Source organism: Passer domesticus, chromosome 5 (assembly GCF_036417665.1).
Source record: "Passer domesticus isolate bPasDom1 chromosome 5, bPasDom1.hap1, whole genome shotgun sequence".
Taxonomy (NCBI): Eukaryota; Metazoa; Chordata; class Aves; order Passeriformes; family Passeridae; genus Passer; species Passer domesticus.
In genome coordinates this window covers 26,416,037-26,488,125 of record NC_087478.1, presented here as the reverse complement: position 1 = coordinate 26,488,125, position 72,089 = coordinate 26,416,037, and the positions used below count along the sequence as shown (strand labels likewise).

The window sequence follows — 72,089 nt, the reverse complement described above, 5'->3', positions numbered from 1 at the left end:
AGTCTGCAAATGCAGATAAGCAAATGAACTTATAGATCATTTTTGAAGAGGATTCATAGGCCATTCTTAAACAAACATGTGAGATGATTAAGAGGCTACCAGGCATTCTGGACAGAATGTACCTCACAGATATAGTCACTGGTATCCTGCCAAAACCGCATGCAGTAAAAGAAGCCCCGTTAGGAAAGAGAAATAAAATAAAACCTGAACTTGTCCAGATGGTTAAAAAAGATCATATTGAATAAATTCAGAGACTAGTAGACTGGTTTAACTGTATGGCTACTGCTTTAAAACTAAATTGACTTGAAGATTGAAACAAAATCATCAAATATGTTTCCAGTAAAAGATCACTTCAATCTTAAAAATGCAGATTATGTCTAGCATTTTACACATACCAAGTATACCAGAAATCTCTCTTTTTTTTTTGGAAGGAACCCAAAATACCTTATCTGCAAGGACATAAGTATGACTGATTTACATTTTATGTTTTATTTTATAATTTAATGTAACATAATCTCTTCTCACTTGCTTTTTTGTTTTTTTCTATTTATGAGTTGGTCATCTGAAGGGGGGTTAGTATTCTAACAATTAATATATACTGACAATAGTGAGAAAACAGTGGATTATTCTATTTGTATCATCTGGAGACATTTTCCTTCATTGAGGGTACGAATTATTTTTTTGGCCCATGACAGAGGTCTGCTAAGTCCAGAGATCCGTGCTTGGTGCTTGGTAAGGTAAAGCAGCAATGTCAGATTCCTGACTGGCAGCAGGCCCTATGAGGATGCACTGAAATTCCTCTGTTAGGACAATATATCAGAATGATCAAAGAGTTGCTTCCCATCATGTTGCATTTCAGCTTGCATCAAGCAGACACTTCTGGTTCCATGTGGAGATGTTGTAAGATGATATAAATCATAGAAGTATAGAATAATGGTTTGGATTGGGAGATTGGGAGAAATTTAAAAACCTTTTAGTTCCAATCTGTGTCTTGGGAACACCTCCCACTAGACCAGTTTGCTCAGAGACCCATCTGACCTGGCCTTGAATGATTCTAGGGATGAGACATCCACAACTTCTCTAAGCAATCTGTTCCAGTGCCTCACCACCCTCATAGTGAAGAATTTTTTAAAGTAACTCTGAAAGACATTGAGAGACCTACAAAACACCTCTGAATTAGAGAAGGACTGGCTATCAAATCTGGATGTATCTGTTCTAAGCTCTCAAAAATCTCAGAAAATCTCACAAGTAGAAGAGGGTTAAGACAGTTTCTTTTTATTTTTGGGGTACTCCAGATATGTGACAAGAAGGGCAACAGCTACAAGATTTGCTATCAGGACCTCTCCATATTTAAGAAAATAGAAATGTTTACCCTCAGTAACTGTTTTACGTATTTAGAGTAAAGAAGTTTTTCTAGGTATCCATCTGCATCTTTCCTCTGTCTCTACAATAGGTAGAGACAAAATCTGTGATTTAGCTGTGGTTTGCATGCAAATAACAAATAGCATAGTTTTCTCAGCATCCAGAATAGCTCTGTGTGCGTTAGGCAGATGGGAAAAATCAGCCTAGCTTCTTTAATCTGCATGAAAATTATCTGGACAAGAGGTGACAGAAATTCTCCACAACATCAAAAATCAGACTGACCTTATTAAAATCTTTCATTGCAATTGAGAAAAGCCCATACTTTATATTTATTAATTCAGTCTACACAATAACCACATATTTTATATTGGCTATTATATAAATACAAATTTACAGGAACATGAGAACTGTGTAATCTTTGCAATTTTTTGTGCAGTTACGTTTTGTCATTCAGAGGGAAACTTTTTACGGAAATAATCAGAATTATGTGAAAGTCCTTACACTTTTTTTCTCATGTATTCAATATTTTCAAGCATTTTTCTTCTGCAAGGAATAAATTATCCATTAGAAATTTGTCATATAAATTCTTTCACTTGTGATATCACAAGTGCTGTCTTTTAAAATTAAACTTGTTTCTGATGAGGCTGTTAATGTCTTTGATAAAGAATTGTCCAATAATTTTGCTGCTACCATCTAAGTGATAACAGGTGCCACTGTAAAACTTCAGTATTAAAAAGTCATATTGTCAAATGGGTTTAAAAATACCTATTCTCTAATATAGTGATAATTCACATACAATTAACTAAAACAATTCAAACATGAAATTGCTGTCAATGTATAGTTAGGATAAAAGAATCTATTGAATCTTTAGATATAGGGTTTGTATTTCTGCATTTGAAGTGGCAGAAGAATACCTGGAAGCATTAGTAGTTACAGTCATGAGTGGAAAGCTATTTTCGTATCCTTAGCAATGTGGCCATAAGACAGAGAGATTTTTAGGTAAATGTTCAAGCCTGAACCTTTTTGAATGACTTTGTGTTGAGTTGTGTCTTCATCTAAGAAGGAATTTTAAAATTTTGGATATTGTTTAATCATTACCTAATCGATTAAAAATTTCATGGGTGGATGAAAGACAGCCACATGTTCTGACCAAGAACTTGGTTTAAATAAGAATGCAAGAATCATAAGAATGTTGAAGCTAAATTACTTAGTTTTGTTTGTTTGTTGCTGGATACAATAAAGCAGACATTCAATGTTTTATTTAAAATCAAGAATGTAATTTTATGGACAAAAATTTTGTCTTATAGTTGGATGGTCCTGTTTTAATTTCTTCTTTTTTTTATGATGAGACAAATTCAGAGAAAGTGAGTGATCATGACCAGTGGAGCAGAGCCAGGTAGCAGCAGGAAACAGATTATTAGACCTCTATGACATAGGGAAAATGGGTTGTTAGCATCTGTGTCAGAGAGGTCAGGGGCAATTGAAGACACTATCATCAGTGCTCTTTTAGAAGAAGACCATTAACACTCACAAATTTTACACAGATTTATCTCCAGCTATGATCTACAGTATCTACTATACAAAATATGCTAATGAAAAAAATATATATGGGATCACACAACTTCTGTGTGCTACAAAAGATTTGACACACAGAGTCAACAGTAGCCTATTTTTCAAAAATAACCACTGGCCTACCAGACCTGATCCTCAGGGAATCTGCAAAGACCATCACAAGAACCTGCTGAACACTAAAAGTTGTAATTCCAGTGTGTGCGTATGAGCTCAAGACACATACCAGGGTTATAGCATACTCGTTCTCTCATTCCATCCCAAACTCAGCTTGATGCTTCTCATCAGTGCAGACAGAATTTAAAGTTATCATCTCACCAGTGGTTTGGCTCAGTCTGTGGGAAGGGAATTGAACAGAGAGGCAAATCTGGGACAGAGTTTATACACAGTCAAAGAAGCATCTGCAAAGAAAATTAGGTGTATCTTAGGAAGTATCAGCAAGTGTAATTAAGATGGCAAGAGAAATGATTGACATCTGGCATGTGAGATCACATCTGGGGTATTGCCCCTGGTCTGGCACTCCACAGAGCAATAAAAACCTTCTGCAGCGAGGCCTGCAGAAGTGGAGGGAGCCCAGAGGTACAAAGAGAAGGAGTAAGAAGGTTTGTCAGCTGAAAGTATAGAAGAATAAAAGGTACTATTTCTGCTTCTTCAGCTATCTAATTGGATTCTTTGATTAGAAAGTTAGAGACAAAGGACCCAAGCGGGGCTTGGGAAATTCTGACTAGAAATGAGGAAGAACTTTTTGTACCATCAGGGTAGTCAGACATTGGAGGAGGAGGATGCCAAATGGTTCTGAGTCTTCATAATCAGAGACAATCATAACAAGACTGGGCAAGGCTCTGAGAAACCTAATGTAGGCTTTCCCTAAGCAGGAGGTCAGACTAAGTGATCTCCAGAGGGCCTTTCCAACATGAATTATTCTGTGTTTCTATGATCCTTAGGAACTCAGCATGGTGTTGCTAGTAACAAGCAAGGGATACATTGGCAATAGTAAAAAACTATTATCGTTTTGCATAACTCTTGTAAAGGCAAAATAGAGCAGCTGGACTTTATACAGATAACTTTAGTTTTTGTCACTCTTATTAAAATCTAAGCCAAACCAAAAATGTCTTCACTGAAATTTTTATGTTTTGCTATGTTAAAAATCATGATAAGGCAGCTTTTCTGTAAGTTTTTTTTTTTACTTGCAACTATATATGTGGCACAAAACTCAAAGTTCTTGCTTTTTGGACCTCTATGATATTATTTTCCTTCTATTATTATTATTACCACTATTATTATAATTATTTTATTGTTATTAATATAATTATTAATGAGAATTTTAAAAAGGAAAATGTTATCTACTCTGTTTTGCAAAAATACATGTGTATATGGAAATAAATTATTTGTAAAACATTTTCTAATCTTGAGATGGAATGTGCTGAATAGACTTTGACTATTTCAGATATTGTTGAGTTAATAATTTTAAACCTGACAGTGTGCCAGAAAAGCTGATCAACTTTAAAAAGAGTGTATGTCTAACATATAACTTTAGTATTATTTTTATAACTTTAAATCTAAACATACAGGGCACAATAAGGATTAAGATATTCTAATGACCAATCCATCCAAGATACTGCTATCAAGATAAAAATATTAGTTAGGTATGAAAATCTAAAATTAAATGAAAGAGAAACTTACAGCTCAGCACAATAAGACATTCCACAGAAGTGAAAGGGACAAAGTATTGCCAAAGACATAGTGGTAGGAAGAGGAAGTTACTTTCTCAAATGACAAGCAGATAACCCTTTTAATTCAATAATTTCTGGTTATGAACAATCTTTACACACAATTACTTTTTTCACTTTTTCTTTATACCTGATCAGGATTTCAACATCTTGTGTCTAGTGGTGATATCACTGCTTGTTGTGTTTGGTAATTTTGTATTAGTGTTTGCATGTTTTGGCTGCTTAGTTTTGTGTGAAATGCACCCTACATAGTAAACAGTCTGGGAGGGCTGCCAATAATAAATTGCAATAATCCAACCTTGATTTTGTAAAGGCATGAGTCAAAAGCTCAGCATCTTGCTGATACAGCAATTGTCTTAACCTTGTTATGTTCCTGAGATGGTAATATGAAGCCTTATCAATATTGTTGGTGTGGCCCTCTGAGGAAAGCTGAAGGTCAAAAATGACAAGAATTTATCATGAAAAGCATTTCTTTCAGGATTCCATGGTCCAGTAGCAGAACAGTGATTTAGCATTAAATTTTCACTGGAATGAGACAGATACAACCACTTGCCTGTGGAGGCACAGCAGGATACAAGCAGAAGCCAAAAAAATTATATAAACCCCAGAAAACTTAAATAAAAGTGGGTATTTACATTTTCACTGATGATTATCTGTTTTTATGTTTGCCCTGTAGGTTTTTTTACAGACAAAATACAGATTTCTAGTCTGTTCCACATTCTCTGGAATCAAAAGTTTCCAGCAAGCCCATATCTGGTCTTTTACAGTTAGTGTATCATAATGGTATCATATTTTCTTCTTAAGGAACAGTGTGAGATGAAAGCAAATCAGAAGAACCTAGACATTTTTCAGTAACAGGCGCACACAGAGTTGTAGTTTCTTAATTGAAGTTTAGTGTTTGTTAGTTAGTTTGCTAGTTAGAAGGACTGCTCTCCCTAAAAGTGGCCCATGCTGGGGCAGATTGTAAAGAACTGCATCCCCTGGAAATGACTCACACTTTATTGAGAACTGTCATGGGAGGGACCCACTTCCACTTAAGAGGAAGGAGCAGCAGAGACAGTGTGTTATCACCTGACTGCAGGTCCTATCCCAGTCCCTGTGGGTGAGTGGAGAGGGGTGGACAGAGAAAATTGGTAGTAAAGTCAAGCCTGGGAATATGGGAGTGGTGGGGAGGATGCTTTTAAGTTTTTACTTTTGTATTTCTCCTTGCCCTACTTTGATTTGATTGATAAAAAATGAAATAATATTCCCTTGAGCCTGTTTTCCCTTTGACAGTAACTGCTGAGTGATCTTCCCTCTCATCCCAACCCAGAAGCCTTTTGTTCTATTTTCTCTCACCATCATAAGTCATAAAGCAGTTTTGTTGGGCACCTGTTATCCAGCCAGGGGCAACCTATCACAGCTGTGCATTTACTGTTTGTCTTTTTACATCACCATAGCATTGGGTAAGAATTTGAAGGTTAGGGAGGCTATAATTTTATTCAGGTTCCTCTTAATCTGTGTGCAGGAAGGCATAAATAGGAGCCAACCAGTTCTTAGCTCAATTTCTGTAGTTGCTTCATTGAATCTTCTGAATGTATTTTACTCTCTGAAAGATGTCTGCCTTGAATGATATGGAATTGTCCAGAGAGAATATTTATTCTTAGAGGATCATTATTCCCTCCTGCGACCCCAATTCTCTTGGGTTTCAGGACATAATAGAGCCAAAGTCTAGAAGCTCCCAGCAATGTCTGTTCTGTGATAGATTAGTGAGTTACTGGGTGACATGTCTGTTAGGAGGTGAATGGCTACATCTCTTTAGGGAATGAGCACCTGTTTAACCTGCTTTTTACTGTGTTTAAAAACATCACGAGAGGCCGAGCAGACACTCCATTCCTTAAGAATTCCTTAATTCCTTAGTGTGGTTTCATCGGACTTGAAGAGTTATGTTCCAAGCAAACTGGGTGCATCCTGCTTCTACAACAGACAAAGTGTGGGGAAAATAGTGAAGAGAAAATGATGCTGGCAAGGAACCAGGGTGCAACAGTGACCTTGGCACAGATATAGATAGCTCTTTTGACTTACACCATAAAGACCTTCAGCTGTGATCAGACAACAGATATCTTGATTGTAAACAGAAACCATTAGAGAATGATACAACTTCTTTCAAGGAAAAGGTTCAAAAATCATTTAGAATAACATGAGAGCACATTATTTTAATAAAAAGGCCATGTAATTACATCACATTTTCCCACATCAAAGAAACATAGCCTGAGATGTGGGCTAAGGTTTTCAAGATGAAATTTAAAGTAGTGTCAGTGTTCTTCTCATATGGAGGAACAAACTGATCCTCTATGGTATTGAGATCAGAATTGTACAGAATGATATTTAGTAAAATCTTTGCAATCATTGGCCAAAATAATTATTGTTTTCAAAGTATGCTAAGCTTGAAAACTACTGGCTAATTTCCTGATGTCTTTGCAGGATAAGAAAGACACAGGAAGAATTTGGTTGGCTCGGAACAATTTGTTCCATCTCTGGTGCTACTCATTTCTGGGCCATGTTATGAGGAAGTCACCAGATCACTGTACAGGGAAGGATGTGACTGCATTTTGCAAAAAACCCTCCTTTAGTAAAGGGGACGTTTCTTATTATAGACATCCTTCACCTTTGCTCCACTGAACTAATTTAGTCCACAATGGCAGACCTCCTTGATAACAAGAGAGAGCTTTTCACTGGCAAAAGCATTCAAGTCAAAAACTGAGTTATAAAAGAAAAGAACTTGAGTTCAGGCATAAAAAAAAAGATTTCAACTGCTGTTGGAAGCTGCACTTCAGTCCGTACATCAGAAGGATCAAAAATGTGTCTGTTTGGTGGGGGGTATTTTTGTTTGTTTTTTGGGGTTTGTTTGTTTGTTTGAATAAATAAATAAATAAATGAATGAATAAAAACCATTTTATGTCTGGAAATACTGGACACACATAGGGGGAAAATTGCATGGTCTTTCATCATTCAGAGGGTAATTTGTTGGCCTCAGGTCAATGGTTGGATAAAGCTGTGAGTTTTGCATTACAGGTAGTTATTTTAAATCAAGCCTACAGATACAGGTATCATCTCAGAACATCATCATTTTATTCTTTTTTTAATAACTGTAAACAATGATTCAAAAATACATGCCTGTTTCCATTAGTACTTTTTAGGCCCAATATAACATACATATTTATTACATCTTGCATTGGGTTATTTCATGTTGTATCTTTTGGCTGGTATAGAAGTAAATAGCAAATTTGCAGACCAACATTTCTTTTCATTCACTCTGAAAGCTGTGAGAAGAGGGAATATAGAATAATGACGCAGAACAACCTGTGTTCTAAATATAGACCTTTTTTCAATTTATGTGTTTGCAATTTATAACTAATTTTGGATAAAAGGGGATAAAGTCAATGATCTGTTAGATTCTGTGCTGCCAGTAAACTGCCTGCCAATTCCCACTCCCTGAATGTGTTATAGCAGCATAATGTCCCCAGATGCTGGCTGGAAAGCCAAACTACAATTACTTACCAAGCAGAGAAACTACTGTGATACAGGGCAGGATTCTCTTTTATTTTTATGGCAAATTATAAAAAACCATAATAGAAGTAGGGACCTGTTAATAGTTAAGCTAACCAAGGATTACATGTAATTCTTCTGTCTTTCTGTCTGGAAGATGTCCTCCATATTTATTTTGACTTTTATAACACTGCTTATAAAACAGAATCCCTTCTAAAAGAGTATTCCAATAATAAGTTCTATAATTCCAGTAAAGCCAGGCTTTCCTAAAGGTATTAGCAACTTTAAAGACTGTTAGCAAGAAGTCTGCTCTGCACACACATGGGTTATATACTGTCTTCGCTTTTATAGGCAACATGTATTGGGTGTTGAGCTAATTAGGTCCCCAGGGTCCCCGGATACTGACTGAATAATATCTCAGTATCTAGGGTCTCCTTCTCATCTGGAAACAGAACTGAAAATCATTGCTGGATTTTCTTTAAATTTCCTGATGGGTTTAATAAGTCTGTGCTACTGCACTACACTTATAGTTAAGCTGATATATTTTCAGATGTTTGTACAGTATTTTCTTTTCTATGAAAATATTCTGTAGTGACTCTCAATTTGAAAAAGATATTCACAGCAGGGTCATGATATTGCAGATACCCATTATCAGATGTGATAATGAAGGGAATATGTATTCTTGGAAAGATCTGGCAGTGTTATGGATTTTGGCAGGTCAAGGCAAAGCAATATTACGTGGAAGTGGAATTTATTTGCTAGCACATAATCCACCTGAATAGCTCATTTCAGAGCCTGCAGAGTGCTTAGACACATTTGCTAAACACACCTTCATGCTTAAGGCTTTTGTTCCTCTTACCTTTGATTGAGGGTATTGGCCTCAAGAAATAATTTATGGATTTTCTTCTCTAATCTAATGAAATGAAGGGAGGATTTCCATTGTTCTTTTATTTTTAAAATGAAATATGCATCTTTACTTTCCAGATTATTTTGTGTTTTGGTACTCATGAGATATCAACATCTCAGAAGACTTCTTATGGGACATACTCTTGTCTTGTTGAAAGCTTTCTTTATATCTTCACTTTCTACCCGCCCCTCACCAGGAGACTCCCATGGTTCTTGCCCTGCCAAGCTGCTCCCTTCACTCTTGCTGCACAGTGCAGGGAGGAAGTGAGGTATGAGAGGTGTACATACCTTTCACCTGATTTGTTCATAACTTTCTTTTCAATAAGAAGGAAGCCCCTTGTTACAGTGCTGGTTTTTGATTGGGTAGAGGTAATCACACTGTTACGTGTGTGATGGAGCCCTGCTTTCCTAGGGACAGCTGAACACCTGCTTGCCCAGGGAAAGTGTTGAATGAATCTCTTGTTTTTCTTCTGCCTGTGTCCATGACTTCTGCTTTACCTACTAAACTATGAATTCTCTCACTTTTACTCTTCTGGTTCTCTCACACATCCCAGTTTCCTGGCTTAGCAAATGTGTATTCAATGCTGAAAATGGATTAGAATGCAGCTTTAAAGGCACAAAGTGATGTGACATCACAGGGAATGGATTTTGGCAGCGAAGCACTTGGTACATCTTGGCCAATTTCTGACACTTTCTTCAGCTCGTCTCTGGTTCAAATTCACAGATGCTTCCAAAGGAGGTTTTCCAAAGAGGAATGCTCTGTTATGCATTAAGGGCTTCCTAAGAAACATTCCTGTGCAGAGGGAACAGTTGATCTACATGGCAGAACATTTAGTTGTGCAATTACTGACACGTATACTGTATTTTCAAACACTTGGACCAGTCTATCCTGTTGTTTTATCCTAAGGGCTGATGAAGGAAAAGAGCCATCAAGCCTCCACCTTGGGTGGAAGGTATTTGGTGAAATTTTGTCTTCCTCAATGGATGTAGCAAGCTAGCAAAGCACTGGCATGGTGTGGGTATTACAAATTTGGAGGGTAGAATTTGACCTGTAACATGGAGGCCTGTAATTCTGTGTCATAAAACCTCCCATAAATCCAGATGGGAAACTGGTTTTTGTGGAGAATATGGTGCGTGTCTGGACATATACTTGTTTTTTTCTTTCTTCTTAAGAAAGGAACATTCTGCAATCCAAAAAAGCTGTTAAGAGTAAACTCTGATCCTTGCAGTTTTCCTTTCTAGGGGACTCCAGGGAAATAATTGCAATTGTTTATTTTTACTTATTATTACTAAAAGTAGCTTTTACCTTAAAATGTCCTGCCTGGTAAAGATTGTGATGGCTCTTTGTGTTCCTTCAAGAATCTCAGACACAATCCAATTCTACTTAAATCTACTGAAATACTGTAAATAAAGATTTTTTAAAAAGGTATTTTTTGTGATTCTTTTGATTTTCTTTCTTGTTTCAATTTTCAAAGAGTCCAGTGACAGCATAAAGAGCAGGATTAAAATTCAAAAGAATTCCTTTTTTAAAATACTTTTTATTTGTGTAGGTTTTTTTAAACTTTTTGTCTCAGAGTAAAATTCATTCCACCTACAAATCTAGAAGAATTGAGAAGTCTACTGGCTTAAGTTAAGTATATGCAGAAATATACTGAGGATTTAGGAAGTTATTGTAGGACTGCATTATGTTCAGCATTCTTGAATTGGTTATTGTGAAGGAGATAAAAGCCCTTTTACCTGTTCACAACATAATCACTGACATAAAGAAAGAGGATCAGTCTCCTGTCTCTGCAAATGAATTAAAATTAAAATATTATGAAAGTTAAATCTTTCAGATCACAGGAAAGAAATACTGGCATTTATACAGTGCCTGCATTATCTGTTGTATTGTCTCTGTCTGGTAGCAAATATGGTAAGTAAATCTAATGTTAGCTGGAATCCCTAAGTGTTTTGGATATTTTCTGTATCACTTCATCTAGCAGAAAAATAAGTCAGTACACAGTTGAAAATTGAACCATATACTTTCACACGAAAAAATACTCCAAGTACTTCTGCAACAAAGAACTTTCCTTTTTGAGCATTCTGAGCAGCTAAAGTAGGAATGATAGTTTATAGTCTAGGATTTGACACCAGAATATTTCATATTTAATTTCCTGAAACATGTGTTCCTGCTCTTGACAGCATAGAATGACAACAAAATAAAGTACAAAGGCCTTGGATATGATATACTGCTCCCATAGTCCTGGAGTGGTCTCTGCAGGCTCCAGGTAAGTGCCAAAAGCTGCCATGATATCAGCTATAGCACAATTAATTTATTCCATATTGCTCCCTTTAATGATCTTTCAGCAGTACCAAACTGATTTCATTTCTACAGCTACTGTTCTTCCCTATCTCATCTTCATTCTTTCTCCCAGCTTGAATTAAATAAGAGAGGTGAGAGATTTATTTTTGATAGTTCATTGTTATAAAGGGGATAGCTCTGCAGCATTGTACAATATAAAAATCTTCATTCCACAGATATATTTGAGCACATTCTTCTCCAAAGAAAGCCATATAGTTGAATTAACTCTTAGTGTACTCAACACATAAAGTATCACTTTGATTGTGCTACAGCTCAGTAAGCACTGCTGGATGGCAACAGGGAGGGAAAGGTTGCCAGCACATTCAAAAAAGGTAGCAGACTAGAAGCTTGCTTCTTGTAGTCATCCTGATACACTGTAATAAAACTCAGCAAGCAATCACAGTTTTGATTTATATTTGAGTGACCACACAGTTCTACAAAGACATTTTAATATGCAATCACTTGACCGCACACTGAAATCACATTGTGGATGCCTGTGTATTGTGTCCTATGGAGATTTTGACTCAGAGGTGCCAGCAGCTCACTTCTAGACCATTAAAGCTGCTGGATCTTTTCTGATGCCATCTTCAAAGAGAGATAAAGTGCTTTTGCAAGGCTGTAGGGAGTAATTGCTTTTTGACATATTGGATGGATTGAGACATCTAGGGAGTCACATTTTTCTGGGGATAATTCTATAATTTACTTGTGTGTATATATCCAAACTAATTAATATTCTAAATCTATACAACCATTAAGAAAATTGTGTGCAATTCTGTTTATTGTAAAAAACTAGTTATTAGTCCAAATCATTAATATCTCTGGACTAACTTGCCCCCATCAGAGCAGAGATACAAAAAAGGATGGGAGAATTCAGGGAAGCAAGAGGCAGGACCAGGCATAGCAAAAAGTTGTGATTTGCCTCGGCTTCATGGATTGGTGTGAGGAGTGGCATTACACTGATAGCAAAAGTGGGAAGTAGCTTATTGCTTTTCATATTGAGCAAAGGAGGTGGAAGCACACGCTGCACTCTCCCTGCAGAAACAGTGAGTCCCAACTCCCCAGTTTGCTTCACAGGAAGCATTGTACCTGTGCTCTGCCCTGTGTGCTCCTAGTGGGATAGAGTGATCATATCCCATTTCCTTCCTTGAAACATATTTCAAAAATCCAATATCAGCCTTTATTTGGTTTAAATTTGAGTAAAAACTTCCTGAGCACTTGTTTCTATTATTAAAATTTTTGTATTGTCATAGTGCCCTAAGATCATTCAGGGTGCTATGTGGGTAAAGAATATAAGGTTACAAAAATAGATCTTGTTTCAAATAGCTTTCAGTTGAAATGCAATAGAAAATTCAGCTGATGTGGCTAGATCAGTGAGGAATGAAATAAACTGCTGATTGAGAAAAATGATGAAACATCTTCATGCATGGCTTTCCACATGTGAAGAGAAACATGTAAAATCACAGCAGTGTCTGTTCCAAAATGTAATCAAACTGTCATATGGAGGAGGGCTGACAATCCTGTCAGCCCAGAGTTTGTAGAGTGAGAATACAGCTAGAAGGACTTTGACAGGTAAGACTCTCAACTTATGTTTGACATGAAGAAGGGACAAGTAATAGCAGGACTCAAAGGGAGAGATAAATTTTTTAATCATCTTTGCAGTGATATTGTTCCACATGCTATTGGGAGAATATGGGCTGTATGACAAGGTGGGTTTCTGTGTAGAATACAGATATACTGGAGGTAAAAGAATGTGTAAAGTTTGAAGTCTGAGAACTTGAATTGTCACTGAAGCTTGAGACAAAGACTGACCTGAAAGACAAGTGGAAGAGCAACATTGTGGAACAGATCTGAAAAATTTAGGTTGCAAAACTGAAGGAGGAAAAAAATAATTCCTCTGATCTCAGAACTTCTGTCATAAATATTTTCTAATATAGGAGTAGGAATGGAGGAAATAATGTCAAAGGTGAGCCACATTTAAAAATAACAAAAGAAATATTGCAATGGGAAAGATAACTGGAAGAGTCAAGGGGGAGATTTAAAGCACAAAGGGAATCAACAGGGCCATGTGTAAAACAGAGTAGAGGAGGGAAGAAGAGAGAAGCAAAAAGGAGGGGAAAGCAGGAAATCAGGAAACATAATGAGGCAAAGGCATGAAGTAGAGGGTGACATCACAGGAGGAGAGTTAAAGTCATCAGGAAAAAAAAAATGGTGCTTGGAGAAGACCAAGGCAACAACAATCTGTAGTGAATAAAAGAGCTCCAGGCTGAATGATGTGATTAGAAAGAGAAAAGGAGTTATGGGCTGAGATGATTTATGGACTGATTTCAGTAAGGATGGTAATCAAAGAAAGTTTTATTTTCTACCCCAAGGATGATTTTAAATAGTTTTAAATTCAAACCAACTTTAAGCACAAAATGCATAAGTAGCTGAATCATGAGTTCAGTTTCTCAAAAAGACTTTGGTCATACTATCCTTTCCTTTTACTGCTTATGATCTCTTCTTTTTTTAAAAAAAAATTAGTTTCAGCAAAATGAATGAAGATGGTACTTATTCAGGCCAGGCAATTCAGTGATCCCACCCAGGCTTGGATCATATTTGAAATTCAAATATTAGCATTCCCAGAGTAATAATTTCTGTAGGTGACTGTACACAGTTAGGTGAAGTCCAACAAAGTCTGGGACTAAAGAGAACAGAATAGCTTATCTGCCCAGAGAATGTAGCAGACACAGAAGGAAGGAAGGTAGGTAGATGAGACACATGACTAAGACTGGAACCCTTTCAAAGTTTTTGTTGTACTTGCAATTCTATCCATGTAATTGTGATATTCAGTTTTTCACCAGTGTGACTATTTTACATGCAATCCCAGGTTGGTGTGCATGACTAATTATAAGAAGTTGTGAAATACGATTTTGAGTTACTGGTTAATATTTTTTGATAATTTTAATTATTTAAACAGAGGAAGAAAAGGATCATTGTCATTGAACTGCACAAGCTAAGAAAGTAGTGCAATGTTATTAAACTTTATAGCCTATAATATAAGTAAATTGCTTGTGCAAAGCAGGAAGATTTTTCCTTTCTATTATTCTGAATATTAAGTACTGGCTGCTGCCCAAGAAAACGTAATAAGCAAGATGGGACAGTGAATTTATTGGATATGTCAAATTCAGGTTTCCTTTGAAGGAGGGAGATCTAACCTGTGTCTCTAAACTCCCATAAATACAAGGAGCCATATATTTAAGCACTGAGCAGTTATTCTTCTCTCCTTGAGTATACAGCATGGCATCCTTTTGACATTTTGTCTAAATGCATAAATCAAAATGGTTGTCACAACGTATCTGGTACTCCCTGCAGCACAAGGGAGATGTGGTTTTTTCTAATGTAGTAAAGCTGTTAAAGAATCCCTTTTTAGTTTAAGTTTATTTTGCCATATGGTATAACAAATAAAGTTTTCAAAATGCCTTGAGCTTTTAACCAAGGGAACATAAAACAAGATGCTCAGTAAACAAACAGATCAGGTGTATATCTGTGCCTGTGTACGTACATGAGGAGCAGCTGAGGGAGCTAGGATTCCTCAGCCTGGAGAAGAGAAGGCTCAGGAGAGACCTTATCTCTCTTTGCAACTGCGTGAAAGGATGTTGCAGCCATGTAGGGATCTGTCTGTGCTCCCAGGAAACCAGCATCAGCATAATAACAAATGGCCTCAAGCTGCATCACAGGAAGTTCAGGTTGGAGATCAGGAAGAATTTCTTCACTGATTGTGTGGTTACCCATTGGAACAGGCTCTCTAGGAAGGTGGTGGAATTGCCATCCCTGGAAGCGTTCCAAAAGTGATTAGATGTGGCACTTAGTGCTATGGTTTAATTACAAGGTGGTGTTTTTGTCCAAACAAAAGGCTGCCTTGTTAATTGACTCAAATGTCATTTGGGACTTCATTATCTTGGAGTTCTATCTATCTATCTACCTACCTATCATCTATCTATCATCTCTGGAAATAGAACAGCTAAATATCATGGTAGGTATTGTTTTTCTTGAAGGCAATATACATGAATAAGATCTTTGTCTTATTCCAGGGAAAAATTAAGCAGCTGTTTCAATGCTTTCTTACACCTCTTTTAGTTCATTCTTTAAATTGATATTGTGATTTTCCTGATGCCAATTCATTTTTATTGTCTCTTACAGTTATCCATGTTTTCTTTCTTGATATGACTATCAGTTCTTATTCACTTATATGATCTCTGATATTCATTGCTTCATATCCTTTAGACTACAGCTATGAAGAAAAGTATCAATTTTTTTTTTCTTTATCTCCTCTAAATATTTTAAACTCAGTGTTGGAGATAAGAAAAAAATAGTCCTAATCTGTGTTTAGAGTACTGAGAAGAAATATCATACTTCATGTCTTTCTAATTACATTATACCTAAAACAAAGACTGAAATATTCTTCAGTTCTTTAAAAATAGAGCAAATTCATAAGCAGAAATAGGATAATTACTTCCCCCTTATTTATTTGACCCTCATATTTTAACTATGATAGCCTTTCTTACTTTCTTTCATAGCCTCTCTGCTCCATGGATAGCTATTTTGAATAGAAGCAGTCTCAGAGTCCCAAGGAATCCTGGAATTACCTCTCTTCCTACCTGCATCTCCAATGTAATGGCAAATCTCATCATTTTTAACAAACAGTAATAACTTGTGCCAAATTTAATTTCATAATTCATTTTACCCCTACAATGGTTTAAAGAGTGAGTTAGGGCTGCTCATGGACAAGTGATCTGGGTTTTGACAACTCTGAACTCCTATGCTAGAAGTTAATCAATCTCATTACCTTCTCAGAAGGGGCCTCTGCAGAAATGAGAGACTCTGCTATTCTGTCTTTGGTTGTCTGAAGCACAAAAATATAGGACTGATTTATGTCCAGGCATGGGTGGCTTATCTTTTTTCACTGAAAAATTAAATTTTTGGTAAAATTTAATCCAGCCCCTTGAACAAGACTGTGGCAAAATGGTCCTCTTTTGCAATACTGCAATGCTTAATGCCAAAATAACCAACCTAGTTTACTGCTGTAGAAAAATACATATATCTCCTTTTATTCTGGGTTCATGGTAAATCATAAAGCTGTTTGTGAAACCAAACCTATGTGTATGCATGTATTGGTTCCTGCACAGAATTCAGTTTTAATTCTCAATTACAGCTTTCACTACTTGTTCAAGTAATAATTATGAAGTTTATCTATATGATTATATCTCATGCTAGAAGGCTCTTATGTAGAAGGTAGATGATTACTGAGAGAGAAAAGGGAAGAATATGCAAATAAAGAAAAACAATGCCCTAGGTTTTATCCTGTCAAAATCTGTTATGCAACAAAGATCTTCAGAAGTGTGTGATATTCCTGTTGACAGTACTGAGTGTTTATACATGGGCTGATTACCCTCCAGTGTCCTCTGCAGATGATAGTGACAACAGTGAAGGAAGTGGCTCTTCTCAGCATTTGTTTAAGTCTCAGCCAATGTTAAATTCCTTCCTTTGAGTTCAATGAATCAAAACTCACTGCTGATAATTATTGTATTTGCAATCCCAGAGACTTCGCAGCCCTTGAGAGAGGATAGTAGCATTCAGCTAGAAAGGAATGAGATCCAGAGAGCTGCCTTGTTAATTGACCCAAATATCATGCAGTTAATGAAGTGTTTTTAAGGATTCTGTAAGCTCATGAGATGTCTGAGTGATATTGGACGCTTTTAAGAAGCGGAGAATCTTTATCAATGCCAATGAAGGCAAATAGTCTAGGCAAAAATGTACATCCCCGTCATGGAAATCAACATAGCCTCGATTCTCATTTTCTCAGTGTCTTCATAACATTTTATATAACCTCCTTTTTGTAAACATTTTTAATGCAGTGGAGAAAGTGTGAGGCAGTAAAACCTTCCCACAGTACAAGCAAATCAACTGGTTGTGGACCATCTCACGGTTCCTTATAGCCCAGCACCACATATAAAGATACAAAGTGTCAATAACTGAAGAAGATTCTTCTGTATTGCTCTTTAAAAGATGATCTGCAATAGTTCAATGTCTGGGAGTGATCATTTCTTTCAAAGAAAGGGAGTAGATGAGATTGCAGATTTGCAAAGAGAAATACTAATAGATTTGCTTTTAATGAACAGTAAAATGTACCTTACCAAGAGGAAGTTTAAACATGAGCTAAAACTTGAAAAAGTTGGTGTTGTGTGCTTTTGTCTACAGACTGTTTTTAAAAATGTCCAGTGGTACAAAATCAACTGCACAACTCCTGGTGATTACCATTGACTAATATTATTTCTTTCCTTTTTTGGCAGGCACACTGTACAAGCCCATTTGCTGATATTAAGAATATAACCATCAGTTAAAGAGCAATTGGAAATGGTTGTAAAGAGGATTACTTTTTAGCCTCTGGTTAAGGATATATGATCCAGCACCAAGAAGTAGTTTCAGTTATTGAAATGTACAGTCTCCCCTCTTAAATGGAAATCTTCCCTTTCTTAACTAGACACAACGGTAAAATACTACATAAAACAAAACTTAGACAAGCAGTATTGATATAAACAAGAAAAAGCATCAGACTAGTAGAATATTCCTAAGCCTGTAACATCAGCCTAATTGTGCTCCCATGAATATGAATTGCAAAAATCTTACTGCCTTTTTTTGGAGATAAAGTTTATCCATCACTAAACAGCTTTAAAAATCCCATCTTTGGTGCCTTGAAATCTCATTATATTAGTGAAGGGCAGAAGAAATTGCTCATAGTATAAAGCTAAAATTGAGCTGTAAGAAAAGATGCAATTGCAAAAATGGTCAAAACACTGCTTAGAAGAAAACATGGAACTACTCTGTGAGAAGAGGATGCAAGTTTCCTGTTTCTGATAAAAGGATTATGCCTAAAAAAATTAATTACAATTCTAAAAAATCCCTAAAAATCTAAAAAAAAAACCCCAAAACCCAAAACCCCCTAAACTAAAATCCACCAAAGTACACCCTGTAAGTAATTAAAAGTTTGGTCTATAGATTGATTTTTGAAACAATGTTAATTTGAACTTTGTATCTCTGTGCTTGTGACAAGCATTCATCTGGAATAATTAAACACTGAAATGCAATTAAAATCAATGTCTTTCTTTGACACAAACCTATTACATACATTTCTTTTTGTTTCTTTTAAAAACACAGTACTTTTTGAGAAGCCTCAAATCAGCATTTGCAAGCAACAAATGATGTTTGAAATGTTTTGATAGCAATAGTTTCCATCCTACAGAAGAAGACATTGGATCATTGTGGAAATTTTTGTCTTTTTAAATATTTAATTTAATTTAATTTAATTTAATTTAATTTAATTTTTTTATTTTGCAGCATATTTTATAGTTACTTATAGTACATTTAAATCAAATTCAAAAACTGCCCAGCTGACTGCTCAGTGAAAATTGTTATTCAATGTAAATAAGGGTGTTTCACTTATTTCAAGAGAATAATGATGTACTGTGCAGATATTTTTTCACTGAATGCAATCTAAATTGTCCAGGCAGATTAGTCACTTTTAGGTATTTCTTGAACAATGTGCATTATTTGAACTTGCAATAAAATGCCATTTTTAAATTTTGCAGCCACATGTGCATTCAGGGATCAATAATTTCACATCAGCCCCACATATGATGAAAATTCAATGAAAAATGCAAGACTGCATAGATTAAAGATAAATAGTGCTTGGTAAAGTGACAATATCTCTCCTCCAACCCATACCATGTGGCAACCTCTAGTTCACATGTTGAAGACTAATCTAGGTGGGCACAAATTGTTCAGCTGCACAGCAGAACACTTACATTGCTTAACTTTGGCATTTCAGTCAGGGAAACTGTCACCTCATCAAAGTCTCTTACAAAATGTCAGTATAACAGTCTGTTTCAATGTTAGTCTTCCAGTCATTTGGGGATCAAATGTGTCCTCCTTTATGCCACTTTGTGTATTGTTCCTTCACACTTCATTTTCCTATCATGTTAGCACTTGTGAGGGACTCTTGACATTTTTGGTTTGCCATGTGGTCTGAAAAGTAATTTTTTTCCCATTTCCTGGGGCATGCTGAGACTTTCCGGCAATTTTTTTCTTTTAATCCTGGAAGAACATTTGTTGAAAGAGAGGCTAAATTCTGGAGGTCCCTTAGCCCTTGGCTTTGGAGGTCAGTACTGTATGTATCAAAGGAAGGAAGAATAAATCCCTGTGGACCAATACAAACTCACTTTCTGCAGGAATAGTTTCTTCCTATTGCATCTAATGTGTACACTGAAAGAGGAAATCTATATACCAGCTTTTTTATTTTTCTTTTTTATTTTCTGAAAGTTATCTATTGTTGTCTGTGTAACCAGACAATGGTTAAATTTATCCTGTATCTAGGCTTTGAGTAATTTTAATCCCTTCGCCTCTTTTCATGTTTGATATCTTATTCTGTTCTTTTAGTGATCTCATTATAGAGCTTAATAATTTGTGCACCTGGGTATTTTTAATGTTTTACTTCACTGCTTCTCAAAGAAGAATATCTAAGATAGCATTACATTAGTATTTGCAATAGGTTCAGGTTGATTTATTTATTGAAATGCAATAGAAAATTATATCTATTAGAAGAATCCAGACATAACCATCATAACAAACAGTCAGTATTTCTGTAGAAATTTTGGCCTGGCAAGGCAAATATTGTTTACCCAGGTATAATTTAGTCTGAAAAAACTAATTTAATAAAATGAAATAGTGGCATTTGATTGTCTCCTAAAAAGTGGGTAGAATTTCTTTCCTTCTCTTTGTGCCAGTATTCTCTAAGTCTGTTAAGGGAGAAATTTGTAAATGTTTATTGGAGAGCTGTTTGTTAGGTGGGGTAGGTTTTAACTTCTCTTTCTAAGCAGAGGCTAATGCACACTGAGAATTAAAACTTAACAAGACTTTTAACCATTTACACAAAGAGACCTTAGCTGAACAAACTGAACAAGCTGAACAATCTGAAATAAAAAAGTAATATTTTTTTCTTTTATTTAGGGGACATGTGATGCTTTTTGAGATAAAACTGGGAAAAAAGGAGCCAAGACCCTGACTGGGTGATTGTTGCCTGTGAAAAAGATGCCCTGAATAGTGGCATCTAAGTAGTGGGAAGAATATCTATTAGTCATTGCAGACAGTTCAGAGACATTTTTTCAGAGAACAAGTCAAAGAGAAACTCCTTTCAGAAAATGATAGATTTTGCTGCATCAGAAACTCGATTATGCAATATGAGAAACAAAGCAGAAACTGAAGATAATATCATTAAATAAAAGGAAGAGGCAAATGCAGCAGCTCAGGACCATAGTGAAAAGGCAGAAAACAGAGGAACAAAAAGCAATCCTCCTCCCTTTGCCTTCATGGAAAGAAATTGAAAATTGAGTGAAAATGATAGAATTACAAACATAGCAAATAAGGTAAAGCAAAAGAAAAAAGTAAGATAGGAAGCAAGAGGTCTCCCAAAGAAAAAGGCAATATGGCTGAGACATTATAAACTGAAAGTTTCATCTTTGGACAAGGATAACTGGAATCAATTTTATATCTGAACATCTCCCTGTAAGTGCTGTTACAGATGTTGTTCTTCAGGATGCTAAGAAATGATGCAGCAGGAGAGACTGCTCTTTGTTCTGTTCTTAACAGCTCTTTCCTTACTCAGAATGCTTCTGGGAATTGATAGCCATTTCCAGGAACAAATCAGCCTTTCTGCTTCTGTTTACAGTGGGGGTAATGCACTTGTGTTCCGGGCTATTACACAAGCTCATGAACTTGTGGTGGGTGGCTGCTGTTTTGTGCATGAATGCTTCACACCAGCTTCCTAGGTAATACCTTAATTTTACAGATTTTCAAAATAGGAAATCAATGATTTCTAATGGAAAATCTTTCCTGCCAATCGAATCAACTAAATTAAGGCACCCATTTAATTTAAAATTAGTTTTAGAGTAGTTCTCTTTTTTTGCTACCATGCCTATTTAAGTTTGCCATGGGCTAGAATCTTAAAGCTTGTGTTCTCAGTGAAATCTTTGCAAAACTGTTGGAGTACTTCTAAAGTCTTTAATGTTTTGCTACTTAAATATCAGATTTTGTGGGGTGGAGGAATGGGGACTGGAAAGCAAGAGGAAGTTCTGCATTCATACTTACAGGTTCATACATAACACTACTTATATGTTTCCCAGAGAAATGTGCTTATTCTTTGCCTCGCTGCTGTATAAAACTTCATGTTTTCTTGTAATAGAGATATTTTCTTGCTACTGTCATGAAAAATTCAAAATGCATTTACATCTGTAGTTCACTGATACTCGTGCTATGTTGTATCACAGTTTGCTGTCTATCAACTCATCTTGCATAATTCTTCATTGCTGCCCCACTGCTGCCTTTTTGGAGGCAAAAGACTTTTCAAAGAGGCAGCATGACTGAGAGGGAGCTTCTAAAGACTGAGGTCCTCTTAAAACCTGTGTGCTGCTCAGAGCTCTGCTTGGTTACTGTAGAGTGTGGGAAAGAATGTAAATTCAAGCCAGCTAGAAAGTTATGTGTTTTAATTATTTATTTGATATATTTAATATTCTTTTTTGGAACAGAAAGGTTCTTGAAGAATATCTGGGATTAATTGTTTACATGTATCGCTTTTAAATTGTGGGGAGTTATACCTAAGATGCTAAATTGCCTTCCAGCTCATATGCAGTCTTCACTAATCTTGGTTATGCTGTGGCTACACTATTTAATTTGCAATTGTTTTTGTTTCATTGACTGAACTGTTGCTACACCTTTAACAGCTTTTGGCTTGTTACGTAAATTGCAGCATTGTCTTCTTTTCATAGCAGGAATTCTGAGTTTTTAGCTGAATAAGTGTGTGCATGAGCAAAGGTGTGGACTCAGAAAATGTAGTGTTAACTGTTCTCATGTTGCTAATGAGGTGCTGGGGTAAAAGGAGCTGTATCTGGCTGAATGACATCTCACTTGAGGGCAGTGTACAAGAGCTTGTTAAGCTTGTAGTCACAGATACACACCCACAGTGCCTCTCCCTCCTTCTCTTCCTCATGCTTACTAGCCCTCTGTCCATCTAGGTAAACTCTCCGTTTTAGAATTGAAGAGGTCTTCAGATCTGGCACCAGGACCTTCCTTGCCACCTCATGGGGCTCCTACCCACTGACACTCAGCTCATCCACAGCTGTCAGGGAAGGCAGGTTTCTGAAAAGGAATTGTGACCTGGAGGTTAAAATGTCAAGAGGTGTAGTGTTGGAGGTAGAATATGTTGATAGCTTGGGTGTAGCAAACTATACCTTGTCATACAGATAAAGATCTAGAAAAATGATGTGAACTTTCCTCCTGAGTCCCAGAGAGCCCCAGCTGCTATGTAAAAGCCTCTGTCAGTGATTGCTCTGTGGAGTATAATTTCTATGAGAATTGTACAAGCAGTGGAAGCAGGAAGAGTTGATGCAGCCCCAAGGAATGGAAAGCAGGCAGCATCCTCTGGCCCCAACCACAGCCAGTAGCAGAGCTGCTGATGCTGCTTTTGAGCCACCTCTTGGAGCTGGTATTGGACGAGGCAAACAAAGCTATCTCGGTGTTTACTTGAGCTTCCATGAAGGGTGAGGAAAATGAGTAAGGAGGTTAATGTTTCCCCAACTCTAGTCATCTGTAGATAGATTTTTTTTTCCCCACAGTGTCTTTTACTACATTTGAAGAAACTTGACTTGTCTCTGTTCTACACTCACTTTTGCTGCTGAGCTGGTTCTTATCCAGATCTCAACAATTATAATTCAAGAAAATTAAGACATTTTACAATAGTCTGCCAAGCACAACGACTGGAAACAAATGGAAACAGAAAACCGAACAGGTCTGACAACAGAGACTTATATAAATAAATATTAGTTAAAGAAAAGGGTTTAAAAAGCACACACAATATATGAGGGGCTGAGTAAGACAAGTATCAGTTGGATGGGGCTCATCTAAAAACAGTCAGTCACTGTCACTTAAAATGCTAAAGAAACAGGAATGGGTTGGCAGTTAGAAAGAGCAAAGATGGAGCTGTGGTTACCTGGCATTTCTTGATCATTTTCATTTGAACTCTGGCAAGTATGTGCAGTCTAGCACATACTAGATGATGGTTCTTAGGTGGAGTCAATGGAGCATCGCTTCGATACAGCCTCCAGGGTAATGTTGGCAACATGCTGGTAATACAGTGTTCTTGCTGTGCACCAAGATTTAAAAGCAGCTGATCTAGGCAGAGTAGAAACACACACATAAGAAAGAAGTAAAGTTGAGGCTTTGACAGAGAGGTCATCATTGTTGAGTAGACTTTAAACTCCCAGTGGAGAGAAATAAACACTGTAAGACGTGTTTATTCTCCTAATATTAATGTGCAAAACAGATTGTACAAGCTGTATTGCAGATAGTCCTGTTTTGTTATGTTAATCATAGGAGCACCCTAAGGTAAAGGTAGCTATTTGCCTTGAAGATATTAAATTAGGTGAATAAGATCCTATAGCTATCATCTTCAAGGAAAAGAAATTATGACCATTGGAGGATGTCACCTGGTTAACCAGGGTAAAGGCTTTGGGAGATCAGCTTGATTTTCCTTCGTTTTATATCAGTACACTCTGGAAGAAAATGCGAAGAAGGCAGAAGGAAGAACACATATCCTGTGAGGAGTGATTGAGGAACTTGGGGTTGTTTAGTTTGGAGTAAAAGAGGTTGAGAAGAGACATCAGTCCTCCCTACAGCTTTGCGAGGAGACATGAAGGGGAGGAACATGCTGATCTCCCTGGGATCTAGTAGTGTTCCAGTCTCATTCCCGGAACAAAATTTTGCTCTGTGGACAAGTGTGAGTTGACAAGGAAAGGGACGGAGCTGACCTTGTCAAAGCTATGATTTTCATGAAGTACATACTCTCCCAGCCAGAAGAGTAGAGTTTGGTGCCAAGAGCAGCATATATGCCAAGGAATGCTCAGCTGAATGTCTCCTTTGCCTTTGTCTCCAACCTCACAGCTCCATATGCCCTTGCCTGGTTTCCCAGCATCAGCAGCAGGAGGTCTGCTTGTGCAGGAAAGGTGTTGTGTGGGGTGAAAAGGCATTCACTTTAGGACACACCTGATTTAGAGTTTTTGTGGGAGAGTCAGCTCTGCTGAAATGCTGTCATGAAAACACATGGGAAAAAAGAGGTGGTGAGCTTGAGCTCACTTCTGCACAACCCAGAGAATATAAACACAGCCATGAGCATGACAAGGCTGTTTGTGGATCTTTGTGATCTTAAACCTGTTTAACTTATTTTGAATACTCATAACAAGAGGAATAATGTCAAAGACATTCAAATACTGATTGCAATTTTATTTTTTAAAATATTCTGCTCTGTTTCCATAGTTGTATCAGTCCATTTAGAATAGTTTGTATTTTTGCTTTAGCAACAAATAAAACTAGTCATTGACTGAATAATAATCTTCTAAAAGTTGACTACAGAAACTCCATGAATGAGCATAGAAAGAAACAGATTATAGAATTTATTTCATCTGAACATGTTTATATCTCTGAGAATGGCATCTGTGGTAAAATTAGCCCATTTTTTATAAAAGACTTTTAAATATAGTTCAAATAAATATTAAATATTCTGACAGGTGTTCTGAAAAAAAGAAAAAGAAAAGAAACATTCTGAAAGTGGCCGAGAAGCCCAAAGGCTCTTTCTCTGAGCTAAGAAATGAACAGCTGCCTATGAAAGAGGCAGCTGAACTGGGAATAGGAGGTAACTCACCTACAACTCAATGGCACATCTTGCTCAACCTCACACTGTAAATATCCATGGTTGCTGGGCTGCCTCCTCCAGAGCAGACACTGCTCTACTCCTGTCAAAATATTATGAGTAATTCTGAATTGTTTTGTAGAAAAAGACATCGGTTATACAAATCTGATGTCTTTGGTTGAGGAATCTGGTACTTCTCACACACATGAAGTAGTCTCCTTACCCATTCAGTCTAAACTTAATTTTGCTCTACTTTGCCTGAATTCCTTGAGGGGTCAGTTTAAAACATATTCAAAGATTCCTATAAGTGTATTGCAGTCCCTGGAGGAAATGTTTTGTCAAAATGCTACAGAAATCTAGTACTGCCCATTATAGCCTACCAGGTCTACTTCTAGCCTATTTTATACCCACGACAAAGATGAAAACATCTGAGAAATTACATCTGCATTGGATTGAATTACATGCATTTTTTCATTTCAGTCTCATGGCTGATGTTCAGAGCTACATTACAGTAACTAACCCTTGGAGCCTGTGAGAGAAACAGCTTTTGTGCTGCTGTTAGGATCTTTTCCTTCTTTATTTTCTTAGTACAGCAGTGAACATGGGAGGCTTTGCAGTCCTCTAAAATCAGGAGTGTTTCACACAAGGAGCATATATACCAGTCACAAATATGTAAGACATTAAAATTTCTATTCTTTTACTTCTTGTGACATAAAAGAACCATGTTAAATGCAATGATATTTACACTTTTCTTCAATTGCTTGTAAGATTGCCTAAGCAGTAAAAGTGGAGTTGTAAACACATTTATTCATACATTAACAGTTATACCCTTGAGAATATTTCAAGCAAAACTGCATTCAAATAGGCTGTTTATTTGTTTTAAGGACTTTTTAAAAAATCAACAATTAAATAGTCCATCTGTTTCCCAAACACTTCTAGTTAAACATTTGACTATACAGTTCTGAAATGGCAATTTTGCTAAATTAAACATTCTGTGTTTCTTGTGTATAAATCCTTGAGTGCTACAGGGAAGCAACAGAGTAGACAAAAGCTTGGATTTGCCAAACTAAAATATGGTGTATATTAGCAGAATTACACCCACTTATAGTACATTAGATTACTCTTTTTCTCTTTCTTGGAAAACTACAAGTTAAAAATATTTCTTTCTGAAACCTGGGCTAATCTTACCATTAGAGAACACAACAAATGACTCTAAAAATCACTGGGAAAGTACTTTCAACATGTGTTTGTGGAAATAGCTTTTCAAAGTATGTTTATATCCCCTTCTTTTTCCTGCATTTTAATGTTGGGCTAGAAACTGCTGAAATTCTTGTTAAAATGAGCCTTCACTCTGAAACTGGTGCAAAGACATGTTAATGTTAAAAAATGCATAAAGACAAAAAGTGGTTGATTAAAGATAATTTATATTTTTCATTAAATGAATGTACATTATTCTCAGAGCAAAGTGTTTTATTATTAATGGAAATTAATGTTCACTATTAATTATACATTTTTAAGTGCTTTCATTTTAACCTGTCATCAATTTCCCATAGTAAAGTGATGTGTCTCCACTTCAAATATTCTGAACTTTACTTTGCTCTTAAATTGTGTCAAGATTTTCTTTTGGACAATCTGGTTTTTAGTGAACATTTTTTCCACTTACCTATTACTGTCCCTTCAGTCTTCATCTTACTTCCTCAAACTACTACTTTTAAACCTCTTTTATGTTTTTCTAGAGTAGAAATACCTTGAGGATACAGAATAAAATTTTAAGCTGTTATTTTATGGCCCCTACTATTATTGTTAATTTGTGTAATCAGGTATTGGAGATTAATTCAATATGCTCGTATTTTTTCTTTGCATGTAAGTTAGTTAATTAATGAATGCAATTTCCCTTCAGGATTTTTTTTCTTTTACATGGGCTGGCAGCACTTCAAGAAATAATTCCTTGAAATGATTGTATTTTGATTAATCAGAATATGTATTCAAAAATCAATCTGTATATGCAAAACTGACATGGAGGCTGAACAACTCTTTAATCACAGATGGCAGGACAGATGCTTCACATGAATTACAGTTATAAAGAAACATCAGCACTAATAGGAATGAGTATATTGTCTTCAATGTGTCCTGAATTGCATGAAACGAGGGAAATTTGGAAATTTTGGTTTACTATTATTTTAGAGGTGTTCCATGACTGTGACAAAAAATAGTATTTGACCCAATTTGTCTTTGAATTCCAGTAGAGAATTTTAAAAATACAGGAACCTGCTAAAAAAAAAAAAAACCCAACCAAAAAAAACCCCAAACAAACAAAAAAAACCCAACAAACAAACAAGCAAACCAACCAGGAATATTTACATAGGAAAGAAGCTAGATTGGTCAAATAATACAACAACAGAAAGTAATAAGGAGGAAGGTTTTACATGCCTCAATGTGTTTGCTCAAACCTTCCTTCTGCTTCTGTGAATTTGTTCAATTCTTAGACAGAATACTCACTGCCAAACAACCTTTTTTTTTTAATTTTTACCTTTCATTTTTAAAACACACTTTTTTTTTTTGTTATGTTTTGTCATGTTTTTTTGTTTTTTTGTCATGTTATCTGTTTTTTTAATTCAATGCATTTACTGTTTTTATCTGATTAAGGCCTCAATGTTTGTTTAACTCTTTCTAACCTGGAATTCTCTTTGCAAACAGATGAATAATCCTTCCTTCCTTCCTTCCTTCCTTCCTTCCTTCCTTCCTTCCTTCCTTCCTTCCTTCCTTCCTTCCTTCCTTCCTTCCTTCCTTCCTTCCTTCCTTCCTTCCTTCCTTCCTTCCTTCCTTCCTTCCTTCCTTCCTTCCTTCCTTCCTTCCTTCCTTCCTTCCTTCCTTCCTTCCTTCCTTCCTTCCTTCCTTCCTTCCTTCCTTCCTTCCTTCCTTCCTTCCTTCCTTCCTTCCTTCCTTCCTTCCTTCCTTCCTTCCTTCCTTCCTTCCTTCCTTCCTTCCTTCCTTCCTTCCTTCCTTCCTTCCTTCCTTCCTTCCTTCCTTCCTTCCTTCCTTCCTTCCTTCCCTTTCTGATATACTTGGAGACAAATGGAAAACAAACAAAGAAACAGCAAGTCATTTCTGAACAGAATAGAAAGGTCGGAAAGCTGAGAAGCTCTGACCGAGGAAAAATTTGAAGCAATACAAAGTGTAGGTAGGATTGTTTAGATTAAGTTGGAAGTCTAGGAAGGAAGGATATAAAGAAAGAAAAGGCAATTTAATGACAGGTTGCAGGCTAGGAAAGGACAGAAATGAGGCCATGGGAAATCAGAAGACATTGCAAATTAAATTAAGTCTAGGGAACACAGAATCTGTAGGAGGAAATCTGTCTCATATACTGGGATGACTTCACCTGTGGTCACAGCACTGGATTTAAAGATGAGTCACCAGGGATGAATACTTTCTTATTTAAAGAGGATAAAATGTTAATACTGATGTCAAACAGACAAACAAAATGATCTTTATGGATCCCTTCCAGGTCAGAATATTCTGTAATTCTGTGAAATCAAGTTTAAAAAATCAGCTGCAAACTCTTCATACATAATAAATTAAAGGATATGTTGCTGTTGTGTCTTTGGAGAATTGAGCAAAGGAAAACAAGATGTAAATATGATTTTGCGGGCTTTCTTTTCTCATTTTTGTCTGTGTGGGTTATTATTGTCTTAGAATGCTGCTCTACTATTTTTCCTCTTTTTTTGGCTTCTTTTGTAGCAATGGGAAAATAAATTGGACTGTTTTCCAAATAAAAAAGCCAGATAGCTTTGAAAATTCATTCTCCTTCTTTTTTTTTACTTTACTACAATGAAGATAACAAAGTTGAACCCAAACAAAAATCTAAGCCCAAACACACAGCAAAATACCTGACGAGAAGCAAACTCCACAGGTAAAAATGAGGATTTGTTCTGATTCTTGCATGATCTACATTTATTGACCCATGATATTTTATTCTTAGATATGTTTTTATATACTATTGTCTAAGTGCTTTATGGAACAGATGAAAAGTACAAGGTTTCTGCCCTGAGAACCTGTGGCTCTGATTCAGATGTGAAGCAGCAAGGGAGTAAGGGAGAAGAAAGGGAATGTGAGAAGAGCAAACCAACAGAGAAGGCAGATTGTTTGGCTGCACTGCACCTCTAAGGTCAGCTAGCTTAAATTACATGCAAGAAGAAAGAGTTCACCTGTGTCCTAGACTCAAAACTAAACCAGTCAGGGTTAAACTATTTTGTTCCTTTCTATAACGTTCTACAAATGGGCTAGAGTGTATAAGCCTTCCAAAAAGCACTAACTTGGCTAGTAGGTGTTAAAACCAATGTGCCAATATTTTACCAACCAATTAAATAATTAATTGGGAAAAATTTCTTCTCTCAGTTATATAACTAGTGATCTCTTGATATGGAGGAACCACTATCCCTAGTCCACCCAGCAAATTAACCTTCCTTTTTTGCAATGGATGCTCGAGGCCCCTGGCTTTTTGCACCATGCTTGGAAGTTTTTCATGCTATTTCCAATCCATAGAGGACACGAGCTTCCAAGTACTAAGATTCTGCCTGCACCCTGATGCCAACAGACCTCTACTATAATGACAGGCTTGCTTTCCTAGAGTGACAAAGAGGCGTTCCCAGTGGCGGACGGATTGTAGGCCGTGCTAAGTCCTAAATTTAGTCTCCAACATTAAGAGAATTGAAACTATGCCACCCCTGATTTTGAGATAAGAAAGAGGGGAACAGTCTTAAAAAGTCTAGAATGTGAGTTTAAAGGTAAGTATTTCCTTGGGTATTTAATAAAGAATGTTGTTAATTCTTGGTCACTATAGAGAACACAAGCTTTTCCATATGAACAGGTAAAAGGAATTAAGAACTTCTTGTGTTCTCTCATTTTAGCTGAGAAATTATAATGGAATGGTACTGGAAAAGTGCAGGAAAAAAGAGATATGAGTGTTTTGGAAAGATATTAAAAAAAAAAATTCTGCTAAAGTGAGATTGCCAATGCCGCATCCAGAGAAGCTTTATATTAATTATCTGTGTTCACAAAGTAAGAATGATTACATCAATAAAGGGTGATTCATAGTTAAGTGGTGCTTTTCAACCATACGACATCTATTGAGAACAAACACTGTGCTCCAGATGGAAGCTAACTAATGCACTAACAACATAATTACAATGATTGCAGCTGTGACAAAGGGTATGAGTGACTTTCAACCACAGCATAGAACAGCTTACAAGAAATGCATTTTTGTTAGTTAAGTATGTTGCACTTTTGGTTATGAGAACAACCAGAATGGAACTGGACCTGTTGGCTTGTTATACTAGACCCTACAGAAATTTATAAGAAAGGGAAGCAATTATTAAGAATGCAAGAAAATAAATAATCTAAACCCAAGATAGCATTCTGCTATTATTTTTATCATATAGCTGTGCATACATGAGTGTTCATGTGCATACATATGCTGAAAAGAAGCTCCTGTTGTCAAATGCTCATCTTTGAGAAAATAGACTCAGGGATGGGATTCTTTCCACTGGACTTCTGACTCTTGGCTCCCTGTATAACTATCTGAAATGAGCAGACTCTTTCACAGTGTGATTCATTTTGCCGTATTTTAAACTTAAATTTTTGAGTGGGATTATTTTTGAAGTAGCTGATCTGCTCCTCTGAGTAAAGGGAACTAGGATGATGTATTCACATATGCACATACGCATATTGTAAAAGTCTTTATGAGACCAGATGTATTACACCTTTGAATGAATACAGAAAGACCAATGAAACAGTGCTGACATTAACAAGACCATGCATTTAAGTTAAAATTAATCATAATATCCCAACATATGTTATCCTTTGTGTATAGCAAAGCAAAAATGAGCTTTGAAAAAGGCAAGACTGGTGATTATTTAAAGACTACTCATTCCAGAAACAAGGCAGCACTTGGAAAGAAGTTGAAAATAGTGAGGATTGAAAGGCTTAACAACACTGAATATTGCAGGTATGTTATGAATGGAACTCTGCTTAAAAGGGGACAGTCTGTGAAGGGGTTCCAAAGGAGACAAAAATGTGGTGCTGTGTGGGTTTCCAGAAATTTTGCTGTGAGTAAATACAAGAGAAAGTTTATCCTAAAGCCCTGCACCCAGAAGTGCAACCACAGAGACCTTTGCAGTTTGACATGACCCATCCATATGTTCTACCTCTTCCAAATCCATCAGAGACACGAGTCTGCACTGCTGTCTCTGGAATTGCTGTTTCTGAGGAGATAGCTCACTCACAATCTGATAATTTTCGTACTACTACATATACTGAGGCATCAGGCTGAATGATAAAAAGTATTGCATTTAAACCCCCTTCCTTCTTTCCAACCAGCAGCTAACCCCCACCCAGCCCTCCACCCAGTTAAAGAGAGGTGGGAATATCCTCTCCCCATAGGCATCACCTTCCTGTTGATCCCCTCTTAATTGCTTTTACGCCTTCTAAGTTCAAGCTATATCTTTTTCCTTTCTTTCTCTGTCCTTAATTCTCACATCTGAGCTCAGTGAAACAGAGCACTGATAGCTTATCTAGCAGTAGAGGCAAAAATTAATTTTGATATTTAAAACACTTTCTGTCTTATTACAGTTGGAAGCCTTTTTCAATCTGCAAATTACATATTGTAACAAGTATTAACTATACATATGTTCTATTAAATTAATGATCTTAATTGTGGCCTTAGCTTTTGGCAGGGACTACTCATCACAACCCATTATTACTGGCTGACACAGGCTTGAGAAGTGTTCTGTCAAAACTCTTTTATCCCATTCTGTTACTTTCAGAGGTAACTATCAGTGAAATAAGTAGCTAGAAAAGTCCAAACAGAATTTTAGGTACTGTTTGGAGAAGAACAGAATAAATTGGAAAGCACCATTACCAGGCTGCATACATGCAGGATGTCACTGCTTCTTATGCATTATTTTCAGTTCTGTTCATCGAATCTCAAAGGGATAGAGGATAAATAGAAGAAATATAGACAGGGCATAAAAACTTTGGAAAACATGGAAAAACTTTGGAAAACATGGAAAAGCCTTCTTGCAAAAAGTGATTAGATAAAGAGTTTTGATATTGGGGAAAATTCATCCAAATATCAATTAATTGTAGATTTATATAGAAGATGAAGATATAATTCATTCAGTAATTACCACAGTGAAAGAAAAAGAGGATACTGACTGAAATTATTGGGCAATATATTTAAAACAAACTGACAATATATCTAGTGAAAGATTAAACTTAGGTTAATTTTCCTGAAGTGTTGTGCTGTCCAAAGTATGAGCATACCTAAAAATGTTAAGGAAAATTCGAGAGCAGACTTGCCAGGCTTTTTGGGTACCATGGTCCCAATGGTGTCCAGCACAAGAATTCCCTGCACATTTGCTCTCCAGCAAATTGCAGGATTTTCATTGGAAAGGAGGGGGTGGAATCACTTTTTGTGTATGGTAGTCTACCAGCCTCCAGTCCAGCAGGCCTTCAGCAGAAGTTTCAGGTGAGACATCTGGATTAACCTTGACCTGAAAATATTCTGCCTTGAATACCCAAGTTCACCTGGCTCAGACAAGTTGATTTAAGTTTGTAGGTGATTCCATTTTAACCACTTTATTTTTTTATAGTAAGTATATGTTATACCACCTTGAATTAAAAATTAGTTTAAGAATGTCCACTGAGTGATTTCACCAGTTTATAGAATCTTTAAAACTCATTTTATTAAGTAGACAAGATCTGTGAAAATGTGACCTCATTGATGTCATCATTCCATTTTTACAAGATCACCTTTTTGTCAAGTGCATTAATGGGCTAGAAAGGACATGATTAGACAAAACAGGACAGGCAGATTTCATTGGAGCATTGTAAGAATAAAAAAAGTCTTCCTTTTCCAGTCTAATGTCTGTTGATGGGAAAGTTGGTGGTTAAAAGCAGAGTGAAGCATTACAAAAAGCTTTTCGAGAAAGTTTTTGTGTTCCTTAGGAACTTAATTTTTGCTATAATTTAAATTTATTATCCAGAACTAAAAGAAAACTTTACACTTCATTAGCAAACCAAATATGACTGTGCCACTAATGCTTTGAGATAATACTGATGATGAATGATTTTCTATGCTGTACTTTAATGGTACCTAGCTGCTTCAGATTTTAGAGTAGGAGATACACATGGCTACACTGAATTTGATAGATAGTTTACTTACCTCTGGAGTTGCCAAGTTGACACTTCACTGCTTATAGAGTTTTCATGCTTGCACCTGAATTTATAAGAAAAATCTTGGGCAAAAGCTTGTAAATGTGATTTCTCCATAATCTGTGCATGAATTAGATCAGGTGTCTGTGCATCAGAAGAGAATTTAAACATCAGTACCAATGGCAGTCATAATCTGCCAAAGTCCAGAGATTTAACAGAAAACTAAACATGAAAATTATGTCAGCCATTGGGTATGCATCTGTTGTTAATTTGGTGCTTTGGCTCTCAGAGCAGTCAAACCTGACCTCAAAGCTCAGATCATCTACAGGATGAAATGCTCCTCTTGTTAAATTTAGTGCCAAAATTGTTCTTGTCAGGAATGCCAGCTTTTCAGAATAGTTTTCCATAGAAAGATGAATTATTCTGAGGTTATAGTAGTCTTCCTACTGCATAATTTTGTTACATATAGAGATCATATATTTAAAATCTATTTCAGCCATATTTTGTATATTTCTTTCTACTTATTTTGACTTCTGCTTTATCTATTTGTTTAAACACTTACCTGTTGGGAAATAAATCACACTCCCCTGTGATACTGGTAAATGCAGGAACGGTTTCCATTTTTTACCTTGATGAATCTTAGTGCTTCTCCTTATCCTATTTTTCCATAGCTAAAACCAACTTTTGTAACAACAATATGTTTAGGGACTTTATATTTCTTGCTGATTTTGCTGGTAATTTTAATACAGCCTGACTTGTGTTTCATAAAACTGACAGCATTTAAGTGGTACTGTAGAAAAACACTGTTACTGAGGTAGAGTATGTTTTTTGGGTTTTTTTTGTAATGTCTAATAGGGTTTTTTTCAGTATTTATTCCCTCCCCTCAGAATATCTTCTGATTCTTGTCCTTATGGAGTGAAACTTGGTATAGTGTGTCTCAAATAAAACATATCTCAGATGTTTTATCTGAATTTTTGTTTGAAATAGCATAGTTTTAAGAAACAGTAGAATTTATGCTGGGTCCTCCTTATGCAGGATGTATTAGGGTGTATTTGGACCTATGAACTATGTCAAAAATTTTTGCTGTCAAATGCCAATGACTATGAGCAATAACAGCTTATTTTAAGGGAGGTATCAATTTTTCAATATTAGTGCTTGCTGCAACACAAAAGATATCTTTTTTCCTATGTACCTTCGGAGGTTCAAAATTTTCCTTCAGGCAAATCCTTGCTGACTTTTGGATCCCTATCTGAAGGTTATCCAATTAATTTTGAATTAAATTATTTTAAAAAAATAGTAATTTTTTTTAAAGTTCAATGTTTAAAATTATACAAAATGTAGGGAAAAGTGAGTAGTTTCATATTCAGAAACTGCAGGAGAAGTTTCATCTAAAGCAAGGTGCTAGGAAATTAAAAATATGAACTGTTTCCCTCTTATTTAAGAATGGCTTTGTGATTTTGGAAGTATGTTCATTTTTTATTGTTAAAACTGAAAGGATGCTCCAGCTGTCCTCAAAACACTTGCCCAATAGCAAGTGTCCCGATAATATGTTTTTTGCTGCACTTTTATTATAAAAAATAACTACAGTGTCTCTGATAAAATTAACTTCATTGGAACAGCTGGTAAATTCTAGTTTTTAAAAAGAAGACTCCTGTTGAGCACTCCAGTTGCAAAGAGGATATAAATTACAATTAAAAAAAATCATGTAACATAATAGACAAGACATAAATGGTCAGTGGTGGTATACCAGAGGGCTAGATAACAATTTTCTCAATACTTAATCAATGCTAGCAACTATCTGTTTGCATCTGTTTTCATTTAGGAAATATCTTAAGGATACACTTGAGGTTAAGCTAAAGTTAACATGCTAGCTTACTGAGATGTCCTTGATTACATAATCTTTTTAGTGTAAGATGGGATGCACAGGTCAATATTTTACTTTATTTAATATATTTGAAGTCCAGATTCTGATGAGAAATATAATTTTTAGAATATATCCTTCTGGCTCCTGTCAATATCCCATTGTTGGACAGCTGCTGACACTTCAGATGAAGGTAAAAATTACCCTGAAAACACACTTAGGAAGTAGCATAAGACTTTGACCATTTCAGGACATGAGCCAAGAGACCTGGGGCTGTTTTGAACATGCTGTTAATGTACAGCTGCCAATACTATCAGCTTTCTGAGGTGATGCAGGGAATCTGGCTCTTCCTGTGGGCCAAGAAAGAAACAGAAACATCTATGTACACATACATCCCATAGGGAGCACTGTGACAAGCCAAATGAATCCCAGACACAGAGATGGAAAAAATACTGAAGGGTACAAGCACACAGAGCCTACTCTGTCTGCTGTCTGTCTGTCTCTCTCTCTCTCCCCCCCCCACCTCAGTAAAGCTGTTCCAATGTTTAATTGCCTCACATCTCTCAAATTGTTTTTCTGCTGCAAAATTGAAATAGTCTAAATTTTAGGCTGTATTCTTCAGAGCTGCCTACAGCTTTGTTAGCAAGGCAGAAAAAATTCCCCTACCTGTAAGGCTTTCAGTATACAAGTACATTGATAGTCTCATGTTAGACCCATTGAAGTCTTTAATCCTCACATTTAAAAGGTTGGTTTCCTGCTTGAGCCATTTTTATGTCTTTGTTTTGAGCTCTTGTTTGTATTTTTATGTTATTCTTAGTTCATTGTGAGACCAGCTGCTTCCTTCTTTGTGTACTGCATCAGGTCACATTTTACTTTTCTGCAGTCTTGGGTGTGTGCTGGCGTTTCAGGATCACCTTATTCTGGACAAAAAATCCTGGCCAGGGTGCTGTTAAGAGGGTATTTTCTCCCTCTCTATCTCATATATGAGCGTGTGTTGGTTTTACATGGCCTGGTTTGTGCTAGCAGGGGGGCCACAGAGGGGGCTTCCCTGAGAAGCTGCTGGAATCTTCCACCATGTCCAGTAGAGTCAATCCCTGATGGCTCTGAAGATGGACATGCTTCTGACCGAGACTGGACCAATTAGAGATTGTGGAAATGCTTCTTGATAGCGTATTTAAGAAAGAAATCAAAACAAAGACACACAGGTTTTTTTTTTTTTGTTAGTCAGAGAAGAGGAAGACGTGAGAAAATGTGAGGGAAAGAACATGGAGACACCAAGGTCAGTGGAGAAGGAGGGACAGGAGGTGCTCCAGGTGCCAGAACTCAGATTCCTCTGCAGGCCCTGGTGAGTCCACAGTGAAGCAGCTGCACCCCTGCAGCCTGTGGGGATCCATGGGGGATGTAGAGAGCCACCCACAGCCTTGGGGATCCAGGGGGGACACAGAGATCCACCCACAGCCTGTGGGGGAGGTGCCCATGCCAGAGCAGGATGCCTGGAGAAGGCTTTGATCCAGTGGGAGACCCGATGGAGAAAGGCCTCTGCTTCCAGGCTGGAGCAGCCTGTCCTTGGAGGTCTGCACTCTGGGGAAGAGTGACCCACGCTGCAGCAGTTGTGGGAGGACTGTGGGAGGGACTCATGTGTCAGCAGTTTTGGAAGGACTGATGCTCATGAAATTGGAGCCCTGTTGGAGAAATTCACAGGGAATTGTCTCCCGTGGCAGGGACCCTATGGTGTAGCAGAAGAGCTCCTCTCCCTGAGCAGGGGAGGAAAACCTTGGGTGTCAAACTGACCAAAAGCACCACTCCCTGTCTCCCTGCACTGTTGGTGCAAAGGAGGGAGGAGCTGGGGGTTAGGGGGAAGGTGTTTTTAAGGTGTTTTACTTCTCATTATCCTCCAATTTTTGTTAGTAATAAACTCACTTAATATATTTCAGTCGAGCATGTTTTGACCTTGGAGTGCTTTCTTCCAGTCCTTATCTCAACTCATGAACCTCATGAACCCTTCATTCTATTTTCTCCCCTCTGTCTAGTTGCAGAGGGGAGTGAGATTTTTGTGGATGCCTGGCATTTGGCCAATGTCAAATCACAGCAGAGAGTTTCCAGAAAGGAACCTGAGCAAGTGCTTATGCTTTCCTGGAGAAAAAATTTAAGGTATAGCAGAGGAGATAGCTTTCTGATAAGTGGAACAGAAGGTTTCAGCTCAGTCAGTGCTAGTGAGTGGAAGGAAGGAACAGTGACAGGCAATCAGGTCTATGGGTGCAAGGACAGAAGTGGGAGGTGAGCATCCCAGAAATCCAGAACCTGAGGACTCCTTTGCCAGATCAACACCAAAATCTGTGAAAAAACCCTAGAAATCTGTGATTCCAACTTCTAGTCAGATGAACTGGATATTTATCTCCTGCACAGTCCTGGATATGCTCCTTTTTTTTTCTTTCTTTTTTTTTTTTTTTTTCCAATCTGAAAGGCCTTCCTAGTTGCTTTTTGATTATACACTCCAATGTCATATTGAAGTGATGTGCCATCACACATCAGCAGCCTCTGACTTACAAACGTCTAGTCTTGATGTCAACTGTATTAAAACTTTCAGTGGGTTATAAGCATTTAATTAGGGAATACAGTATTTGGAACCGTTTGTCTTCCTGATTATTTAATGCTCCAATGAATTTAGTGTCATTTGCAAAGTTTATCAACAATGATTTTATGTCATCCCTTAGCTTCCATATCTGCTGTATTTTATAGTACAATGCAATTATGAAGCAATATTCTGTTGTGAACTATATGAAGACATTTGTTTTGATTACTTAAAATAAAATGCCCAAATTGTCATGGGAGCTTTTACAAATAATGTAAAAGAAAGGATAAATAATGTAATAAAATTATGAAACCTGAAGTTTGCTCCAAACTATGGACAATCTCTTCTGCATTGCTGTAAAAGACAAGATATTATAAAATTTTCTTTTGGCTTCTCAAGAAACAAGAATGTATAGCTCTGAGTGTTACTCTGCCCTTCAGATAAGTCAGAATGGGGTACTTTAGGTCAGCTGAGAGCAAATCCAAGACTGCTTTGCCACAAGGACTCAGTAAAGCAGGTAACGTTTAGTCTGAGTGCTTCTGCCACTCAGTATGTGGCTCACTCTAACTTTTCTGAGAAAAGCTCAAGGCCTGTGAGCACCACAAACTGGTACTGCACCACACCCTAATGATTATTCTTGAAGAAAAGCTATTTCCATGCAAAAAAACCCCAAAACCTGCAGACAATTCAGGACTGCTGGAGTATTTACAGAGTAGCCTGTGTGTGTCTGTGTGCTTCACAGACCTGGATGGTGTTTGGGGTGCTTTTATCATCATAACTCCAGATGCATGGTGAAAACAAGCAGGTTTGCCTGTGAAAGGAACCGAGGTTCCCACGTCACTTTGCATCTGCAAGTGTTCTATGACCTACCTCAGAAGACATGTTTGGGGAGGGGTGGTCTTTGGTGGCCACAGATGAGAAGTATTTTTGCAACTTTTGCTACATTGGGTGAAAGTCCTCCAATGATCTCAACAATGTCTAAGCCATGAGCCACTGCAGCCTCTCACAGACTGCTCTGCTAGCTGAAACACAGCAGTGTTCTCATTCTGATGCTGAATACCTCCCCTTCTTAAGTATGCCCAAAGTGTACCCTTTCAAAAATTCAGGGTATTTTATGTTAGGATTTCTCCAGAATCCAGAACTTGTCCTACTTCCTGTATTATTACTAAAGACCACCAATTGAGCTACCAAAGGACAAATCTACTTTGACCCATTGAATACCTGACACAGCTTCCTGAGATTTTCAAGGATGTTGTTTGCATAGATTGATATGTTGAAGAACTGTTTTGATTTATGAAATGTTTAACCTTAAATAGGTCTACTTTTAGAAATATGTCTGAATTAACTAAGATTTTAAATAATTCAATCACTACTGTGTAGAAAAGTAATGATTAAACACACAAGATATAGAATAAGCCATTTCACGGCTGTTGATTAGTTAGGTGGACAACTTAGTATGCTCAATAGCCAGTGCTATTCCTGTGAAATTATCCTCCAGTGCAATTTAATGCATCCTATATGTTCTGTAAGGCATTATTTATACAATGTTAGGCAATGCCCTCAATTATATGGCTGTACTGAATTGTTACGAAACTGAATGGGAATCACAGTGGATGTAATTTATTTCTGAACAGGAACTACAAAATTAAAGTTAAATTAAAAATTTGAGTTAAAATGTCAAGTTGCTCATCACTTGGGTGTCACTAGCAACATTTTATTTTTTTTATTTTAAAAATGCTTAGTTTATTAGGGAGTTTTTGAGTGTGCTGCATTGAAGAAGCCTATTATGTGTTAAAAAGGTGTTTTTCCTCTGAAAGTCTGAAATTCAATGACAAATCATTCTGTTGTCCCAATACTAAGACTGAGATTACTGTGTTCTTCCTTAGAAACTTTTATGATAAGACCTTGTAATTATGGTCAGATTTCTGTATCTATGGGGAAGCCCTGTGACGATGTCTGTAAAAAGCATTTTTAGATTCAGCTCCAAGAATCAGTACTTCCTAGAGGACCACATCTCCAGATGGATTTGAGAGCCTGGTCATGAAACTTTCAGCCATGTGCTTGTTCTTCTCACTGCTCTAAAGGGATTCTTGGCATGATTAAGGATTAATCAAGAGAATAAAAGTTTTCTGGATCAGGTCCCAATTCTGGAATGTGATTAATTCATTGTTTGAAGTAAATATGCTGCAATTTTCAATATTACAAAATACAGTAATAAATAAACAAGGCTGATGCGACTCTGAGGCTTGTTGAGGATTATCATGAATTCCAGTTTGTGAATTAGAACTGGCAGGCTGTGCCAGGGTTTCAAGCCCAATGCTGTGGATCTCCTGGGAGTTATTTCAGCTGTTCTAGTTATGCAGCAGCACTGATGTTGGTTGTAGAAGAAGCCAACAGATTTAAGATGAAAAGAACTGAAAGGACACTGTAGTAAATCAGAAAATTTTTCCATGTTACAGAAAACATCTGAGAAAATTGTTAGGTATTTCTGGTGTGTGAAAATTTAACCTTTAGCCGACTAATGATTATAGTACCAAATTGTCTTCTTTAAAGTAGAAAAGAAACCCCAAACAACATATATGTTAATTTACATATATGTTAATTTTTATTTCTATAGCCTTTTCTCTTGCATTTTTCTTCCATTGAGATTGATTACATTTACCCAATTTAATCTAGTCCCATCTGAAACCAATAGATACTCCTCAATAGTAATTTGGGCTTCACATTTTAAATTACTTCATATTTCGGAAGAGGTGGGCCTTTGAAAAATGTGTGTATTCATTATTTAGTTGCTGAGAAGTGTCAGGAAGAGGTCTCATTCTGTTTGCTGACTCACTAGAGGGAGCTCCAGATGCATGGAAAGGGAAGGCTTTGTTCTTAAACAATACAAATCTCAAGAAACCAGAAAAAATACTTTTCCCAATGGACAGTGATTTCTAAATGTCTAAAAGAGAAAAATAAATAGTCCTTTTTTTTCTTCTTAGTTAAAGCATTTTATTTGTGTTTGTTTGCCAATAATACATGCCTCACAAGCTAATAACTACAGAATTTGAAGGCTGGTAACAAATAATGTCCAGTTAAAAACTTTGCAAATAGAAAGCTTGAAAAATGCCTAAGACCAGTGCCTGTAAGCCCTTTTAAGCAATTGCAATCAAGATATGTGGCTTTTTCAAGTGGCTGGTTTTCAGAGCTGATGAGATAGATATCCAGTAGGTTGGAACTAAATCTTTCCTCTGATGCAATGCAATGATTCTAAAGCAGCATAATATATCTGTAAGTCCACTGATCTGATATCTGATATTCATATAGGGCAATGGCTCTTATGCTGCTAAAATTGGGATTATTTTTGATGTGCAAAGGGAAATTCATTTAGATGAAACATAAAGTGGAAGAAACACAAAATAGCACTTTCTGAAGCATTTCAAGTGTTTATTATTTGCAAAATTGCCTCTGAAGTGCAGGAATTAGGAAAGCATTTTGTTTTGGCCTATATTTTAAATGTTTTTGGTTTATTTTCAGTGTTTTTCAAGGAGATGCCTTTCTTTACATGACATGAGAAGCTGTCAAATGGTCTAATTTCTTTTAATAGTTAGCATTCATATCTTGGTTCCCCAGAATATTTGAATTAAGCCAGTGAAAGTTTTATAAATATGCATAGGCAAGCACAAAGAACACTAGGATGGAGCCTATCTTCTGAGCCAGGTAGTGGTTACTGAAGTAATTAAAATCTCAGTATACAATGTATAGAAGCAATGTATAATCTCAGTATACAATGTATAGAAGTTTTTAGTATTAGCTCTATTTGCTTTCCTAGTACAGTGTTTTTTTTTATTATGATAGTTTCTCTGAACACTCATTCACATAAACTTTACAGTATGTATCTCAGAAATAGCACATTTGACATTATGGTCTTATGTAAATACCAAGAAATAACATATTGTGTCATCAAGATTTTCAATTATATTTATTACATGTCTTGTTACATGTACATTATAACTGTATTATGTTTCATGAAGATTGAAATAAACTACTATTTCAGCTTCACACAATGATTAGCGCTGGGAGGAAAATTCATCAAATGTTACATTCAAATCTGCTGTTTCTTCCTGTTGGATGACAGTGCTGCAGAAAACGAAAAATAACTGTGTTTTCTTACTCCGATGGATGATATAGAAATGTATGGCTTATCAGAATAAACTAGACCAGCTTAGAATTTATAGCAATATTAATCTTTGACTTCCATAGTATTTACACTATTTACTGATTCTGTGAGGAAGAAGTGCTTTAATCTTGAGGCTGTTAGCAGATAAACAGTGCTGTTGAGGTTTATGTGTTGGCACATATGTATCCCAATTTTGTGATAGCTGTTTTTTAGGGAGTGGCGTTGAGAGCTGAATGAAGCATATTCACTTTTGTAATCCCTCCTCAAAGTGATTCATTTTGATACAATTTTTTGGATCTCATCCTCCATGGGTTTTGGTCAAAGAATACATATTTTATTGGTGTAATTTTAATCTAGTATTATGTTTGGGCTTAAAAAAATGTAGGGAAAAGAGGTTTTCTTCCCTTCCTTACTCCCTACTTTCTTAGGCTAGAAGGCAAAAATATTTTCTTCCCTATTGTGTTTTTAATGGAATAAGAACATGAAAGATGACATTTCTTCTAAGAGTTTTGCATACTGGTTTCAGAAAGATCTATTTAAAGCTACTCAATGTGTAAAAGCAGCAGGATTGGGCCTCTAGAGGGAATCAGATGAAATAAGTGTTAGAAAAAACTCACAAACTCTTTTTCTGGGTAGCACTGGGAAGAATCTCCTATAATTTGAAAAGGGCTAAAATTCTCTTTTTATGTATTGTATTCCAAATGTTGATTCACAGTAACATGAAAAACCACAAATAAAACCCTCTGGGCATATGGCCATATATGTTTTTTCTTAACAAGAGCAAAATAGAAGGGTTGTGGTGTGCATATTGCTCAAAACTAGAGAATTTAACTTACATAATTCTGTGATGTTTCTCTTCTAAAAAATAATTTTTTTACTCCTGGTTCTGTATTTACCACATCTTTCTGAAATGTTGTACTGGAGACAGGAGAATTTATATGATGCAGTTGCTCCCCATATTCTCTCTCCCACCTGAAAAAGGCTGTTAAGTAATTTAAGCAGTAAACGGTGTCACAATTTTAGCCAGAAATTGTCAGGAAACATTTTCCTGAACTCAGTCTCTATCCCAGCCCAGGTTCTTTGTGCAGCTCATACAACGATGGGAGAAGGATTCTCAGCTTTGCTGTTTAGACCAAGTCTCAATGTATCTCACAGGGCTTTGCATTTTCCAAGCACTATGTAAATGTTAAGAGATCTTCATGACACCTCAGTGAAGTAGGTAAAGATAAGCAGCTTCATTTTCCAGAAGGGAAATACCTTGGGAAGAAATGATTTTGTGAGCTCATAGAGGGAAGCCATGACCCAACAGCTTTTAGAACTGAGAAGTCCCATCCCACTAAAACAGTGTTTTGGGCTCAAAATCCACAAAAAAAACCCCCAAACTGTACAATTATTCCACTAGAGACAGTGCTAAACCAGATAATTAATACAGCTCTAGTGTAGAATGCCAAGACATAATGATAGTGTCACAAAGTATATTTTAAGGCCTTGAAATAAGTACAGTCCAAGAAATTGTAATTATCCCTCACTTGTATTTTTGTGGCCATTCTGATTTGACAAGCTGGAGATATGTTTCATTTTATAGAAACAAATGTACTGAACTCATGGTTATGTGTGCAGTGTGTCTAGACACCAGAGCAATTATAAGGAAAATCACATTTTCATTTCTATTGCAAATTGTCTTGTTAATCTGCTCAATATTTCCTTGTCTAATCATTTTGTTCTGCACTTCTCTTCTTTAAAGAAGGTCAAACAAGCTCTTTTCAATGTTACTACTGCCTGCTGTAGCTATAATATGGGAGATAAGAATCAGTTCATTATTATCATACAAAAAAAAATCTCATTTTTGTACTGGATCTAGCTGATTTATGTTTTATTTTTACAATATTTAAAACAAAAAATTTACCAGTGAGAAAGATCTGGTGAGTTCTCTTCCCTAGAAATACATGTTGGCCTTCATGGTCACTGCTTTTCTTATACCCACAAGAACTGCAAAAGATTACTAAATACTGTCTCCTCCTTTCTCTCCAGCTGTGGAAGAAATGAAGAGAGAATTTTGCTTTCAGGACCAAACAGAACTATTACCACTGCCAATACCGTGTACAAAGCTCCCAATTCCAACAGTGATATAAAACTTAATGGATTGGGAACTGGGTCTTTTAAGAAACCAGGAAAAGCACTTTTGGATCTTCTCTGAATGGGAATGCAAGTGAACACTAGATATCCGCCTTCCTAGAAGGCAATATAATTGATATCATCGTGATGAAGTCACCAACACAATCATCTGGAAGAAGAAGAGAAAGTGTGCAGTTTTCATTAACGAGATAAGGTGTTTAAGAATGTAGGTATGGAAAATGGTGCTTTGCCCTGAACAGAGCTCTCAACAAGGAGGTGCTTCATTCCAACTTCCAGACAAGTGACCAGGTCCAGAAGCAAGACAGTGTGTCACAGACATATTTTATGAAAAATCCTTTTGCCAGGATCTTTTCTCCTGAGAAGCTGGGAAGCTTCATCTTCTCCATGTTTTGCTGCTTTAGAATGTGATTTGGAGAATTATTTACCTAGCATGTGAAATTGTTTTTACTTGATGACCAACAACAGCCACCTGTGTTGAGGCTGTGAGCAGTCACAAGATTTAGTTATTCATTCCATTCCATTCCTTTCCAGCCTTCTGATGGATCCTTTCTCTCTATTCTTTTAGTATGGTTTTAGTATAGCAGTTTTAATATAATATAGTATAATATCATAATATAATGAGTCAACTTTCTGAAACATGGAGTAAAGATTCTCATCTCTTCCTTCATCCTGGGACCCTCAAACACAACAATAACAGTGCTTTTTCTTTTATGGTTTAGGCATTTTTCTGCTGACTGTTTTAGGTGTCCCTTCATACAGCTGACTGTGAAATCCCTTTGTATAGGCCTAAATCCCATGGGATAATAATGAACTTTGATTTTACTGCAATAGAAGGATCTGACTCAGCACTTCTGGAGCTGAGTCCCTCTATGAACTGTAGTGTTGATCATCACATTTTTTTTCATCTGAGCCTAAATATCTTCTACTCTTGCATAAACTTGCAGAGTTAAAGTATTTATTGTGAGTTTTTGCACCAATTAATAATAACCTTCTTAGAAAATGTAGTTCTGACTTGTGAAATGAGAGGCTGCCTGAGAGTTAATAAAAATGAGAAAATGACCACAGAAGAAAACAGAACAGTGGGTAGAGAATGATTTAGTATGACAATTATACAAACAAAAAATAATCTCAACTACTCAGAAGGTATTTTACTACTGAAAATTGTTAGCATTGTCAACAGTTTTTTGAAATCACAAGCTGTTTGCTGAATTTCTGAATTGCTCCTACTAGGGTGCATATTTCTATGTAAATGAATGCCATTAAACAAATGCTCCTGTGGTGATGATACAAGTTCCTTTCCACATTATCACAAGTTCTTTCCTTAGGCAAACTGCAGGGAGAAAAAAAACTAAAAAGCCATTCATATTATTCAATGTCCTATTTATTTCTAAAATGCAGCAAATTTCAAAACCAGTATTTGTTATCTGTATTGGTGTGTATAAACTCTTCTATAGGGCATATGCCTCTTCCTAATTCCGAGAGAATGTGGTAAAATGAAGTCCCCGTGTTGGTGCTGATTCTTGTCAACCTTGTTATGATGGTGCCTTGTGCTTGTTCTGTTCCTGAAATTCAGGCCTCTGTTACCGTTCAAATTAACCAAAACCTGCAAAGACATGGTTCTGAATATTTCAGCACATTTTTTAAACCATGTTACAAGTTAAGAAAAGCTCAAACTTTCTGTTTAAGATTTCCCTATGCCACTTTAAACTCAACAGTGCTTATTTAGGAATTCCAGAAACAGAGTTATAGCATAAAGGGTAAATATTTTAGATTATGCTGTTGGCAGATTGTGATAATGTCCTGTTTATAATCTAATATCATTTATCAAAGAACAAAAATTTACCATGTGCAGGAAACTCCTGCTTTTCTTTGAGATATGTGGTTTCAGAATTTCGAGGTGTTAAATTCTGACTCTCCTAAAAATTTCACAGACCTAGAAGTAACGTGATGGATTTGTTATTTTTCAAGATGGTAGACCTGAGCTTTGAAGAAAGTGAGGAGGGACAGACAGGAGGAAATGGGTTAAAGAAAATATTTCTAATGTTATCTGTGAAGAAATATCTTGTACCAAATAAATAATCAATGATATCTACAGGAGAGAATACCTTACCCATATTATCAGCCTGCTTGGCACATGTGGCTCACTTTCATCCTTGCTCCATTTGGCAAAAAAATGTGTTTGTTATAGAGGTTTGTTTCTTTTTGAGTCAAGTAATTTACAAATTTTCTTGATTATGAAAAACCCACATTTTTTTTACTAAAGTAAAATTAATTCCAAAAATATCGTTCATTCTAACTGAAAGAACAGCTGTGAAATGTTTAGTTTAATAAGAATTAAGTGGAGAAACCTGAAGTTTTAGTAGTGAAACACTGCAGTACTCAGTATTATTACAGTATTTTTTCTGCAAAGTTTCTGTTGGCTGAGGTGAATGTAAAAGTTATGTTGATAATCCAAATAATTAAAAGAATTGGAAGATAATCAATGATTCTGGAATTTTCACAATGTAGCAGACAATTGGCAGCAAATACTGAGTCTTCTGTTACATTTGATTGGCATTCAGTACAAATATTGAAAGTGGAAAATAAAAAGAATTTCAGTCAGATATATACCTGTTTCAACTGAGAAATTTCTGAAAGTGATTTTGTTGACATTATAGTATGATTATTTTTAGATATGCATTAATATTTTTGAGATTTTTATTTTCAGACTGCTTTTAATGTTACAAAACAGGATATGTGAAAGGAAGAATAAAACCTGTGCATTGTACTTGACTCCTTCACTTTCTGCTCTAATTATTAAATAAAAGTCTGTGTTTCAGATTTACCAGCTACTGTTGATTGAATTCAGTACAATCAGAATTTTTTGTGCAATTCCACAAAAGGTTGTGAAGTGGTCAGTCATAAAAGCAACAAATGTCCAAAGAGCCTGTTAACATTCATGGACTGATATATAGATTTTTTTTTTAAGTAGAAGGTTATGCTCTCCTAATCTCCATCTATAGAAATTTTGGATAATCTTTTACTCAGATACTTTTATATAAGAAAGGCAAATACAATTATATGCTTTCTGTTTACCCAGCTGGAGGTTTGTGTATACCATGTAGAAGACGTATCAGGTTGTCTTCTGAGAACCTGCTGAAATCTGGTTGACACAGACTGTACTTATACCTTACTGACTCCTGACAAATCAGCATTTACTCCTTCTAGATGCCTTCTATTTTCAGAAAGCACTAAAGAAGCAAGCATGGGATATATCTTCAGTATATTTTAAATGGAATTAGTGAAAAAGTTTCCTTTGCTATCTCTATTGTCTCCTTTCCAGCACCTTTTATCTTGACAGAATCAGTAAGGCTCTGTTAATATATAAGGAGACATTTACAGTTGTATCTAATCATTTAAGAAAAATAAAAAAATAGTCACCCTCCATCATTTTTGTACACTAAAGGATCTTGGCTACTCTTCCCAACAGTCCTGATGTTTTTAGAGAAGTTTCTCAGCAGGAAGTGTAAGGTTTGCAAACTTAGAGTAAACGACAACGACAAATAGTAGCTTCTAGTGAAGATGTAAAGGCCACATGAATAAAAGAAACAGAAAAAGAACTGGGGAAAGAAATAGATCTCCTGTAAGAATATTAGAATATAATTCTGGCCTTCACTCAGATAATACTTGATTGTTTCAACTTTCCTTGCATTTGTAAAGGATACACTAAGACTGAGCTACTTTTATAGAGAAAGTACATGTATGTAATTGTTTCCTTCAAGAATACAGACATGGTTTTACAAAAAACTGAGAAGCTGAAGTAGATTCTAACTTAAAGCACAGATAGATTTTCCCTCTTTTTGTAGTAAGTCAAGATTTCAAATCAGAAGTGCACAGTTATTTTTTGTGTCCTTTGTCTATGCGTGCCTTAAAATATTGCCTTATTTACTGAGGCGAGGTGTTAGAAAAATTAGAAAAGCAAGGAAATGTGAAAATAAATAAAGGACTGTCTTTATTAGCTAATTATTTCCCTTCATTTTAATTTACCTTATTTAAGCTATAGTTCATTCATGATGTTGGCTTCACAACAGATGAAATGTTCCCCCTTTGAGACCAAGAATCAAAGAGGCATTGTCAGTTTGAATTTGGTCCTAGACTTAAATTTAACAAAAAGGAAGATTTAATTAAATCTAACACTGGCAGGAAAGCTTTTGTAATTAAAAAGACTTGAACTGTCCCATGTTGGTAGATAAAGATTTTCCTGCAGTCTTTGAATCCCAAATGATGCAACACAAAGAATTCAACTTTGAAAGAAAATTGCTTAAATTGAATTAAACAAAAATAAATTGATTTTTACATTCCAATGCCTCAGCTGTAGAAAATTTAAATCAATGTGAAACAAAAAATGAAAACAAAATAAAACTATTTGTCTTTGAGAATCAATGATCATAGCAGATACATACAGTCGTAGAATCCATAAGGTTGGAAAAGATCTCTAATATATTGAGTTCATCCTTTTACCAAACTCTGAATTGTCAATTAAATCATAGCAATAAGTGCCAGTCATTAAATATAAATTAGTTTATAAAGTATTGAATTTAAATAGCTGAAATTTTGGATAATAAAGGTGGAAAAATGGTTCTTGCCAAAGCTTACAGATCTAGAAAAACATTATCAGGACTAATTGGTGAGAGTCTTACCAGAGACTTGTAGCCTTGCACTAAACATGCTGTCTAAAAGCAATCTCTTCTCTTGAAGTTACTGTTGCCTGCTGATAAAGCGTCATGTTTGTTCTCACACAACATGTTTCTAGTTTACTATTCTTTTTTTTTTGTGCTTAGTTATAGAAATATTATAAAGACTTATTTTAACATTAATTTCCATTCTGCCTTAAAAGTAGTTACATACAAGGTGACTAATTCTTCACCAGACTAATTCCTCTGGTGTTATTTGTTCAAATATTTACAAAATCTGTCTGTTTAATTTTCTGATGGTGCCTAGTTTTAGGCATCTTGAATGGAAGGAATAGTTCTGATAAAATTTAAGTAATAACTTATAGTAGCATAAAATTTTAACAAATATAATCTATCAAAGCTTTGTTTTAAAGTTTAAAACTGGCCTGAAGAATCACTCTTCTAGAAAGTCTAAACACACGAAGTCTAAACTCCCTCTAATTCTTAACCTCTAAATTCCTAAATTTCTCTAGCTTGTCTACAAAGATATTCACTTGCATCCCATTCTGCCTCTCTTGAGGCTGGAGGACTGTCCTGTAAGATTTGAGCTTTGAAGGCTCTTTGTCTTTTCATCACTTGGACTACTACAAGGATATTTTGAACATTAATTTACATTTTCCTCAGGATTCTGATTGGAAAGAGAATATGAGTTTTGACTTTGCTTCAAATATGAGGATATTCTTTCTTCTCAATGGGCAGATAGCACAGTGAGTTCAAATAAGTAACCTGGAACCTCCACTGAGGAAATAAAACTCTGTAAAGAAAATTCACTCTCAGAATTTTTACTTTCTTTTAAAATATTTCTTTTTTTTGTGAAATTAATGTAAAACAATGGTTGAATATTTTAATAAATAACATTTGATTTTTTTTAGTGACCAGGCAGGCCACTTATTTGCCTAGGAGACACTTTAGGAATTCAGATTCTGCTAATAATGAGTATGCATTTCACATTGCTGTCATAATGAAACCAAGTAAAATTCTTACCAAAAGCATCCATGACTATTGCTTTCCTTGGGAGTTCTCCAGTCACTGGTGGCTGACTTGCTCTTTATATTTACCTTTCATCCTAAGCCATTAAAAGCATTTTATAGGACATATATTGTTGAGTTCTAGTCAATACACCTTGCTGATTTCTTTCCTCTTTCTGGAGGAGCTGTGAGGAGTTCTGACCCAGCATCACTTGGAGCTTCTGTGTGTTTCTGCTGCTCTCCTTCAGGTGCTGCTTTCTGATAAATACGTATTGATTGAGTGGTCTGATATGTGATGATTCTATCTGTAATTAGGAATTGAAAATCCTTGATTTTAGGACTATATTATAAAAAACATCAAGATTAAAAATGAGTTTCTGGTTTAGAGATTTGTGAAATAAAAAATGGCTGGGAGTCTGAAGGCAATAAGCAAGCAACTGGCCCCTCTTCATTAGCTTTTGGTATAGAAATGCATTGGTGAGTCCTCTCAGTTTGGTGGATTACACTTTTACTGAAGAATAAGAAAATGTCTATGTTTAATACATACATTTCATGGAATTATGAAACAATATATATTTTTTTTTTTCTGGCAAAGCTTTATAGAATGAACATTTAGCTACTGAATGAATAATTACTATAGCATGGACATTTTCATTGGCCTAGAGGTGAATTTTCAGATGATACACCTGCAAAAAGATAGCTGACTCTCTTAATTGCTGTAGGCCTTTTCTTCAACATCAGATATGCTTGGTTTAACATTTGTAGTTATTATACAGTTTAACTTTGTCTAGCAATTACCTACGTCTTATTTACAACATTTAAATTATTTTCTTTCATAACTACTTTTAGTAACTGGCTTTAATATCTAATTAGACTCTAATTGCAGTACACATTCAGAAAAGTAACATATACGACAGCAAAAGCCCTACCTTGAAAAGGGCAAGTATTTTGAAAGAATAGAAACAAATGGAAGTGATATGTATTTTCAATTTGCTCATTGAAATTGAGGGGACAAAGGTCATCAGATGATTTTTTTTCTCTGAGTGGTAATTCAGATCACACCTCCTAAGGAGTTGGAGGCCTCAGCCCTAAATGATAATATTTTAAAGAATAAGAAGCAGGGACAATTCTCAAACTAAAAAAAATCACAACAAAGTTTGCTGTAACTTCCTGCTGTAACTGTTGTATTCTTCCAACCCCACATATAGTTAATGACAAACTAAACAAAATGATGAGTCCTCACTGACAAACAGGTGCAGGATCAAGCCCTTTGTGAACCAAATATTCTGTTCCATATGCTGGAAATCTAATGGGAGAAACAGACCTCCTGATCCTAATCAATTCATAGCAGCACAGGATCTGTTTAATTTTTAACAATATGTGTGCTAGGGCATAGATGCGCTTTGAGAGGCTGGGCTGGTAGCAGTTAATGACTCAAAATATTTATCCATTTGTGGAGGCACCAGCGTACTTTGGTGAAGCCAGGCTTTGAGGCTGACAAGAAAGCAGGATGGTGTTCTTTATCACAGAGGTTGTCCTCAGCTGTGTTGCAAAACTTCCCCCCACACACAGGGGCAGGTGTGATGGGGCGTTACTGGCCCGACTGAGCTGACATGGGAGGCAGCTGTTGTGTCTTAGAAGGTGTCATAAACCATGAAAGACCCTTGAAGCACCCCTAGACTAATTTCTAAGGCCTTCCACCTGAGGACTGAGATATCCTACCCCACACAGGAGAGGTACCAGGCTCTTCCCACTTGAACCTATGTGTTTATTAAACCATCAGACTATGTTTCATGGGCTTCTTCCTCCAGTCCTAGGGGATGAAGGTTACCACTTCCACAAAAGGCATTGTTGTAGATCCACTGGTGGTGATTGTACACATTTTCCCTTTCTTTTTCTTTCTTTTTTTTTCTCTTATACATTTTTATAAGTGATATTTTTGTGTTCTTGTATTGCTTATTACAATAGATAATAATAACTAAAATGGGTACATACCTGCTTTCCATTGCAAACAAATTGCTCTAAAATAAACCCTACATAGATATATTTACAAGCACAGATCATTCAGTGTTGCTTCACTGTAATCCACCCCAGGGCAGATATTAACAAGAACCTGGGTTATTCTTACCTTCTGGGGTGTAGCATACAGCTATTTCCCATCCTCTAGGAGACCAATTTTTATTATCCTGGAGCTTGTATCTCCCACAGTATGCCTTTTCAGTTTTCCAGTGGTAGATAGAGCCACTGCGGAAAGCACATTGCTGCTGCACATTAGACAAAGAATTCCTTTTTTCTGTCTGTGCTTCATCTTCTTTGTACCACATTTCCACAGGCTGTCAAAGTGTGGTATTTTCCCCTGTGTTACAGCTCCTTCAGCCATGGATGAGGCCAAGGGGAGCAACTACACTATCAGCAGATTCACATTAGGTCTTACTTTTGTTCTTTAGTGTACTTTTATCTTTCCCCTCTGATTTGTATACAGCAAAATAAGTTTGGTCTCAAATGCCAAGAGGTACATGATGTAATGAAAAAGACATTTTTTCTGTGTTGATGTCACTAGTAGCATGACATCAAAAGATAAATTTACTGTGAGAATGATCATAAAGACAAAAAATTGTGTTATTTACTATAACTGTCAAATATATCTTCTGTCTTTTATATCTTTGTTTCCTGTTCCTATATAATAAGGAGACAAAGAAACAGAGTTGTTTGGAGAAAGTTATTTATGAACTTGCTTACAAAGTTTTTGTCTGGTACTGCAGTTATAATGACAGTAACTGTCACCTAACAGCAAGTAATATTGGCTTCACAGTCATACATAGATATATGGGCTTTTGTTAGGGTTTCTGCTCTTTAAATATAATTTAATTTTGGTTATAGTCCAAACAAAAATAACCCTAACTTACTGTTCAGGCTTGTGACTGAGATTTCATTAGTGAGTATAAAAATTTAATACTGGAGTGCATACTCATAAAACCAGTGCTTTTGTCTTTTGGAGGCTAAAGATCTTAGCTGCTTACATTAGTATTATATCATCTTATGATAGTGATTATCTGAATTTTGAAATCCATCCAAAGTAGAATTAATTTAAATTTTAGTTTTAATTATATGCTATAAATTAATTTCTATTCTCTCTGGCTTATTTGACACCATCTAAGATTTTGGATGATGTCTTTATGGTTGCCTCAAAAAGCAAGCCCTTCAAATCTATTAATATTTTTCTCTTAACACAATCACCATCTTGCATGTTGTGAATGAATCTGTCTTCAAGCAAGCAGAAAATAATGCACTGTTAGCTGCAGAGAAGTGCAAAATTTCTGCAAGAGGGGCTTGTGTAAAACTCTAGTTAGGCTAAGAAAAAAACCCACTTTCTCTGTCCATCTTTTTTCCAATCATCTCCTCTTTCCCTTCTTTTCTATGCATGCTTATCCTAACTATAGTACACAGAACAGATTGCAACACTAAGAATATTTATAGGCAAAGGTTAAAGATCATGCTGTCAAAGTTTGTTGATACATTAAAAAAAAGATGAAAATAAAAGACACTTTATTGTTACATTCTTTTCGTAAGGAAACTTTCCAAAATAGAAGAGAAGCTGTCTTACTTTTACAGAAGCAGCAGCATTGCCCCTCAAAGTAGCAATAATGTATGAATTCTTGGGAAGAGAATTGTGCTCTTAGTCATGATACCCCTTTGGCACTCTTTCCATCTGTGGTTCAAGAGAGAAATTTAGGCTGTGTTTCCAACTGAACTAGATTTGGTTTCTTTCTTCATATGGCAAGCCTTACTGCACAGCAGTACAGTTTTCACCTTTTTGTGCCAGGAGGAGTGATTCTAGCATGTAAAGAAAGCAATATTCCTTTCTCTAAACAGCTCATAAGCTAACATGCTTGGAACCTAATAAGGCAGTGTTCATGTTTAAATAACAGCAGAGAAAGACAAGAGCGGTTGTTATGATAATTGTCTTTCTCTGTCATTCAGCTACACAAGGAACTTCTAGGATTGCATAGGAAGAACTTCCAGACTAGATACCTAAAACATAGATGTTTTTCTCAGGCTTTCATATCTATTCACTTTTTCCTCCTCCTTTTGTTATGTTTTGTTGAGAACACATGACCAGAACTAAATGCAGCTTGCCACATAAATATTCCACCATAAAAACAAAAAAGTATTCTATGTACAGATATTTTCAGAATATTTTACTTTGCACTTTGTATACCCAAATATATTTTTTTTTAGCCAAATTTAGCAATGACTTGAAGTTTTCAGTGAATAATTGACATTGATGACAGGGTACACTTTCTGTATGTCTCCAGTTACTTTATAACCTTCTAGTGTGTATAGACTCAATATTTTTTCCCCTTTCAATGTGCATTACCTTGCATTTGTGGAAAAATGAGGCCCACCTGCCAAATTTCAACATTTTCATGCTGTTAAATAGTAAGAGCTAAACGTGTAATGACCAGAGCTGTAAAACCCAAAAGGTTTTTATCTTCAGTTTCTATCTGCTTGGAAGAGGGAAGGAATATTATGGTTCTGGACCTGGTATGTGTGAATAAGGACTGCATTCTAGCTTTCAATGCACACAGTCAGAGATAAGTAAAAAAGTATTATTTTTTTATAAACCATTACAAATATTAAATCTTTGTCGAGAATATTTTTATAGTGGTTGCAATGGGCACCACATCTAGCCATTCCTATCTCCACTAAACTCTGTTCATCTTGGTGGATTTTCATTTTGTTTACAAATCTCAGAGCCCCAGCTGGCGATGGAAATACTGAAGAAATATTTTTCCATTAAAAGACACAAATAAATAGTTTTAGCCTTCTTTCATATCTTTATATATCTATATTTATATCTAAAGATCATCTTGCGCTTGGGGCCCAACATTAGCAAAACATTCTTGACTATGCTTTATTCTAGTCTGGGATATTTCAGCTCTTTCTCCTGGAACAGAATTAACAGGTTAGAAATGTTCAGATATCTTAGTGTCAGGTTACATGCATTTACTTGACAAGAGGTATATTTGCACAGCTATGCCACCTACAGAATTTCTGTCCTTCACATCCTTTCTGGAAGTCAATGGCAGAAGAGAGATTAAACTAGAACCAGAGGTCTCTGCCTGACCTTTTGCCTATGCAGTGGCCCTTTTCAGGTAGCCATGAAAATCAAGATTTGGAATTGGAATAATGACTTAGATGCAATTTCTGCATGTGTTGTCTTTAAAAACATGAAGTCTTTACTCTGGAAACCTTAAAGACTGGATGACTTCATTCAGGGCAAGTGCCTGGAAAGTCTTTCTTATCATGAATTTTCCTGGACTCAATTGGCATAAGTTCTTAGTGAGATAATATTGGTTTTAACCATGTAATGTAATAATTTTCTAGAAAATCACATTGTTTCTACTGCATTAATAGATCTCACTACTTCCCAGAAGATTTATCCCCATTGAATTAACTCTTTTTTTATTGCATCTACATTAAACTTCATTTTCGATGGTATATTTTTTTTCTTTTTTTGTCAACAATATGGAAGAAATTTTGCATGACTTAAGCTTCTGGAGCCATACTAAAGTATTTTGTGAGTTATGCTTTTAAAATACATCAAATAACTTTCATGGTTGAGTATAAGTATTTTAATTTGAGGTATATTGCCTTAGAAGTGATGATGATTTTACTGCCGCCACCCCCCATGCCCCCTCACTTTTCCTTAGAGTATTTAGGAGGATTTTGTGTTTTCTTTGTGAATTAATGAATCTATCAATTTTCTCCTTCCTGAAGCAATAGTTGATCTTTATGACATAACCTGTATAGCACCTTGGAACCAGTAGAAAATTCAATTGATCTTTGGAAAGGAAAAAATCACCTTCCTTTATTCTAATTCCTCTCAACAGTCACACTAATTTTCACCCAAGGGCAAACCATTTTTATTTAATTCTACTTGTCTTTTCTAATAAATGGGCACGTTAACAATGTCCACTAATAGAGATGATAATTTTTCCATTTTAACCTTGAAAGTTTCTTGCCAATTCATAATTCAATCAGAGATACATTTAAATACCCCATACAGACATTTCTTTGAAAGCCGCGTAGTTTCCTTTTGCTTCAAAGCAATAAATATTTTGTATTGTATTATCAGGGTTAAATGGTGAAACACAAAGTCAGGTGAAACGCACATCTCTAATAATACAATTCCTAATAAACATAATGAAAGATTTGACCTTTATTCCAAATAGTTTTAAAAGGTCTTTACTGATAATAAGTTGTGCTTCTCCTTCCTGTCTCTTCATGATAATGGAGATATCACAATAGCAAGTAAAGCAACTCAAAAAGGGTACATCCAAACACGTTCTGCTTAAGTCTCTACACTAACAGTTTTTCAGAAGGTTTGCTTTGCATAGAGTTATCTGCAATGTTGACCACGTGTTGTTACTGCATTTGGTGTTCAAAGTTACCTGACCACAACAGTTTCCTTCTTGAGTATGGAAGTACCCTGGAGATGAATATTTTGTTGTTTTTCACCAGCCCCATGTCTTATATAATGTTCATATTTATAAAACCACTATTTTATTTCTACTCATTCTTTTGAGCATTCCTTGTTAGTGACCTCCCAGTGCCTGCCTCCAAAACTTCCAGTCATTGAAAAAAAGACTCAGTGTGAGGAAACTGGTGTGTTCTTGGTCACCTGAGGAAGCTGCTCTGGGACAATATTCTGAATGGTCTGACTTCTGGGCCTCTTTTGGCCCGACTTTTGAGAAATTTCAGTGTTGTCACAGCTTTGCCTCTGAGAAGCCACAGCTTCTGTGGCTGTGGTCATTCAAGGCTGGTGGGACAGCATCATGCTTGGGAAGTGTAACAGCCAGCAACGGATGATAAACTTTTGGAAGTGTAGAGTCTTGGAAGCCCGTTACCATGACCTGTCAGACAAAATTTTGCAGCCAAAGTTGACAAACCGGCTTGTAACTAATGGATCCTGGAGCCTCACAGTTTACAGGAAGCTAACCATTCCAAGGTGTGCAAAGTTGTGACAGATATTTCAAAGAATATCCACTGAGTCCTTTATTTTGGATAATACAGGCAGCAGATGCTGAAAAGCATGTCTAGACCTCCATTCTCTATTGCTCTTAATGCTCTGCATTGTGGAGGCTCTTGTAGGATGCAGAGTCTAGCCTGATGTCTGGTGGGAGGATTGCAACATCTGTGAAGGAGACTGCACGACAACATTGTCCATACCCATTACCCTTTCTGATTCTGATTCCAGAGATAAATAATACCTGTTCTCTCTATGTTCTCTCTGTTGTGCATCCATTTTTTTCTGACCCCTGTTCTATATTTACAGGCTTCTGGTATAAAAAAAGAGAATAACAATGAGCTTTTTGTCAGAATTTAATGCAGATGTATGACTTCTATAGTTATATGCCATGGGTTTAGAGGAGAAAAATGTGCAGAAGTCTCGGCAGGTCCTGACTGTGCAGATGCAGAAGGCAACACATCTCTTTAACAGGATGTCTGCCTTATACAACCCCATGATTGCATCAGCAGTCTCTCAAAATGACAAAGACTCTCAGCAAAGACAGATGCAATTGAGAGACACAGCAAAACATCTGCTTATGAGGCTGCTCCAAATCTCCCTTCTACTCATGATCCCTTCAAGAACTGTAGGATATGCTCTCCAACCTGCCAGTGCCTCTGTTCCAGAGAATTAATGAAGACAAGATAAAGAATCTGTATCCCATTCTGTTTTGTGATGAAAAGCAAACACTTGGAATTAAACACGCCAACACATTCTTTGTGACAGCGTGGTCAACAATAGTGACATTGTTTCATGAAATGTCATTGAACAGTTTTATTTTTTGCTGTGGCAAAAAACATTGCAGTAGTGTCAGGATAGGAGACCCAAACCCACTTTTCTGATTTAATGGACATCAGGACCTTTTTAGTTTATTCTTTCTATATATGATAACACTTTTTGAAAACCATGTTGCAATTGTCCTGACCTTTCTCTTTTCTTTAGGTAAGTTTCAAATGTTATCTTTTCTTCTCTATTTGTTTTTTACCAATTTTTAATCTCTACCTAATCACGAAGTGTTTGTTAAACACAAGTTGTCCCACCTTTATAGCTGGACATGTATTCTGCCCATATTTTTATGTGGTAAGATTTTTTTTTTTTGCAAGACTTTTGGAACCTCAAGCATTATTTTGTTGACTTTTTTAGATAGATAGATACCTAGGTGTCATTAAGTATATATAATTATATACTGCATAAAGAAATTCAGTTTTTCAAAACAAGGATTTCAAGTGAACAATGAACCATTTGAGACATAGCTAATATTTAAGAGAACTGAATTCAAAAACTGAAGGACTACTTGGGAAAGTATTCAGTCATTTCTTTTCCCACAGATCCTATAGTGCAAAAATGTCTCATTTAATCAGACCAGGATGAATAAAAAGCAGTTATGTCTATAATAAAAAACCAGGAATAACTAAACATGTAAAGATGGCTTTGAGGAACTTTTATATTGACATTCTATTGAATGTTGAATTGTTAAGTAGAATAAATTCCTTAGAAAATTCATGTGAAGCTTTCCAAAGTTACCGTTCTGACTAGGAGACCCTAATTTGAATGTTTTGTGTATGAATGACACAAAATGAAAGAAGTTAGGAAAGCTATTTAACAATCCTTGCTTTATAATGAAATGAAAGGGCAAATACTGGAAAGCCAGGAAGCTTGTTGCTTCATTGCACACAGAGGCGAAGACATAACATGATATCTGTTCTTTGTGTGAAATTGTATGTTATTAACTGAAACTCTGACTTTAAGTTTCTCTCTATATTTTAGCCCTTGGAACACTGTCAGAATTCATCTCTATTTTTAAACAGTAGCTACCCAGTCAAAGGATCCACTTACCCCTGTAGAGAGCTCATCTTCACTTTATATTCCTTCAGTTTAATCTACTGAGTAAATAGTTTACAGAGAAAATACTCTATTTCAGTACTCACTTTTGCTGATTTTTAGCTTTCATTTAACTCTCCTATAATTTTGAAAACAAATAGTCTTTCCACTTTAATTCCACTTTTTTTTTCCCCTGGGAAATTTCATAAGATTTTTTTTTTTTCCTGGGAAGGTATGTAAATGTCTAAAATTCTGAGACTTTCAGGGTAAGAACAACTTCAAGTGAAGACACTGCTTATTTCTCAAAGTACCACCCTTTTCTGGCTAGGCACAATTCCATGTGGACATCTGAGCAGTGACCTGAAGAGATTGTTCTTTTTGTGACTGTGAAATTCTGTGTATGGGGAAGTAGATTCTGGCCTCTTTCCCTCACTCAGTTCTTTCACCTGTACAAGTGTACATATTACATCTGTTAAACACACCCAGTTCTCCTGGAGGTTTGATAGCTGCTGAAATAAGGAGGGATCATTCTCATGGTGATTTTGCCTGGCTTGCCCTGTGGGACAGACTGGTATCTCTTCTTTGTAAGGATTTGTACATGCAGAGCTTCAGACTTAAATCCATTTTGAATACTCCCTTTAACTGCCTGAGTACTTCTGGGTTTCAGTAAAGTACTGTAGCAATTGTAGATGCATATAGTTACCCAAACATAACACACTTTCATACAATTGAGCTCAGAAAGATCACCTCTAGAGGCTCTACAGGCTCTTTATTTCTTTATGCAATCACAGATAAGAATCTACTCCATGAAGGTGATTCAAAAACACAAAATAATGAAAAAAAATTCTCTTGCAGTTGCTAGGCTTTCTAGCAGTTGCTAGGAAATAGGTAGCAGTGATAGCAGTGATTTTGGAAAATAGGTCCCACATTAGGCAAACAAGGACTGATTTCCAAACTTATAGCAACTTTGTTGTCTGTGTATTGTATGAGTGAATACGCTTCCCAAATGAAGTATATATACACTTCTGTAATGACCTTATTAGAAAAAATTTAAATGTTCTCAAGAATTTTAAAAAAATTCTCCTTTTACTTTTTCCTTTTTTATTTTTTTTGCATCCTAGGCTTTAAGAAATATCAGAATCAGGAACAGCAGGAGGACCAGCAGCATTAGAAATAGTGTGTTTGACATTTCATTTCAAGCAAGCCAGAAAGGTTTTTTAAATCATGCTGTCTGCCTTTTCTCTTTGGCACATCTTTTCCCTTTGATTTCCTTTTCATTCTCCTGAGTTTTTCATTATCTTTCCAGTACAAAACATTAGACCACCGTGCTACATAATGGAAATGAAACATTTAAGGGATACTGAGTGCTGTGGCCTCACTGCAGATCAGAATGTGACTGTGATACATGTAAGTTTAACTTCTTTGAAAATCATACTGCTTTTTGTATGATAGCTGAGAGCGGCAGAACCATACTGGGTTCTAAATTAAATGTGTAGGATTAATGACTTGCTCAGGATTCAGTGAGACTTTTCTATTACTCTGACTGGATTTTGAGTTTATAAAAAGTTGTTTCTGCCTTCCTGGGAAAAATTAATAAATATGTCAGAAAGTCTTCTGAGGTATATTTTGAACTGCAATGATCTAATTCAAATAATATATTGGATTTCTGTGACTCTCAGAACCTTTATAAAGTTCAATTTATTCCAGTGAAGACCTGTCTATGTGTTCTTAACACAACTAACCAATGAACACTGACCATCAATCAATTAAATGTTTTTATTGTTTATTTAATGCTTTAATTACAGGTTTTGAAAAACTGATTTCTATTTTTTCAGTAGAAGAGTTTGAAAAAACAGTAGAAGTTAATGCTAATTCATTAACTGCGGAGGATTTATGGAGGGGTAGTACAGAGAGGCATAAATGATCCTGGCAATCATGAAAGGATGAACACTATCTGATATCAGAAATTTGCTTGCAAGTGCTTTTAGAGTGTTTAGTTAAATTGCAGATATTTTATACTAATGGAAAAAGAAAAAATAAATCCTAAAGTGAACATAATATAAACTTGTATTAGTCTAAAGAAGACTGATTTTGATAAGTTAAGTTGCAATTAAGTTGTAATTTAATTCACAAATTTGTGTTTTAATTCCTCTTCTTGTCCAAAATTCCTTCTGAAACACAAAACAATTTGAAATCTACCATCCTTTGTTCTGCCTTAGGAAAAAGTGGCTAAAGCTCTGACTTTCCATCTGAAGACTGGGCACTTTGCAGTTGAAGGAAGGTGAAGTGCCTACAGTTCTGGGGATCTTGAACCATTGAATGACAGGATATGAAAGAAATCAGTATTCTTGCAGTATTCTTGTCTCCCTGGAGTCAGGAAGGCTGGAAATTTGTTATCAACCCTGAAACTACTGTTAATGCTGGGCATTTTAGAGGATCAAAGGAAACTTGATTTTATCATACTACAGTCAGGAAGTACAGCAAAGGAAACAATACCCCTAAGCCTGACTTAAAAGTAGTATTACAAAGTTTCTGTAATACTGGAAAAATTCTCCTTCTCCCAACCAGGGATCCAGGATTCACCTCAAGACTATTCCCTACATGTTGCTTTTCATGAAAGGGAACTGAATTAGGATAGAGAAACACTTTCTTATATTTTTCTGTTCTCATTTGTATTTCTTCTGACTGTATCTTCTCTCCTATGCATCCCAATGTCATGTCTCTTTTACTCAGACTATCAGATGGATCTCCTTTCTCATGCATCTCTTCTGCCACCACCACAATCCATGTCACATGAGGAAACATTTCCAAAGCAGCTTTACACTACTGAACCCAGACAAGCTCACAAAATAGCTTGATTCTTCAAAGATTCATTTGTATAATGTAGATGAATTCTTTCGCCAAAGCCAGTAACTGAGGGAAGCTTACACCACCCTACTTTTGCATATGCTTCTACACTTAGTTTCTGGTGCACCTACCTAGAACTAATCCTTCACCAACATACTGAATGAAGTTGAAATTCTAGGCCGATTTAAGTAGACAAAGATCCTTAGCAAATTGCACATAATGCAATCCTTTTTACAAAAGCAGTTCAGAGTAGCCCTTCAGCTGGTGAAAATCACTACCTGTCCCAAGGCTGAGTCCTGTTCTGAAAATAAGAAAACCATGTTACAAATATCATAGGCTGAGCAAAACTTTGACCTATTGTGCTCTGACATGAAAGGCAACCTTCATTTTTTTTATAGCTGTTTTTATAGCACATAGCCTAAGAGAAATCAAATTTTTTATTTCAATCCTCGAGTCCTCAAATATCAGTGAAGTGAAAGAGGTGTATTGGTTTACAGTGTTGGCAGGAATTTTTAAGCCTTCTATGCTGCATTATCAATCCCCTGACTAATACAGTAGCCTGGTTTAGTTTAACCATGATCTCTAGCTCCAGTATTCAGCATTGGACTGTGTATTTGTAAAAATGAGAATTTAGAGTTTCCTCTTGTACAGAGTTGCTGGGTTATGTGATATAGTCACTTAAACCTCCTTCCTCCTATATTTAAATATTATTGCTTTAGGATGTTCATTCAGGAAACATTACATGGATTATTCACACACACACAAAAACATTTACACTTTAATGAGCAGGAACAATCAAATACAATAAAATTGAGGTTATGTATTTTTCACTAAAAATGTTTTGAGATGGTTGATTGTTTCTTGGCCCTTCTAGCCAAAGGTATTACATTTAAGAACAAATTTTTCCCTATTGCCATTAGAAGCAAATTATAATGTTTGCCAAATTATAATGTTTGCCAAACACATATAAGGAAAATTATTCAGTGTAACACAGTACTAATATGTAATGAACCACATTTACATTTTTTTCATTAGCTACAGTTCCCGTATTTCTTCAGCAATATCTTAATTATTCTTGGAGGATAATGTTCTACCTCTGCAAAAACACCAATGTGAGCTCAGAGTTACAGTGCTTTAAAGAAACTTCTATTTCTACATGTGTATTTGGAATTGTATTGAGCCAGTTTCACTAGATCTGTAATTTTAAAATGAGATGTAGTTGAAAGATTTTGAACACTTCACTACATGGTTTCTAACCCAGGTCTTAGAAATCAGATTAATACAGAACCTGCAAAGAAATATAGGTAAAACTAAGTAGCTGTTTAAAACTGAAGCTCAGGTTGTGCTTAAGAAGGGTGAGACAATCATCTCTGGTCCCATCTAATCTGCCCTTTCTGCTGTGGAAAGCACTTATCCACAAACATTCAACCTGTTCTTGTTTTGCCTTTTTTTTTTTCAGGGAGGATGGAGGGAAGAGCACTGACTAAATATTAGTCCTTCATTTCTCCTCATGACTCAAAGTTGTGTTTTATTCAGCCTATAAATAATTTATTTTCCTGATCCTGCAATAAGATAATGCTTCCTTTTTTCCACTACTATTCACCTCTGGTTTTCTTTGGAAATGAGTTTTTCTGTGCTTAAAACACTTTCCTGAGGATAAAACACTGTTTGCAGTTCCAGTGTACTTGCACTGGTGTTGTTAGCCTTATCTGAGCTGACTGCAGTTTGCTGGTATCTGGGAAAATAGTCTAGGGAAGTATGACTTGTGCCTTGCATGCTTTGTTTTAAAATGGTTTCTGAGGCATTTGTTAGTCTCTGCTTTCAGACACAATATTCTGTGTCAGGTGGGCATGTGGTCTCATATGGGGTTGCTGGTCTCTTGTAGTTCTAGCAGGATTACCCAGGGATTTGTCATTTAAATATAACATTTGTTTGCTATGCATTTAAGTTATCCTTTATCCCATATATATACACACACACAAAAAAAAAAAAAGTACCATTTCTAAGACTTTCTCCTGTGCAGGGCCAGGAGCTGGACTTCATCGTCCTTGTGGGGCCCTTCCAAATCAGGGCATTCTATGATTCTAGGATGTGATTAGGGGTGAAGAGTCCATCTGAGAACTCAGTTTTCTTCAGAGATGTAAGGAGGTGAGAGTTGGAAACTTAAGGCAAAGGAGGTATTTTGTGCAGGTCTTTAGTACCTGTTAACAAGAAGATGAAGCTCCCCAGACACTTGGGCTTTTCCTCTTTCTACAACAGTCTTTTGCCACTGTCTCCTCTCCCAGCTTTTGTCTTGTTGCTTGCTTGATCTGTGTCTTGCTTTACTTTAAACTCAGGATTTTAAGTGGATAAAACTTATTTAATGCCTGAAGGATCATCTTGATCTATCTGAATTAGAAGAATCTTTAACAAGGGACAATTTCTCCTGCTCTTGCCATAAAGATATTAAGCTCATAGGACAGGTTTTCTTCAGTCACAGAAAGAGAAGACTTCTACTACAAAATTTGTTTTGTAGTGAAGATGAGAAAAAATAAACTTCTCAAGTAAAAAGAAGCAAAGATAACCACACATCCCATCAAAACTCAAAAATATCTGAGGGAATCAACGAGGTACTACCTTTCACAAAACATGGCTGCAGATCTCAGAGCTAGTGCTGAGTTGTGTATTCAGATGATAAGATAGGAATCTGTGTGCTTTTCTTGAATATATCCCATAAACAGGCTTTGAACTCTCCAGGGTATTTCAGAAATGTTAAGGATTGAATTTTATGAATGACTATACAGGGCTGAGAATATGCAGAGCAATTCTAGAGTCCATGTACATAGTTGGTATAGGAAAGAATCTTGATTAGATAGCTGCATTTAAAAAAATAATTTTTCTCGATGGTTTCTATTATTTCCTGCTCCACCCCCAAGCATATAAAATATATGTATAAAGCATATATAATATATGTAAAAAGAAATAACACAGGCTAATCCAAAGGAGCTATGTCAGCATACAACAAAGAATTAACAAATTTTGTTGACAGACAAAGCCTCAAAATAACTGCAAAGCAGAGAGGTTAGCAATCCGAATTTCTTGAAGATCCAGATCTGATGAAACTTCATGTAAAGACTCTTCAAGGCTAGTCTGAGATATGGGTGTCATAGACATATGTGTAGGTTAAGGTGAACGACTTTAGGGTAAATCAGTCTGAAAGGGTTATTTCAGTGTATTTATATAGAAGGAATCTAAATAGCCTGTTCAGACATGTGGTCAGAAGAATGCCAAGAGCAGTGTTCGTGTAAACTTTGGTGGACAGTAGGTTATGTAGAAGAGAGCACTTTTCCCCCACTGTCTCGTGTCCCAGGGAGCTTTCCAGGAGGACCACATTGTCTTCACCTCAGACACTGGCAGGCAAACACCCAAAGAGTTTCATTTTTCTGCAGAAACACTCCTGTGACTAAGTGCTATATGATGGCTTCTTACAGAAAGAAATTCTGTTTTCACAGAAACCTTGCTACAGCAGGCTAATCTGGCTTTCCTCCTTCAGTGTTATGATACAAAATATATGCCATTTATGAAACTCTTGAGTTGAATCCCTATCATAATAAAAAGAGAGGTATTTCAAGTAACCTTTTATTTTAATCATTGAATTGTACCATATTTTGATCAGGACCTAATTTACTGGGAAATTTCACAAATAATAGCAACACTTGTGTCACAATGTAATGACAAAGTCTGAAATTGTCTTATCTTAAATCTATGAAGTGTATTGAATCTTATTTTCCCCTGAGTAATTTCAAAGACACATTAACACAGATAACAAGAAACAAGATAGTCATGACAGGAATACGATTCAAAACTTTGCTCACTCTTAATTTCACTGTATTTTAGTTTGCTTCAAGGGAATGTGTCCTAGATTTTGTAGAAGCATTTCCTTTTGACCAGTAAAATCTGCTTTCCAATTAGTTTGTAATTTGTTTCAGATTGTATTTGTAAAACAAGTTATGATAAAGTGACTGTAACATTCCTATTGTGTCTAGCTGATATACTTTGGCCCCAGCATAAGAAGAATAGAAGAGATTATAACTTAAAAAGAAATTTCTTGTCAAAGTTGGCAGGTTAAGCAGATAAGCTGGTGCAATTAAAGAGAGGGTAGATAAGATATTATATTATATCAGAGCATAAGCCAAGATTTTCAAGATGGCTCTCAAGGGTGAAAAGATAGAAGATTACATGAAACTGAGGGACCTGCTCGCCTGAGTGTAATTACTACTGGAACAAGATAAGCTATCATAAAAACATAACAAACATCTGCTTTGTTGGTATTATATAATTTGTATGAATGTCAAATATGACACTGAAATGTCATTTCCAGCTTTGGATTTTTTGCTATTTAAAGTGACTCTTTGTGTTTTTACATACTAAATATCTAAGCTTGGTTCACCTCCAAAGTGCATGCAGCAGAGGAGCTGAGCTCTGGCAGCTGGACAATGACATGATGGAAACCACTGCCCTGGTGCAACTGGGAATTGCTTCACATGGCACAATGAGCATATCCTACTCTTGTTGTGTGTTGATTGCACAGATAAAAATTAAGTATTAGCAATTCTATTTCAGTTTATTAATTCATAAAACCCAACTACCTTGAACTACTCTCACACCCTTTTCAGTTGTCTGGCTTCCACAAGCCATTTATCCATAGTAGGAAGCCAACATACTTTCCTATGGAAGAGCTCCATGAAAAATAGAGTTGCACACCAAATGCAGCTAAGAGAGAACAGAATAGAAGTAAATGCTGGTGAAATGACAACAGGTGTGGACACAAGTTGCAGCATTCAGATAGGACTGAATGTTTGGGACCTGGTATGCCACTTGAATAAAATTTTGAAGTTTACTCTATCTACTTTTCAAATTCACTGACAAAAATCACTACAGCTCTGGACTGTTTAAATGAGCTAGGATCTGGGAGCTGCCAGTATGCCATAGATTTGGCATAATTTCTTTTCACAACCTTGTTTTTTCTCAGTAAATAAGTAACTCAACATCTTATTCACACTTGAGTTTTAGCTATTATGAGTATGAATTTCTTTACTTAGAGAGGCTGAAAATAACTGTGGGCAAACATTGCTAGTTACTAAAAGCTCTACCTTACAGCACAATGATATAAATTAGGAAAACTAGGCATTTCAGAAAAAAAAAGAAATATTAAAAAGCATTAAAGTTAGAGGGAAATTAACCTAGTGACTGCTTATTGTTTCTTTTGTTCTTCATCTTATGTTTTCTCTCAGGCAGACACATACCCCACCTTTTGAACTGGCACATCTAATGTTTTGTACTCTCTGTGTGGTGGTTTGGCCCTGACAGCAGACCAGCACCAACACAGCTGCTCTGACATCCCAGCAACAGAGAAGAAAGAAATAGGAAGAATAAGAGAAAAACACTCAAAGATGAAAAAATAGAAACAGTTGAATACAGGAAGATATGAGGAGGGAAAAAACCCCAAACCACTCACCCCTGCCTTGGCCAGACAATAAGCCTCTAAAGAGTGTTCACCTCAAAAGCCACTACAGCCATCCTCTATTTCTTTTTTTAACACTGGGCATGACATTACATGGTATGGAACATTCCCCTGGTCATTTTGAACAATCTTTCTTGGCTGTGTCCCCTTTCAGTTTATTAATAGTTTCATAGATGCATTCCCTCAGTCACTCTCCAAGTGATGCTGTTTTATCCATAAAAGGAAAATAATTCCAACTCAGATAGACCCAGTAGGCTCTAGTATGAGTCCAAAGGGTCTGCATATGACTTTAAAAATGGTTGATATTGGTGAAGTCTCAGAAACAGGTACAAGGACGTGCTGGATGCAGCTCATATGACCAAATGAAGATATCTCTACTAGCTACATATAACTGCCTCTACAGTCAATAATGTCAAAAAAGGTGCCTACAGAGAATAATTTGGCTGGCTGACTTTGGGAACTTCATTCACCAGCTTAAGTAGAAGCAGTTCATACCATTTGTGTCTGGGAAGTCAGACATGAGGCCTATAAGGCTACGTGAGGTCTGAAGTATTAGACTGTCCTTAGAGCACATCAGGCACTGCAACAGCTGTTTATTTAGATGGAAGCCTGCCATAACTATCCTCTGCAAACAAAGTCCTCAAACAACTTTCTCTTTAGTCTCTCAGTTCTTCAGAAAAACGTATCAGGAGTTTACTTCCATACTAACAACCAGCTCCAAAAATTGTGAATGTGGGGAAGGAAACGAAGGAATGACACCAATGAATCTGAACAAGTAGTAGGAGAGAAATTAATCCCCGTTGACTAGGGGTAAGCAAGGTTGTAGGATGCCTTAGTGGGTGCCCAAAACCTTGTGATTCCATGAGTGCTATCTGGGACTTTGTGTCCTCAGGCTGATTTATCAGCTTCTGTCAGCAGCAGATGTCCTTTTAGGAGTCTGCAGAGACTGGAATGCAGCTGTGAATCCCTTGGCTTTGGGAAAACTTGAAGGGCAGCAGAGGACATGACATAAACCTTGTGAGTGATGGATAACAGCTGGTTTGGGAACCAGTTATGAACATCTACCAAACCAGATGGAAATCTCTCCAGGGCATCTTTGAGATTGTGATTAGCCATTCTCTGCCCGGCTAAAAACATGTCTCTTCTTTCTCTCTTTTTTTTTCTTTAACATCCTGAGAAACAGGTATGTGATGTAAGATGCAGTACATGGGCTGGAAAGAAAGTGAAGAAGGAAAAGCGAGCAAGCAGTAATGAAATAATAAACTGAGTTCAAAGGTGATTGACTTTGAGGATTCAGTGGAGGCTGCCTACCTTCCAGGCAGAGATGCTATGATCTTGTGATGCTTGGCTGGATTGTCCTAGGCTCTTCTGCTGAAGAATACAATTGTGGGTTTTTTTGTGGCAAATCCTAGAGATTTCTTCTGGAAAAATATGAACTGTTCAATTTTAATTTTTATTTTGCTTTATAAATTGTTGGATTCAATGTCTTGTGTGGCAGGAATACAGCTGATGCAGCAACAGGATAATAGAATAATTTTTTCTGCCTTTTAACACTTAATTTTTTTTAAATAAAAGCAATGATATAAAAAATAAATTCAATGAGGATGTCATAAACATATCCAAAGACAAATAACAGATAGATATTTTCCATGGTTTCTCAAAGAAAAAATCAAGAAGAAAAGCATAGCATTACAAAACAATATCTGCCGTAGTGCATGCAAAGCATGAACTGAATATAGCAAGTGTTTAAAAATGGTAATTGTTCTACCACAGAAGAAGGTAATTCATTTGAGAAAGAAATTCTCCTTTTCCCCCTTGGAAAAACTCAGTAATAGTGTTTAAAATAGTAATGGACTAGAGGGAGCATAGAGTATATTTTAAATTACAGTTTCCATACAAATATAGCTAAAGCCTGTTCAGTTCTGCATTTCTGTTCATCTATCAGCAATGTATTTGACTAATGTTGGTCCCAATATTTCATTTTCATTGATTAGTGGAATTTAAAACAAATATGTTCTAAACACTGGTGAAATTTTTTCCACTCAAAACATAAAATGTTGGAATATAAATTGAACATTTTTCAAACCACAGCTGAGGTACTGCAGCAAAGTTACCTATTCTTGCTCTATGAGTAAAAATCTCTTTTCCTCAAGATGATTAAAGACTTGCCTGCCTGACCTTTGTTGTTTGCATGCACTTGGCAGCAGAGATGTTTCTGAGATCTGCCAAGGGGCTTTAATTTTCTATAACAGTCCCAAAAAACATGGAAAGGGGATTATGGTCCTGGAGGAAGAGGAGTGAATGACAAAAGAGATGGTAAGGCAGTTTCAGCTGAAGCATTGACTTTACTGACAAACTGATTGTGCCAATTTCAGATGTTTATCTAAAATTCAGTGCTATTTTTATTTGCTTTGTTTTTTGTTTAGAGAAATAAGTAATGTTGTAACATTTCCTGGGCTCAGTCCTGCTTGAAATGGAGAACAAAGAGTTGGATTTGAATAATTCAAATAATCAGTGTCTTCTTTACTGACTGTATTGTATATGTGAACTTAGAGCTGAGTTTCCAGACTGACAGCCATGCTGTTGCCAGCTCTGTAGGTATGATCTGGCAATAGAGAAATGTCATTCTCAGGGCTGTCAATTCAACATTTGAATAGAAACAGGACTCTCACATATTTAAAGGACTGTACTCTGCATGCATTTTAAGTACACTCTACTAATACAGAGTCTAAAGGGCAAGATCAATCATTTCAGCTGCTCTCACCTGATGAGCTGGAATGGGTGTCAGGGTTTCACAAGAACTGCTCTCCTTCTCAGTGTTGCTCAGTGTCTGGGTGAGAAGAAGTCTCAAGGCCAGATATCCTGTTTTAGCAAAGATCATTAACAAATTATGTTTAATATAAATAATCCCAGTAAATAGCTGTAGCAATTATATATTTACAGATATTTTGTAATAAAAAAAGCTGCCTAATTAAGATATAAAATTTCTAGCAAATTGTCCCTCATCATCAAAGACAATCTGACCTGTGCCACTTATATTTTCTGTTAACTGGCAAAGCTATGGCCTCATCCCAGTTCAAAACCAAGTTTTATGGATATTCTTCCAATGTAATTCATATACATTTAGTGCCAAAGGGAAATATCAATATAAAATTAAAATATCTCTATAAATGCCAGGTCTAGTTATGTGATTCAGCCAATTAATTGGAGAGAAATTTGCACTAAGGTGTTCTCAAAGTTAATAGCAGATGATTATTTGATTCTGTCATCATTTCGAAAGCATTTGGTATATCACTCATCAAACCCATCAAGCAAATAAAAGCTGTGGTGCTTTTATTTTCTGCTTGATGTTTTAAACCTGTATCTCCTCAATTAAATGTCCATAGAAGTCACTTCTTTTATTGCTCTGAAATAACACAGTTGCAACCAATATATTAAAATATTAGAGATACAAATTTAAACCAAAACAAGGACATGTCTGGTGTAGGTTGTCACTTCAAGTGAGCAGACTGACAATTGAAACGAGAATATTTTTTCTTTTGTCAGCTCTTGTTAGACCCTTAACAGAAAATTAATGTACTGTGAAGTAATTTCTTTATCTTTCATTGCTTGAATGAAATATAATGAGAATGGCTATGATGAAAACTGAAATTAAGAGAAAAAGGAATATAAAGACTTGATACAATGCAGGTCCCTCAAGGCCACATAAAAAGCACCCAAATGTGGTTTTTTGTGAAAAGCATGAGTCTTCCAAGCAGAATGGCTCCATGCATTCCTGTTCTATATTTGTATAGAAGAAGATTTCACTGCTGAAATGAAAGCCAACATTAATGTTATTACTCGCAGGTGGATTTGAAAACCATAAACTAAAACAAGCTTCAAATACTTGGTAATGTGATAAGCACTGTGGTCACAGTTACTGTCAGCCACAATATTTGTCTTACTTAAGTAGAATTCTTGAAGAAAATATATATTTAATGATGCTACTGAATATGTAGCAACATTGCCCTATAAAAGTGCTAGTTGGTGGTGTTATTATCTCTGATGAGAATGCAGAGTAGGGAGGATGCATATTGGAGAAATGCTTTGAACTTAATGATGTGAAGTTAGTATGAGATTTCAACATTTTACCAATACAGCTGTGTTTATTTTTAAAATCTGTGCTAATGTCCTACAATTTCTAAGTGTGTATTTAAATAACTTGCTGCATAAAGTGAAACATGTCAACTTTCTTCATGGTTGAGACTACTAAAATAATGTATTTCCCTTTTTACATGCTAGTAAATGTCAGACAACCCAAATTGTTATTTCTTCTTTTAGTGTTTATTTCCTTCTACTCAACAGCTAATAATCTTTTCTTATTTTTAAAGCCTTAACAATCAGAGGGTTAACAGGCAATATTGTCTTCTTACTCTACCCTGTTTTTCCTTCTAAGAACTCTTTTATTTTATCCCCTCCTGATTATAAATTTTCTTCCATTTTATCATGTGGGATTAGAACTGCCTCCATATTCTCATATGTATTATATACACACACACACACATATATATAGTAAAATGTTGGGGGTTTTTTGTTATGAAGAATTCCTTTTTCTTTTTCCTTCACATTTTATAGGTAGTACATAACATTCTTGATATTGAATCACATAGTCAACAAGTGTCAGCATTAAAGCATGTTATACATTGTTGGAATATAAACTTGTTCAATATTTTTCCAGGATTATGGTACAAGCTGCATTACAAAAAATATTACAGTCAGATTATAGGATAGTAAAGTGACCTTTCACACAGCAGGATTGACTTATGAGTAGACCACCTTAATTGTATTATCACTTATTTGATAGCACCAGAAATAGCAATATATGCTTGGAATTATATGCCCATAGATTCCATTGAAGTAGGATAAACATTCTTATAAAACTATTGTCATTTCCATTGTGGTAAAAAGTTATACAACAAAGATATATTTTGTGTCAAAATTTATCGTTACTGGGAAGCTGCAAGATAAGTGATTTTGC

The 72,089-nt window shown here is 36.1% G+C and overlaps 3 long non-coding RNA genes across 3 annotated transcripts; 1 reads left to right on the top strand and 2 right to left on the bottom strand.

Annotated features, from left to right (window-relative positions):
• Positions 1–21,473: 21,473 nt before the first annotated feature.
• Positions 21,474–27,938, bottom strand: LOC135301296 (uncharacterized). The gene is made up of 4 exons (XR_010363037.1): positions 27,883–27,938; positions 25,220–25,310; positions 23,513–23,694; positions 21,474–22,662 (listed from the first exon to the last, which is right to left on the bottom strand). It is a non-coding gene; the product is annotated as an uncharacterized LOC135301296 (long non-coding RNA).
• Positions 27,939–28,259: 321 nt separating this feature from the next.
• On the bottom strand, positions 28,260–36,698 carry LOC135301295 (uncharacterized). The gene is made up of 3 exons (XR_010363036.1): positions 35,946–36,698; positions 33,429–33,482; positions 28,260–28,271 (listed from the first exon to the last, which is right to left on the bottom strand). It is a non-coding gene; the product is annotated as an uncharacterized LOC135301295 (long non-coding RNA).
• A 14,898-nt stretch (positions 36,699–51,596) lies between these two features.
• Positions 51,597–63,529, top strand: LOC135301891 (uncharacterized). The gene is made up of 3 exons (XR_010363633.1): positions 51,597–51,697; positions 60,029–60,129; positions 60,942–63,529. It is a non-coding gene; the product is annotated as an uncharacterized LOC135301891 (long non-coding RNA).
• Positions 63,530–72,089: the final 8,560 nt, after the last annotated feature.